Source organism: Ornithodoros turicata, unplaced genomic scaffold (genome assembly GCF_037126465.1).
Source record: "Ornithodoros turicata isolate Travis unplaced genomic scaffold, ASM3712646v1 Chromosome12, whole genome shotgun sequence".
NCBI lineage: Eukaryota > Metazoa > Arthropoda > Arachnida > Ixodida > Argasidae > Ornithodoros > Ornithodoros turicata.
Genome location: NW_026999301.1, coordinates 1,633,890 through 1,705,978, shown reverse-complemented (window position 1 = coordinate 1,705,978; position 72,089 = coordinate 1,633,890). Strand labels below are relative to the sequence as shown.

The 72,089-nt window shown below is 46.6% G+C and overlaps 2 protein-coding genes across 2 annotated transcripts; both read left to right on the top strand.

The window, feature by feature from the left end:
- The first annotated feature begins 7,651 nt into the window (after nt 1–7,651).
- On the top strand, nt 7,652–8,443 carry LOC135371717 (uncharacterized protein K02A2.6-like). The gene has a single exon (XM_064605689.1). It carries the CDS (start codon nt 7,652–7,654, stop codon nt 8,441–8,443), a length of 792 nt encoding a protein of 263 aa, XP_064461759.1.
- A 23,907-nt stretch (nt 8,444–32,350) lies between these two features.
- LOC135371715 (piggyBac transposable element-derived protein 3-like) lies at nt 32,351–49,447 on the top strand. The gene is made up of 2 exons (XM_064605688.1): nt 32,351–33,129; nt 49,246–49,447. Exons 1-2 carry the CDS (start codon nt 32,351–32,353, stop codon nt 49,445–49,447), a joined length of 981 nt encoding a protein of 326 aa, XP_064461758.1.
- Nucleotides 49,448–72,089: the final 22,642 nt, after the last annotated feature.

Here is a 72,089-nt window from a genome sequence, read left to right as displayed (position 1 = left end):
CTTCCGGTTTCTGTTTGGAGGGGATATCTCTGTTGCAATTTCGCCGCTGTGTCCGCCTGCGTGTCGGGAGTATAGATCGAGAGTGTGAGTTTCTTCGACTTCGGTATTTGTCGTCGTTGAACGATGCCAAGCTGTAGTGTCAGAGGCTGCAAGAGCTCATCACGGCTGAAACAAGAAGGAGTCCACTTTTTTCGCTGAGGAAGATGCCCGCAAAAATTACGTTGTCTGTGTGATGTTTACTTATTGCGCATGCGGTGGACGTGCTGCCACTCTGTATGTGGAACTACTCTGATATATCAACAAATTGAACGCATTTGAGCAGATTTCCTGCCAACACCCAGCGCTGGGAAATGTGGATTCGTGCTTTGAATATGCATGACAGATGGCAGCCGTCTATAGATGCTCGTGTATGTTCCAAACACTTTCGCAAGCGGGATATCCGGCAGCTGCCTGAGCAAGCTCACTTGGAGCTCGACGCTGTGCCCACGGCAGAGAACACACAGGTACATAGCACTGACATATTGTCACGAAGCGGAATGGGCCGGCGAGCCGTTGAATAAACAGCGAACGGTATATTAGACTACTTGGTAGCAAGAGTGATAGCTCTCTGAACATAACTCAGTCCAAAGAATGAATGCTCCAGCTTGGAGCGCACAAGCATTTAAGCGTCGCGCCGAAAAGTCTAGAAACTGCACGTGCGTTAGCCAGAGAGCAGGCGATGCGTCTGGAAGCTTCTTGCTTCTTCTTCAGCATGCGCCGGGATGAGATGTACCGTTTCGTGCCTGCCCTGGAAGTTTCGCGATGATGATTCGTGGCAATATATATGCACACACATATATAAAGTGATAAACACAGTATAAAGATGCGCATTCCTTGTAGATTGGTGGATTATAGTTGTTTGCTATCAAGTGCAACTTGCTATGTGTAGCGATGTAACCATCTGTACATTCTTCAGGAAACCCCTGCTGTAGTGGATATTCCAGAGGCGCATGCATATGTGCAACTACCACAGCTGAGAAGCGAAGGTGACATGGAGATATAGCGTTTGTTTTAGAACTTGTAGAGCTGTAAAAACAGTGAAATAATCAATCGTCATTGCAGCAGGATCATTTCAGGGGTATACACCCTGCATTGAAGATCTCCGGCATCAAATCCAAGAATCAGGCTCTCTATCACAGAAACAACAGTGAGTGTGGAATGTGGAGACAGGACAAAACGTATTTGGTCAAGGCACTGTTGGACGCCCCCCTCCCCCCCCCCCCACCCTGGCGAACTACAACACATGATAGTCATGTTATGAAAGTATCGCCAAGCAGCAATGAAAACAACATTGTGTGAAGCTTTGTCTGGTACTACGACCTGCGATTTATTGGTGCACAGATTGTCAAGCCCGCCCTTACTGCTAAGAATGCTATTTTCTATACCGCAGTATAGTTCTACTTGCAGGAAGACCTTGTGATAGCAGAAACCGAGGCAAGCCTACGTGATGACGATCTGGCTTAGCAACAGAAACTTTCAAATTATGCCTTATCGGAGTTTACTGTCTGTTATATGTGTAATATTTGTGGCAATGACTTAAACCGACGGTCCGGTTAGCATTTATATTGTAGATAATGGAATGCATCAAATAATTTTTTCATCATGCAGGTGGCTGAGCCATCCATGTCCCCAATTCCCACTTTTCCATCACTAGAAGTACTGCGTAAGTAAGCGTATCTGAACCCGAGGTGGTATACGATGCCCAGGATACAGTATGTTCTTTTTTGCACTTGCTGTCAGCCACATAAAACTAATACAATTCTAATAATACAAAACTAATAGTTATCAATGGCTCTTCATGTGTAGAGTCTCGTTTTGCGATGTGTTTTGTCGTGTTGTGCTTCATCTTTCTCATTGCCCAGCCCTATTAAGCCACATGCACTGAGGTATGGTATCACAATTATTGCAGTGAAACACCTCATCCCATCATCATTCATGAAGTAGTAGCTGTATCTTTTTTGGATAGCTGAATATTACGATTCTCCTGTTGATACTTCGATCATTATTTCATAACCGCATCTTTCAGTCCTTGCTGTACCTTCAAAGTAAATTTTGTATAGCAGTGAGCAGTGCCAAGTAGCCTCAGCTTTTTTCTGGGACAATGCAGGTAATGCAGCAGGCATGGCAGCAGGGGTGTGGTACCGCGTATGTGCAGCCTCCAGAGCTTTGCGTGGGCCACGAAACTGTAATGTGTACTGCGCTATGCTTGAGTCAACTGAGATGCCTAACTCAGCTTATTGTTCCATAGCAAGCAGAACCAATTGTGGGTCCACAAGACCTGGCAGAAGATTGTAGTTTACCCGGAGAGTTGTGCATGGTGAAACTTTTTCTTTTCTTTCACTAATTGTGTTTTACAAGACTCTTAAACCATATGTTACAGATGGGCCATTCCACGCCAAGTGATCCAGAGGTGTCGCTCGACCCCCCCTAGAATTTTATGCCATTTTTTTTTCGTGGTTTCTTATGACTCCGAAAGCAACAGAACATTGGTCTTTTCTAACGAAATTGAAATTTATGGGGTGCAGAGCCCCTCAAAGATGCAGTGCTTGGCGAAAACCTATGTCGGTTTAAGCAGGTATTACGGCCCACGTAAGCCACGGAGCATGTTAAAAATCTCTTATTTGATAGGCGAGAGTTCATTTTACGGTATGTAAGGAATTTTCACCATCGCCGTGGACGGGCTCGACGCTTGTGGCCTGCACGAAATTTGCAAAGTTTGTGCAAATGCACCAATTTTTTTGCAGTATAACTTTTGTGCCACACAGGTAACCGTCATGCCCGTCATTTCGAATGATGGGGAGTCCAGCGGAATTAGTGGAAACGTAAGTTAGTTTATAAATGTCTTACAGATATGCATTTAAACACAGGTATTAATGATACAAGCTTTAATGCACAGGTCACCAGTGTAATTCAAGATTTTGTGTCGCTGCCTTCGACAAGCAAAGAGGCAAAGGTGATCAAATCACACACATGGAAGGAAATTAGCAGAAACTAGAAAACAAAAAATCCATATGCATCCTTTGTACATATGTGCATGTAAGCAGAACAACTGTGGTTTCATATTTACAATAGATGTGTAGCACACTAACAGTTTCACTGTCCCAGCTACTACACACATCCCGGAACCATCTAATCATGGCCCCAGACATGCACTCTTCTACACAACATAAAAAATGCCTGGAACCATCACCTGTTATGCTAGGCTAATCTAAATCACCACTGACTAACCCGTATCCCTCTTATGAGCAAAGCATGTTTAAGAATGTAACATGTAATGTACACTCTTAAACCCGTACCTTTTATTGTAACTTTTAGAAACATGTAACTTCTATATAGACGTAGATTTCGAGATGTCTTACAGGTTACACCACTGTAACGTACATTTAGAGGTTAAAAGCTACCAAAGTCATGTCTTTACAACACGAATAGAAGTTACTTCTCGGAAAAAACAAAAACAGCTTGTTGTAACTTATAAATGTACCCTCTACTCCGGCACTGTAACTTCTAAGCGAAATCTCCAACGATAATTTCTTTGTTAGTTTCTTATCGTTTGTTTTCCTTCTGTTTTGCAGCATAATGCCGCGTTTCAGGCTTCCATTCGAGACGACAGTTGCGAATCTACGCTCTTATTTTTTATCTGTTTCAGCGTCATCTATACGTCGACTGCATGTTATCAATGCTGTATGCAGACAGATTATAAGTTCGCAGTCTGGAATACTGTTAATATGTTTATTCCTAAAGGGTGAAAAACCATTGTCAATGCCGCAACCACCAAGATTTCCGATTTCGCTGCGTAGCCGAGCCTGGTCTAGGTCTGTCCACACTGAGAGCAGTTTCCTTGAAACGCTTAACGCTCGTCGTCCGTCTGTTAACAAGTGTAATCTGTTTTAATCAGTGGTTTTCCTCGCGTTTATCATAGTATCGTCAGTGTTGGGGTTGTAGGCAGCCCTATGGTCATGGGCAAGAGAGAGGTAGAGGAAGAAGTGTAGAACGGACGTTTTGGAACGAACTGCGCGGCCATCGTCCTGGGGAGAAGAAGAAGAAGAACTGCGCAGTTGGACTGACGTTGTGTGATTTTGGTGGGTTCTTTGGCAAGTACAATAAATCTACTTTCTAATACTGGCGACGAGGGAGCAGCATGAACCACGCAAGACTTGGAGAATTCACTGCCGGCTCAGACTGGACATCATGGCGTGAACGTCTCGAGTTTCTATTCGAGGCAAATGACGTACGGGACGCAGCAAAGAAGCGTGCGTTGCTTTTCACTTGCATCGGAGAAGAAACCTACAACAAGGTTCGGGATCTCCTACGTCCGTTATCGCCATCACAGGTACCCTATCATGAAATTATGGACAAATTAAATCTCCATTTCGAGACGGGACCTTCCGAACTGCTAGGCCGATGGCGTTACCACAAGAGGGATCAAAGACCCCAGGAAAGCATTTCAGAATACGTGGATGCCTTGAGAGCTCTCGCCAAGGACTGCAACTTTGGCACCTTGTACGCTGGAACATCGCAGACTGTTGGTACATCACCGGCTGCAACGCCATCCACGTCACGCGCAACCAGACTTGTGCGTAACGCGTTACTAGTAATTGCGTTACTTTTAATCAATTACCTTTTTGAGTAATTTTTCGAGTAATCAGTTACTTTACTGTCAAAGTAATTTTTCGAGTAATCAATTACTTTTCTGAGTAATCGATTACTCAGTAATTGATTACTTTTCCGGCAGAGATTAGCTTATCTTTCAGATGTTCTGCCCCAAGTAAAGCTCCTGGTGCTATGAGCCTTTGTTGGGCCGTTCTACTATAGCAAGCGGAGGTCGTTGTAATAACGCTCTGGAATTTCAGAGTTTCTCTCCCTAATCTGTTCCTACACCAGTGTAATGGTACCTGAAGCTTTGGAGGTTTAGTGAGTCATGGGGAAGTACCACGCAATGTTCTTCCACAATCGGGTCAACGTCTTCCCGGGTGTACAGAACTCCTTGTCCTACGTGTTTTTGTTTGTCTTGTTATTTCAGCTGTTCCGCTGTTGAACCTTTTTTTTTTTTTCTGAGGCACAGGAAGACGGTTATAATTTGCGTGAATGCAGAGTAACGACCGAAGTAACGCGTTACTTTTCTACTCGTTACTCAATTACATTTGAAGTCGAGTAATTGGTAATGGTAATCAATTACTTTTTTAACAGAAGTAACGGTAACGGTAATCAATTACTTTTTTCGAGTAACGGGCACAAGTCTGCGCGCAACCGAGCCAGAGGCATCAACCACAACGACTCCTTCTACTGTCGGAACTCCTGCAACCACGACTCTTCCACTGGAGATAATGTTGCGGGATCGATTCATCTGTGGGCAACGTGACGTCCACGTACAGCAGCGATTACTCTCAGAGCGGAGTATCACCTTCCAAAAAGCTTTTGACATCGCAAAAGCTATGGAGTCGACAGTCCAGCAACAGTCAAGCATGCGTAGTACGGAAGGCAACAAGATTCTCAACACGACGACAAAGCAACGGAATTCAAAGACAGGGACCAAACAAGCTTCCCGTTGTTACCGTTGTAATGGAGATCACAATGCTCAGAACTGCCGATTTCGGAAGTCAGTCTGTAATTTCTGTAAGAAAACTGGACATATTGAAAAGGCTTGCATCAGTAAGAAGCGGCAGCAGTCTGGTAAGACTACTGATCACGATAACACTCGCCAGTCTCAACAACACCGGCAAACGAACTGCATTGAGGCTACAGAGACTGAGGCGTGGGCAGACCTTTTCTCACTACACACCTCGAGACAAGCAACGAATCGTTACACCATAGAGGTAACGTTAGACAACCGCCCTTGCGTTTTCGAGGTGGACTCGGGAGCATCATTCTCCATCATAAGCGAAGAAACATTTCACCACCTCTGGAATAACGACAGGCCTACTTTGCACAGCGCAACTTTTGACCTAAAGACGTGGTCTGGTACTCCACTACAGGTACGAGGCAAAGCGAGAGTGCACGTCAAGCTACAGCACACAGAGGCTGAACTGGATCTCTACGTCGTAGCTGGTTGCGGCGTAAGCCTTCTTGGACGGGACTGGTTCGAACCTCTGTGAATTTCAGTGACTGGGATTAATACAGTCGCCGCAACAGAGTGTCAAGCCTTGCTGGACGAGTTCAAGGAAGTATTCCAGGGCAACATGACTGGACATGAAGGAAATCCTATAAATATTGACGTACAGCGGAACACAGCTCCGAAATTCCTGAAGAGTCGCACCGTGCCGTTAGCATTGAGACATGACGTCGACAAAGAGCTTAGCAAGCTTCAGCATCAAGGAATCATCGAACCTGTTTCATCTTCGCTCTGGACTACGCCTCTTGTAACTGTGCGCAAACAGGACGGCACACTTCGATTGTGTGGTGATTACAGAAGTACTGTAAATGTGGCTGTGGCGAAAGCTTCATACCCACTACCGACAGTAGACGACATGCTCAGTATCGTCCAGGGGGGCAAGATATTTTCGAAGCTAGATCTTCAACAGGCCAGCAGCTTCGGGTGGACAAACCCACGTCAGAGCTGCTTACGTTGAACACACCCAAAGGACTCTTCCGGGTCACCCGCTTACCTTTTGGTGTATCCGTGGCTCCGATCATCTTTCAAAGATACATGGACACGCTACTCTCTGGATTAGTGGGCGTCGGAGCCTACTTAGACGACATTTTAATAACGGGGTCCACTCAGGAAGAGCACAATGAACGTCTGCGTGCAGTACTCCAATGGTTGCGTAAAGCTCGACTGAAAGCACGTTTCGACAAATGCCTTTTTGCGGTTCCTGAACTGGAATACCTAGGATATCACATCCAATCTACAGGCATCACTCCGGCCAGGAGAAAGGTACAAGCCATCATCGACGCTCCTGCACCACGTAGCAGGAAGGAACTTCAGTCATTTTTGGGCCTCTTAAGCTTCTACAACCGTTTCCTGAAGGATAGAGCGACAGTGGCGGAGCCTCTGTACCGGCTGCTCGACAAAGAGACCTCCTGGAAGTGGGGACATCAAGAACAAAGCACGTTCGAAGAACTAAAACAGCTTCTGGTGATGGCACCTGTTTTAGCACATTTTGATGAATCCCAGCCGATCATCCTTTCCTGTGATGCCTCACCATACGGAGCTGGGGCCGTTCTCTCTCAACAAACAGTCGACGGAGATGAGCTTCCAATAATGTTTGCTTCGCGCACACTGGGTACTCACGAGAGGAACTACGCACACCTGGACAAGGAGGGTCTGTCCATCGTTTTTGGAATGAAACACTTCCATCACTTTATTGGGCAGGCAGACACATTACCGTGTTCACGGACCACAAACCGTTATTGGGAATCTTGAGCCCTAACAAACAGATTCCTCAGACGTTGTCACCTCGAATGATTCGCTGGTGCCTTTTACTAAGCGCATATGACTATACCTTGGTATATCGTCCTGGAAATCGGCATCAAAACGCAAACGCATTGAGCCGTCTCCCATTGCCCATATCCGTCGATGGTCAAGCATCACTGGGTGACGTACTAATGCTAGAAGCACTCCACTGCGATCCACTGGATGCTAACCAAGTGGCACAGCTTACTCAACGTGACGAAGATGACGTCACGGGTCTTGGAAGGTGTCCAACGGGGAGATTTCTCAGATTGGAATACAGAAGACCTTCTTCCCTACAGACGTCGAAGGTCGGAACTTGCCGTCTGTAAAGGTTGCCTCACGTGGGGTTCCCGGGTCATAATACCTCAGAAAGCTCAGCCCTTGGCACTACAAATGCTACATGCAAACCACCCAGGAGTAGCAGCAATGAAGAGCACCGCTCGAAGTCATTTTTGGTGGCCAGGACTTGACCACGACATCCAGTTAACATTTGACAGATGTCACACGTGCCAAACTTGGGCGCGTGCAAGTCCAGCCTTCGTGGATGAAGACTTCAAACGCCCTGATGCTCCTTGGCATACGCTACATATCGACTTCGCGGGTCCAATGGACGGTTGGTCATACCTCATCATAGTCGATGCATTCTCGAAATGGCTGGAGGTGAGACGGCTACGAACCACTACCTCTGGAAACATCATACAGGAGCTACGTAATGTCTTTGCGACATTTGGCATACCACGTGTTCTCTTCTCGGACAATGCTCCAAATTTCGTTTCTGGAGAGATGTCCGAATTCTGTAAGCGTAACGGAATCAAGCAACGTACAAGTGCCCCGTTCCATCCAGCCACAAATGGCCAGGCCGAAAGGATGGTCGCTGAAACAAAAAAAGCACTTCGCAAGCTCACTGAGAACAACACTCAGTGTCGTCTGGCACGTTTTTGTTTCGGCAGCATAGCACAGTGTCAAAGACAACCGGGAAGACCCCCGGAGAACTGCTGTTTGGTCGCCCCCTGACAACAGCTTGGAATTTAATGCATCCTCAGGAGCATTCAGACAACATGCCCAACGAATCAAGCCAAACGACTGAGAAATACAAAGTAGGGCAGCCAGTTTATATTCGGATGTTCCACAGCGGGCCGCGATGGCTTCCGGCAACAATACTAAAGCAGACGGGCCGATCTTCATTTGCTGTCACGTCTACCGACGGAAGACTCCATCGCCGCCACGTTGACCACATTAAGCGCCGAATCCATGACAAAATGGATATAACTGGTGATACCGCAGCGATGGTAACTGCACCCAGCCTTTTGAATTTCCCTCCATCCACGGACACCGAGCAGACACAGCAGAGTACGTCGCAGGAACCAGCCTTCCCTTTACTCACTACAGACCAGGCCAGCGGGCAGGCTCAGCGTACTCAGCAGCCAAACATGCGAACGGGACGTTTTGGGCGTGTCATCAAGACTCCGGCACATTTGAAAGACTTTGTCGTAACTTAGTCGGGGGGAGTGTTGGGGTTGTAGGCAGCCCTATGGTCATGGGCAAGAGAGAGGTAGAGGAAGAAGTGTAGAACGGACGTTTTGGAACGAACTGAACGCCTGCATCACCTGGTCACGGCACTCCCGGTGGAAAACACAACAGGAAGGGCAACAAGAACATGAACAAGTCTGATACTGTCACTGATGTCCTCGCTGCAGCGGTTGCGGAATCCATTCTTAGTGATGGGTAGCCTCCGAATCCTGCAGTGGAATTGCTACTCGATACTCTCTGCTCTCCCTGACCTGCATACCCTTGTTTCCTCTTTGACCCCGGATATTATTTTGCTGCAAGAAACATGGCTCACGTCTTACCGAACCTTCTCTTTTCCCAATTTTCACGCATATCGTCTGGACAGATCCGCTGGTAAAGGTGGTGGCTTGCTGACTCTGATTTCCTCCAGACTAGTGCACTCATTCCGCATTATCCATCAGATCATGTCACCGGCTTGTGAAGCCTTAATGGTGCAAGTTACTATGCCGGGGAACCGGCCCTTGTGCTTCATAAACGTCAACCTTTGACACGATTGTTTCTAAATCATCTGGCTCTTATGTAGTGGCGGGCGACCTCAATTCTGATCACGTCATATGGGGTCACAAAACTGATTCCCATGGGTGCGAACTCTGGGACTGGATTTGCAGCCACAACATGTCCATTGCCAATGACGGTTCAGCAACGTTCGTACGAGGAACCACCCGATCTGTACTCGACCTCACGTTGTGTTCGTCACATGTACGCCCGTCATCGTGGATGACGGTGACTTGTGGTACGTCTAGTGATCATCTCCCCATCTATTTTGAAGTGGCATCAATGACTACGCACCTTTCGCTTGTGCCCCGTAGCAACCGTGTTCTCCGTGAGAAGAAACTGGCTACGTTGCTGCAGGCGGCTACCAGCCTCTGTGCGGTTGACCGCGCTGTGGCTTCGGTGTCGGCAATATCCCAGGCGATCGAGCAGTCCTCCTTTCAAATTACGAAGCGGTCGCCATCCAGTTGCGCACCATGGTGGAACGACGCATGCACAAGGGATTATCGGCGGCGCAAAGCCGCTTGGAAGCAGTTGCTATCCAACACCTGCTACGCTAACTGGAAGAAGTACCAGATCGTTAAAGCATCATTGAAACGAACGATTTCTGCTGCAAAACAAGCATTTCATAACGGTCACAACTCCTTTCTGTCGCACCCCAGGCACCGGAAAGCCCTCCACCGCCATATCGCGTTTATTCGCGGCCAACGCTCTTGCTCTCCCAGCGATCTTGCTGTTTTGTCCGACGCGGATGCGCATCAGCGGCTTGAAGACGTGGCCATAGGTTTAGCCGCACGATTTCAAAACACAGTACCTCTCCCTCCTACCCCGCCTTCACCTGGGCCGTCGCACCCTGACTTCGTCGCGGTTACATCGGCTGAGTTGGACTGCATAGTGCGCGCACTTCCTGCAACGGCTCCTGGTCCTGACTGTGTATCAGCTGGCGTGATTAAGTCCTTGTGGTCTTCCCACCCACGTGCCCTGCTCGACATTATTAATACCTCGTTAGAGTCCTCGTGGATCCCTCCTGCATGGAAGGCGGCCAGAGTTGTTCTGCTTAAAAAGGTGGCCTCGAAGGGTTTGGCTCTCGACAACATACGGCCTATAGCACTGACGTCTGTCCTGTGCAAAACTGTAGAGCGGGTCATACATCGCAGTCTATCCGACTTTGTGGACTCAGCAGGCGTCTACAACTGCAGCCAAATAGGTTTCCGGTCGCGGTGCTCCGTCTGGATGGCCCATCTCAACCTTGAGAGTCAGCTTCGCCGTGCCCAAGAGATGGGTGAGTTCTCAGCCCTTGTCACATTGGACATAGCCCAGGCATACGACAGCGTTGAGCATTGTGTACTGCTGCAAAAGTTGGCGTCTGTTGGTACCCCGATGTATATCTTCTCATGGGTCAGGAACTTTCTCTTTGGGAGGTCATTTCAGTGCTCAGACCGGCACCTTGTCTCATCGTCCCAGGCCCTGCACAGGGGCGTGCCTCAGGGGGCTGTTCTGTCCCCATTGCTCTTTAACATCCTCATGAGCTCCCTCCCTCTGGACCCGGGCATCTTGACTATCACCTACGCCGATGATGTCGCCTTTTTTGCCTCGGCACACTCCTTGCACACGCTCTACACTAAGCTCCAGGGACATGTTGATCGCATACTCGCGTGGACTCGTGAAGTCCACCTCTCTCTCAAAATCCCAAAGTGTGCGGTGCTCCTGATCCCTCCTCCTGGCTATCGCGGCGTGACGCCCCACATTGAGCAGATGATCGGCAACCAGAGCATCGACCAGACTACCACACTGAAGTACTTAGGTGTATGGTACGACGACCGTTTGACCTGGGGACACCACGTTGATTACATCAGTAAGAGGGCCACTGTTGCCTAAGGTTGTGTTCAACGGTGCGCTAGCGTCCTTGTGGGTATGCGTCGGAATGCGTTGCTCTATGTATACAAATGTTACGTTCGCCCTATACTGGAGTATGGATGTGTCATCCTCTCCCATCTTCCCGACTACCGGCTGAGGAAATTGTTTATCTTAGAAAGGAAGGCGATACGCTTATGCTTGGGCCTTCCTAGGTTCACTGCCAACGATGCTCTGTATCTTGAGTCCCATGTCCTGCCGCTGAAGGATCGCTTCCGCCTGCTAACCGTGAACACTCTGCTCTCATTGTTGCAGAATCCCCTTGCTTTAGAGCATAATGACTCTCTTAAATATACGCGATCCTGGATGTGTAGACGGTGGCGGAAATCAAACATCCCTCAACTCCTCTTTGCTCAGCTTCTGCTGACTCCGTTGGACGTCTCGCTTGTAGACATTGCCCCACCTCTGCCCCCGCCAGTGCCAATTTCCGTCCAGGTTCTCGATATATTTCGTCCCGGCACGAAGCACTCCTCCTTGAATCATCTCCAGACTGTGTTGACTTGCCATTTTTCTCGGTTCTCCGATCACCTCATCATCGCAACTGATGCATCTGTCTCGGACGAGCGGGCCGGTGTGGGTATTGTCATCCCGCAACTTGACGCCCGTTTTCCTATTCGCTTGCCCGACTATACACCTGTTTACGAGAGCGAGTTCCTGGCAATGGTCCTCGCACTACTAAAAGTGCCCCCGCTTTTCTGTAAGGCACTTCTCATATCCGACTCCTTATCTGTGGTATCGGCCTTGGACTGTCGCGATAGCTCGTTGTTCCCAGTCCTGGCCTCACTCGCCCCCTCTCACATATCACACCTCATTGTAACCTGGGTTCCAGGCCATTGTGGGCTCCCGCTCAACGAGGCCGCTGACACCCTGGCGAAGATGGCCCTGTCCGGCCCCGTGCTTCCTATCCTCCCGCCGGTTGCTGCCGTTGTCCGTGCCCGTTACAAACGCTATCTATCCCTTGCTCGGCCTCCTCCCCGCCTCGGCTATGAACACCTCTCTTTTGCTTGGAACCCGCGCTATTGCCGCTCTCGACGTGCAGAAGTCTGTCTGACGCGTCTTCGGTGTCTTGCCCTCCCGCTTAACTTTTACCTCCATCGCAGTGGGGTGCAACCTTCCCCAGGGTGTCCTGAATGCGGTCACGACGAAACCCTCCAACATTTTGTTCTCGACTGTAGTACCTACCGCCGCCTTCGCCTACAGTCCCTCACCCTTCCACTGCTAAGGTTTAGCGCGCCTCTCTCATTATGCGCATTACTCTCGTTGGGTGCGTCCCATACCGGAAAATAGAATCCCGTCATCGCAGATAATCTCATCTCATTCGTTGCCGGCTCCAACCGGTTCTAGCCCTTAGTGTCACTGTCACACGGTGGTGGTGGTGGTGATGTTGAAAGGGCTTGCCGTTGTCGGCCTCACGTATGTGGGCAACGTCACGACTGACGCCCTGGGGAAATGTGCGTCCTGGGCCGACTTCTAGGGGAACTGTGCCGACATATGTCTGAAAGCGTCTGAGGAAAACCCAGGAAAAACCCCAGACAGCACAGCCGGCACCGGGATTCGAACCCGGGTACTCATATCATACTGAATTAGCCCTGGCCAATCTCCCTTGCGGATCGCGGCCATCTTCCTGGGGAGAAGAAGAAGAAGAACTGCGCAGTTGGACTGACGTTGTGTGATTTTGGTGGGTTCTTTGGCAAGTACAATAAATCTACATTCTAATAGTCAGGAACAACGGAAAAGCTAGATGTCGCTAGCAAACAAGGATATTTTCGGTGTTCTCAGAGGAAACTGTAGTGAGTGCGAAGACCGCAAAGAATATATAACCGAAAACGAACGTCATCCACCGCAACCCTAATTCACACACTTTATACACTGGGTAAGTGTACATTTTGTGTACGTGCGTTATTTTGATAGCAAGAGCTCTTAGCACATGTTTGTTGTGATCATGGCAAGCGTTTTGCGGTCCTGCATATGAACGCCACTTACGCTTGCTACTTTTCTGCTCTTACTTGGTCGCCAAGTCAATACACCGGCGTGGATTTTGCGAGCTGCGGATATATGCATCGAGATCAATAATTCGCAGTTTCCTACTTGTTGTATTCTTACGATATTCTAAGACTCAATCGCGGAGTGAACGCCTTCCCGCATTTATGCTGCTCTCTCAGCGTACCTTGTGCATTGTACGGATTTGAATGGTTCCGTAAATGTTACTCTCATTGCCCAAACTTTTGTTCCCAGGATCCCACACGCAGGTTCACATACCGTCACCAGCGCAAAATGCAGTACCTCACAAGAGAGAGAGAGAGAGAAATACATGATGACGATGATATGGCAAGTACCTCACAAACTCGTCCCAGAGCTCCTCCAACGCTGATAACGCAGTAATGTAGTGTTTCCTGCGTTACTGTACACTCATACTCCTCAAGGTTGTGTGCGTTTTATGTAATACTGTATTGCCCTTTGCGCTCGCCTCTGCAACACGAATGTGGAATAAATTTTTTTCTGCTGCAATTCTCCATTTCGTTGGGTCTGTTCAGCTTAGCAAACATAGGTCAGTTGTTTTGACTCGCTGGCTTCCTCGCACTTTTATGCATTGCTTCTCACTTAGAAGATATTTCTTTTTTCCACATACCTTTGGTAAAGCGATCGTGGTTTCTCCGTACATCAGGATCGCACTTGTGCGCAATGTGTCACCTCTAGATAGACTCCTGTTTTTGTAATATACATATGTGCAAGATCTCCTTTTCTGCTCGTGCATTTTGGTACCTTGGTGTGTTCTGTAAATGTCTGTCCATATCCCACGCACAGGGTGTTTGTTTTTTTTTCGCATCATAGCAGCGCTCATTTGACAGGTGGGTTGTGTTAATTTTCGCAAATTAACCCATCCGTAGTTACAAACATTTCCGACATTTCCTGACGCATGTGTTTGTAACTACGGATCGATTAATTAGCAAAAATTCACATAACCCACCTACCATATGACCGCTACTCTGTTGCGAATAAAAATGAACATCCTGTATCAAAAGCCGCACGTTGGCGTAACCTTTACGGGCAGGTGCTGGATTGAAGGTCGTAACCTCTAATTAGTGGGTGCCTTTGTAACTTTTATAAAAGGTACTGCTCAGAGGGTACTTGGTAACGTCTGAGATAGAGGGTAAAATATTGCGATTTTTTACCCTTTACTAAAGGGTACCGAGTTAAGAGTGTAGCCCTCAGCCTTGCTCCTGAGGCAGGAGCATCCATAGTTTCCTGCACGTGTGATGGTGCACCGAGCAACCTGTCCATGTTCAGGTTTCTAGGGTGCAACTTTAGTGACATCAACAACCTGAAGACCAGCTTTCCTCATCCATCCACAAATGAGCCTGTGGTGGCATTACTTGACCCCTGCCACATGCTGAAATTAGTACGGAATGCCTTCCGTGACAAAAAAGTCCTCAATGCATCTGCAGGCAAGGTGATTTCATGTAATTTCCTTGAAATGCTTTACGAGCTTCAGGCGAAAGAAGGGCTGCGTTCTGCAAACAAATTAAGAGCTGCTCACGTTTCCTGGAGGCAGTAACCAATGAAAGTGAGCCTTGCTGCTCAGATATTAAGTACATCTGTAGCAGACAGTCTTGCGAATTGCCGTATACACAAGGATTGCAACAGTTTGAGGGTTCAGAAGCAACTGAAGAAGTTCTTCGCATTTTCAACAAGTTGTTTGATATCTGCAACTCTCGGAGCATGAGACATATGTATTGGAAAAGGCCACTGTGCAGTAAAAACATAGTTCAAGTGAAGGAGTTTTTGAAGATGCCGATGCTTACATTTCTACCCTTAGCAACTGTGGATGCAGTATTATCTGCAGCATTCGCAAAACATGATTTTGAGTATTCAAGATCCTCATAAGAAGCCTTCTTGCCCTCTACAAAAGTCTTGTCGAAGAGAAGAAATTTTTGAAGTACTTGCCTGTCCACAAAATGTCGCAAGACCACTTGGAATTGTTCTTTGGTGCCGTTAGATAGTGTGGAGGGCACAACGATAATCCGAATGCGAGGCAGTTTGCTTCAGCATTCAAAATACTGATCACCCTTAATGAAGTCCGGTGCAGCGAATTACATCCTGTACTGTCAAACTTGGGCTGTATAGGACCACAGTCATGCAGATGATCGTACCATGCATTTGTCCAAAATCATTTGAAAGTGACTGTTCAATGCATATATTGCGCGCATATACTAGCAAAAATGCGTGCGGGCACGCAAGCTCAGTGTGGATCATCAAGAACCATGTGCGCCTAACTCAATAAAGCGAGGTATTCTGCTTTTTTCGTCTAAGGGTTTTCACCGTTGGTTGCTAGGTATTCATTGAGCTTCGTGAGACAAGGTGCTAGTCTTTTTTGTCATAAGTGCACCACCACCAAGCATAATCCCTCCCCACCTTGAAAGCTCGCCCCCCCCCCCCCCAGCAGTGAATTTCTGGGGAGATCACTGGGGCAATCGAATGGTACACTTTATGAGAGGGGCAGGGGGGTACGAGACCGTCCCTTTAAAACAGATTCTTCAACGCCGAGAAACGCACATCGGAGGAAAACTAAATCGCAGAGTATCACCTATAACAAAATCATCTGTTCGTAGATGACCATCACACATAAGGCACAAACGCCGTACACAATGGGTGTACGCATATGAATTGGCAGCATGGTGATAGCTGGGAGAATCACAACTGTTTAAGCAGCGCCCGCGTGCTTGCCCCACTACATCGTAAGACGTTGTCTCGTTCGATGCTATTTCTTCCTGCCATACGTTTGACACAAATGAAGTCTGAAATTCAACGAAACTCAAGAGACCCAGCCCAACATGTGAATACTGACATTGCTAGATGGTGCATGATGTGAGGCCAGGCGCCAAACGCCAGAGTGACCGTTAACCAAGCGAACGAAAAGACGTTTTGCACACGGAACTAAGCACGTGTTCTCAGAAGGCAGGGCCCATATATAACAAATGAAAAACAATACGCGTCAATAACGTAAAGGGCTGATACTCCGACGCTGAGACTCAGCTTATCCGCCAAAGCGAAATCTTATGCGTAAGAATATAAGAGTAAATCGCGTTCCCACTGCCGTTTGCGCATAAAACTCTGACCTTTGCGCTTACAGCGGGTGCGTTTACGGGTACAGCTTGGGACAAAAGTTTACGGAACACCGGGGTGTCTCATTTCTCCAACGGAGCGACAACCTAGCTGCAAACAGTGGTGGGCACGCATACTGCCCCCACCCACCACTCAACCACCCGTTTCTTATTCGATCTCTTCCTCATAGGTAGCAGGGGGCCGCTCTGATGAGGAAATACGCAGGTGCCGTGTTCCGTAAACTTTTCTACCAAGCTGTACTAGGAATAAAACACAGCTTGACGGATACAGCGTAAGCCATTTTGTCGAAATTTACGCCTAGTGAGGGTAAAATTGGACGTAAACGTAAATTTATACGTTTCTTTCGCGAGGGTGTTCTTCCCAGGCGTTTGTTGTGGTGCGTCTCGCCGTCGTGCTCGCAAATTCGCAGTCACGGCAAGGTCCACTCGATGTATTGTGTACCCATATCAGCTAAGTGTGTGGCCGTACAGTTTACCGGTGGTGGAGTTTGTGGTTGTGTGAATGAGAAAGGCAACGCCTGACTGTCGTTTGCACAAGATTCGGCCGAATGAGCCAGGAAGAAGCAAGAGGCTCACTTATTCAACGTCAGGATACCAAGCCTCATACCTTCGAATATGCAGTATGCACTTCAGCGAGAGCAACTATCTATCACCGCCGAGCGTTTTTGTCGTAATTCAACGGTGGAACAGCAGCAGATATTCGAGAGTTTTAGTTCATCATCCGCTATCGCCTTTGCGTACGTAAGGCATATATAACGTTGGTGGTTCTGGGTACGCGGAAAATAAAAAAGAGATCTTCGCACATTGCGCAGAACGGCCACGCTATCCCTAGGTGCGCAAAGGCGATACCGTCACTATTCTCCCGCTCGGTCTGCATGGGAATGCAACTGCCGCACGTACACCTAACAGAGACAGTTGGACTCATCTCTCGAATGTCCACATCAGTTGTCACTTGGTGTCACCGAAGACCTTTCTGGTGCGAGAACACCGTACGGCCAAACTTTGTCGGGAAGAACTGGAGTGTCGCTGTACAACTTAAAGCTAGATTCACGCTGCACTACTCGTTCTCCTCATGGTGTCAGTGGTAATAAAACGTCGAGGTCGTTAGTATCCTTCGAATCCTTCATCTCTGACATCACGTGACCGAAGAACGTCTAGCGTCTCCGAAGCGGCAAGTGATGTGTCGTTCGCAAATGAACATTTCAGACTGAACGAATCATGGGGATAAAATGAATGAACGAGTTCATTATCGTCGAAAGTACTCGTTTACCAGTTCACAAAAGTCCACGCACGACACTTAACCGTTTTGCCACGTTTCACAGTTTCTCTTCCTTTCTCCAGTTGATGGTGACGCCATCTATAGTCGCCGCTATAATGCTGGTAAGGCAGTATTGAACGCATGCGCAGGAGCTAGAGGTAGAAATGGCGGCGACTGAAGTGAACTGAAGAAATGTAAACTGCAGTGCAACAGAATGAATTGTTTCTTTTCTTCACGAGACAGCGATAGACAGTCCCAGACCTGCACGTCGCTTGTCGATTATTATTATGAGCACATATGACCGGCATGTGCCTGTCAGATTCAGCGCAGTATTGAACGCACACGTCGCCGAGTGTTCGACCATCGATTCGGTTCATATTTATTAAGCCATATGCAAATATCAATGACATGTTGGACGCATTCAACCCTGTACATAGGCAAATAAAAGCGGATGCTATGGACGTCTGAAAGATGTAGCTGCAGTCACATTAGAAAATATGCATAATGTGGTATCAGACGACGTATTCCGAAAAGTTTCACGTGACTTCAGCGAGCTGGTCGCTGATCTCGCCGTTGGAGTTTGTCACACGATGTTATGACGTCACGGAGAGGTGAACGAATAAACGATTGTTTTGAACGATTCAATGAACCGAACTTGACGAACCGAACAGTGAACGGAATGAAGAGTTCACCAAAACGAACTGGATTGCCCATCACACCTAGCAGACACTCCGGCATGAGTGATGTTGCTGGTCGATGGTGGCTGACGTCACCTTGATCATGTGATTCGATATCCAATGAGGATCGTCCTCTCCCCGCACGCCACATAGTGACGCGCGTCCAGGCGCTCATCACGCGTGTATCCTGAAGGTGAAGCCGGGTGTTTCGCGCATGGGAGATTCGGGGGGCCGTTCTAGACGTTGCAATTTCGTTGCGGTTGTACTAATTGTGGGAAAAAAATTGTGGAAAAAAAGTAGAGGCACAAAGTTGTGTGCCTCTAGACTGTCATCCCTAATTAAAGAACTTCAGCCTTTCCTTTTTATCCGCCTTTCTTTCTTTTCATTTTTTTTTTTTTGTTTGCAGCGACGAGCAATTTCGAGCATAATTTATTTGAGGTCAGCATTTTCCAGCTGAGACCCGACATGCCGGACTGGATTCGTAGCGCTTGCCTTTCGACATAAGCAGTTGGATAGCGAGCTGTGCCTATAATATCTGAGCTACATATGGATATCGCGACATCTGTTGAAAGGTTGCGTTACACCTTTCATGAATGCGCAGCCGCCGGTAACCCCATACTTCAGTGGCGTAGCGTGAAAGGGGCCGTAAGGGCGGTCGTCCCGAGCGCAAGTTTTTTTTTTTTTTGGGGGGGGGGGCGCAAATTAACGACAGAGAAATAAAGACGTTCGAAATAAAACAGTGAAACTCTTCATCAACTCAGAAAATCTCGTTTTTTAAACGTTGTGCGCTGTTAGAATAATCGGGGGTGAGGGGTGGGGGTGGAGGAGATTGAAGGGAGGTTAGATATATCACGCTGGTGTAAAATTACATCATATGTGCTTTGCTGCTGTGTGCGTTGAGACAGCAGCGCATATTCTCAAAGTGAAGCAACCGAAGCGCAAAGTCCATGGAGCGCTTTCTAGTAATTGGGGGGAGGGGGGGGGGGAGGGGGCAATTTTGATGCATTCCTGTTATGTGTCTTGTTTGGGGGCGCCGTACTCGTTTTGCCCCAGGCGCTGGGAACGCACGCTGCGCCGCTGCCCTACTTCAAATGCGCACTAAACAAATGCTCGACAAACACACTGTGACGGCTGACGCAGGCTGACAGGAAGCACACGGGACGCAAAAAAATAGATACTAAACATGCTTAATATGTAGGGGCTGACGTGGTTTCATCCAGTATCCTCAGTAGTTGGATGTGGCGATTTCCCTGCAGACTTGCTCGTTGATGACGCCTGCTCTCTGTGTTGCTCACAGCATTACACGAATCCCCGATAGTCGGGCATATAGAAAGCGAACGCCTTGCGCTGCGCTTCCTCTTGCATCGCCGCACTTACGGGTTCTGCCGCTCGATTTCCCCTTTTCCTTTGTCACTCCCTCTCAAGACACTTCGAGTAAAAACAAATGTACGAGTTCCTCAAGAAACAATGAGACGGAGATAGGGAAAACATGGCCATAAAACATGTGCGTGCCCGGTGTCATAAAATATATGCAGTTCTCGCGCGTCCATGTATGCCGCCCACCGTCAACACTTCTACCTAACTATTCCATGGGAACTCTCACATCACACACACACACACGCACACAAACTGTAATCAAAATATATGCAGGTTGATTCAAATGTTAAGATATTAGCCATATTCTGAAGGATTGTTGTATGTATCCTGTAGACTTGCTTCCAGATAGCGTAGTGGGGGGGGGGGGATATATTTATTAGACGAAAAGGAAAAAAAAAAAACGGGGAAAGGTCAGCCAAACGGGACGTCGGCTTGCTATTCCAGAAATAAGAAATGGGCGTAGTGGGCTTGTCAGTTCAGTTAGCTTGCAACGCTGTTCTTTTGTTGCGAGACAGAGGGAAAACGGGATAGCATATAATTCGGGTTTAGAGGAACCGAACATTCGATTTGAAGGTATCGTACGGCTCGCGTCAACGTTAACTTGAAACATCGCTCCAGTCCGCGAAGTAGGAAGAGAGCCTCTCTGGCAGCTCCCATAGCAGAAGGCAACGCCTTCATAACGAGGGTTACTCGTACCCCTCTAACTGTAAGTGGATGGCCAAAACATCATCCGCCGTTATTTCTGCTAAACACCACAGGGGTCCGCAGGAGGGCGTTCAAATTAACTCTGGTCGGAGCTGTACCAGCAACACAAGTGCGATGACCGACGAAATTGACCGGCACGCAACAGGTGGATTCGGAGAGGTCACCCGGTACACGGTGAGAATGCCCGTTGAAGAGCAGTCCTTACGATGGAGATCGATTCATGCACCATGACCACATCTAAAAAGGGCATCAATCGGGAGCCAAACATAGAAACGAGGCCCCTTAGTTGCGCAAGATGGTTTCGCTTTCTTTTCGGGGAGTCATTCCATCCGAGGTGAAAAGGCCATTTTCACAATAGCCAGCACTTCCTGCAGCACTCGTACGTTGGTGGTCCTCGGACATCACGACAACGTGTCATTAGAACCGTTGATGATACCTCGTCTGAATCGGCCACTCGCAGAGGCGTCTTTGGGTGCTGCAAAACTGAGAAGGCTATATGGTGAGAGCTTCAGATCGGGTGCCCCGCGTGGGGGTCCAACATGAAATTGTAAGAAATAATTTATGTCGTACACTTAGGAAGTGGCTAGAAAAACAACAACAGAACGAGAGGAAAACTGTGGAGCCGTGGGGAATTAACTGGCTATACCGTCGCCGCCGAAGCATATCTTTTATACAGATATATTTTTTTATCTGCGCCAATTTAAAAAAAGAAGGAAAAAAATGGCATTGGAACACTTTCAGTCTTGTCATTAGCTTGCAAGACTCGGCGGCCATTAGGAATAGTGTTTCTTGTGTAGCGAGCTGGCTAATTAATATAGATACTTTAATTAACTTTGTAATTACATGCTTTCACGGAAATGTGAGATAGCAGTAATTGGAGGCAGTCATGATTTCAAGCGAAGCCACTCTGTTTCTTTAAAATCCTGAAATGAGCAGGCCAAATTTTGCTACGCAAATGAGACGAAACCGAAATCACGCACATCAGAAGCGCAGAGAAAGACTCCACTTTCGCCGAGCTTATATATGCCCGAGGCGCAAAGCGTTATTACTGGTCGACAAATGAGCGCCTGCTCTAACCACTTTCATCGCTCCCTCCAAAGCATGTGTCATGAATGAAACGACGTGGAATGAACACTGCTCTCCTTGCCGCTCAGACGCGAATACAATAATTTCCCCGAATACAACAAAATAAAAAGTTAATCAAAGTATCTCTCTTAATTAGCCACCTCCCTGCAGAAGCAACCGTATTCTTAATGTCAAATCGGGAAAGCTAATGACAATCTTTCAAATGTACTCTATTTAAAGAAACTAACAACAAGTATAACGTAACTGAAAGTGTCTCTACTAAATTCGTGTTCTTCGAAAAGTTTGTCCACCTAAGAAAAGCACTCTGTATAGTGTACGGATGAGCATAGTGCCGTTGAGTGTGACCGCCGTTCTATTCTGGGGGCATCGTGGAATTCGAGGCCCTGCGCCTGCGAGCAACCAACATTTCTTCGGAATCTACCGTATACGCTTGCAAGAGTAGAGGCAACGCCCGCATCTACGTGTGTGTGTGTGTGTGTGTGTGTGTGTGTGTGTGTGTGTGTGTGGCGTGACATTGGGATTCAAGAGATCTGCCTACATCCGGGCGTCGCGTAATATGCCTCGTTGAAATGACGGTGAAAATTTCGATGAACCACATAATTCCTATCACCGAGGTACAGTTTTATTGCTGTATGTTACTTACATGATTGTCATCCATAGCTACGGCCTCTATCTGACGATCAGAAAAGAAGGAGGCAGCAATACCTTTTGGTTTTTGGAGCTGATGCGATGTTCTTGTAAAATGCGATGTTCTTCTGCGCAGCATGGCCCTTCTAAACCATGAGCACATAATCGTAATGAGGTCAAACATTGCAAGATACATTGGCATACTTAGCCTATATAAGCGAATTAATAAATTCATCGGTGAAAGATAGATATGAGGATGAAATTATTGTTTACTTATAATAACAGACAGGTACGGCTTCTGCGTAATCTAAAATTTGCTTATAACATGCCTATAATTTTCTATCTGCAAATCAGTATGCGAGTTGGAATCTCGGAATAAGAATAGTTGGCACCTCACATTAATATGGGAATACAAAAATATGTTGTATATACACTCTTAAAAATGAACTTCACCGCATAGCACGCTCCTAGCCAACCATCATCTCGAATGATATCGTTATCTGCCCTGATTTGTTGAAAACAGGGGGCGTACGCCTTTTCTGTGACAATTATGAACAGCATAAGTGTCACAGAAATGGCGTACGCCCCCCGTTTTCAACAAATCAGGGCAGATAACGATATCATTCGAGATGATGGTTGGCTAGGAGCGTGCTATGCGGTGAAGTTCATTTTTAAGAGTGTACTTGGGCATTCTTAAGCAGTGAGAAATATCTGACAATCCTTATGCAAAAACTACCAGCGTACTGCCAAACGGCGTTTCAATGCGGTAGCTAGGATCACTGTTGGCGGGAAATGCTTGAAACATGTTTGAAATGCTATTAAGTTTTTATTTAAATGCTGTTTTGTGGAGGATCATTGTCATGTGCTCATTTCTGTGCGCTCCTCCTGTGGCTGTCGCTCGGCTCCTGCCGCTGCCTTACAACCAGCAGCCGACGTCAGACATGTACAAGATACTCAAAAATGTATTTAAGATAAGATAATAAATACTGACGTTAGAATGTAATTAAGATAGAGTATAAATACATGAAAATTAAAGTAATTAAGATAGAGTACGAAATACTTCAAAAAGTATTTGAAATACAATTAAGATACTATTTATCCTTGAACTCAAAAAGTCACCAGTCACAGGTCAATGCGGCGAGTCGCCGCTATGTGACATGAATAACCTACTATGCAAGCCGTCCCTGTATGATAGGAGTCATCTAAACAGAAGTCCCAAAAAGATGACAAAGAGATATCATATAACTCCACTAAGTATATGTGACCCAGAACAAATCAAACTTCTAGCAGGTCCCTGCTCAGCGAGGTCAGAATTCGGCGTTACCACATTAGGGCACACATAATAGAACCTTCACCCGCAAAGGATTAATACATACGGGGCAAGATCTCTAAATGGAGACTTCCAAGAAGGGCCAATGTCCGGGCCAAGTCCGAGGGACTCAGGAAATTTCCACTGAACACGCAAGATAATGGAAAGACGAGACACAGAAAGTTTGAGAGGGAGATCCAAAATATGTAATTAGAGTATTGAGTAGAAAATACCATAAAATGTATTTTAAATAGAGTACAAATACACAAAACAAAAAGTATTGAGTAGAGTACCAAAATACAGCAAATTGTATTTAAAATACAGTATTTTCAATACAATACTCCAAATACGTACAAGTCTGGCCGACGTTAGCTGGCTCCAGAGTCGTTATGCTGGCCTAATGTGAAAGCTTGAAATTGACTATATGCGCCCAGCAAGCAAGAGGACTGAGGACAGCTGGATTAACTGACGAGATGAAAGGAACCGCTGCTTGCTGAAATATCATGTCCATGTAACCAGTCTTCTGCAGTAAGTACTACTGTGACGGTCCGCGTTTCTTGATAAAATCGGTTTCACATACTGTTTCCAATATTCTAACATCAAAGGGACAGCGCTCCCTGTCGCTTCAAACGGTCGCAAAAGCTCGTGTTCCCCCACAGTTGAAAGCCATGCTGTGTCTCTCCGTGGGAGGGGTGACATCTCCTCCCCCTTAGACAGTGTTGTTTTCCTTTGGAGGCAGCTTTGTGTAGAAGGCAACATAACTGAAGCACGGCAGTTAACGGAAGCAGTGGCAATTACAGCGTTCTTCGAATGCAGTGTCGGACGTACATGTGCTTTTGGTTTGGCGTACGTGACTGGCCTGGACTGTGACATGGCGCGGGAAGGTAATATAAACCATGGATGACTTCAAGGGAAGGAGAGTGAGATAGTCGCCTAAACAGTCAGTCGTAGTTTGCGTCGAGGGTCGGAACCAGCGAAGAGTCTTCGAGATGTGATTGAGAGCGGGAGCCCGGAAGGATGGTCGGAAGGAGGCGGACGACAGCGGCACTTTGATGTCTGGAACCCACCTTCGGCCTGAGGGTTCGTCCTCGAAGTGTCCTTCGACCAGCGCTGACGTTCGGGAAACCGAGGTTACGACTTAGAGGCCCAGCTGGCGGTGACTGACCGAAAAGAGCTGCACACGACGACAATGTGGCGAGAGAAGAGACGTACCGACGAGGGCTGTAGCCGAGCTGCTGGGATCGAGCCTCCAAGTGGGACGGTAGGCCTGCCGCCAAGTCGCCTTCTTCGCTATTGTTTGACCCGGCCCTGGACCAAGAATGGAGACCAGAGCGGATGAAGATCGACGGGAGTAGCAACCGAAAGGCACAGCATGGAAAGCATGCCGCGTAGGTCGGTGTCGAAGTCGTCTTCAGAGCTCGTCTGCCACGACATCGTCCATGGCCTGGTGAAGATGTGGTGTTTCGGGGTGCGCAAAATCAGGGTCAGCCACTCTTGCCGCCTTGTTGTCTCTCCCACGTTTGCACATAATTCTCGAGATTTGTTTGTCCGCGATTTGCGTAACCATTCATTTAAAGCAGATCATGTCATATACTTAAGTTGTGTTCGCTTGATATCACGTGTGTTGTGGCCGCGATTTGTATTATCCATCTACGAACTCAATAGTGGCGTAACGCTTCATTCATTAAATCATGTTTGTTGTTGTTAACGAAATGTGGGATTGTCATCCCTTCTCGCCTCTGCGGGTGCCCACGTTGAGTGCATCTCCTTTTCTTGGTGAATTTTGTGCTCCGTCCTCGTCGGCTACGGTGAGGGACGTCACACTACGAGTAACTTGTAACGGTGACTAGTTACTTTTTGCAGTAACTAGTTACCGGTCTTGGTTAAAGTAACTGTAGAATGTGACTGTAACTAAGTTACGGCGATGTTTTCCACGCGTCAGTTCCCTAGCATCATTTTGTCGAGGCTTGAAATGCCTTCCCGGTCCTCTCAAACAGTCATTTCATACGCAGACAGGATGACGTTAAACTGACTCCCATGGCCTTATAGTGGACTATAAGAAATCCTCTGCTTATAACGTGATCTACCTGGTTGAACAGTATCGCTGTAACAAATTGTTTCAGTTGCATTTACTTGACTTTTAAAATGTAACTGTAAAGTAAATAAGTTACTTTATGGTACTTGCTGAGTAACTAATTACACTTCAAAAAGCAACTGTAATTGTAACCTGTAACCACGGTGCCTGTAACTAAGTTATATTTTTGCGGGGTAGCTCTATCTATAACTTGGTTACTTTTTTGGTAACTTAGACATTACTGCATCAAACATTCAACTAAGCAATTAATGCCATTAATTTTCAACAGGGTACATGCAAGCAACAGAAGGATTATGTGTCGACACCGTCAGAATGCGGACGGCAATGATGTTTCCTATTTGCATTTGTTTGCATGGCATGTGGAAGAAGCAGTGAACATGAAGTCTTCGTGTTTCCATGTTTCATAATGGTAGAACGTGCTGAGATGTTTTCAAATGCTTCATGTTCTTTAGTGCATGTGGCTAGGTCCTTGCCAAGGCGTCTCATATGTTTAAATTTTTATTATATCTCTCACAGCGGTCCCATGCTATCATGGGTTTCTCCGCGGGAGCCCTAGAGCAGCGAATGACCCGCAGAGAGTCCCTATAGGAGGTGGACGCACGATGATGTCAACAACTGAACACTGTTTCCGAAACTACATCGTGCGGATATCATATGCTGTCGCCTCTGCGTACGTAAGGGATGGGGTTGGTGGTTCTGAGCACGCGCAATACATAAACAGAGTTATGCGCGTTGTGCAGAACCACCACGTTATCCCTCACGTAGCAAAAAGGCCACAGCGTAGGGTACCAGAACTCACTAGTGTCACGATGTACACAGGATACGTGCCTTCACTGCGCTCCTCATGGACACCCCGCAGAACATTTTGGAAGACTCACATTGCTTTCAGAGAAGTGGAGAGGGCGGTCTCTTTATATCGTCATCTTTTTCCTTCTCCCATTATGACAATTGTGTTTACTTTCCCCTCTCCTGTCTCTTAATTCTAGAGTTACATTGTCTTTATTTTGTCGCTCTTCTCTTCTTGCTTGCCTAGTTATGCTCACGGTTCTCACAGTGACCTGGTTTCAGAGGATACTGAAAAGTTGGCGTCATTGTTATTCCTTGATCTCTATATACACAAAGGGCACTTTTAAATGTTTCGAACGAACCATGCACGCCAAGGATGGCATCAGAACGAGGGGAGCCCCCTCTTACATACGTCCATGCCGCTGATCCATTCATGAGAAACCGAATCGCTCTGCAAGGTTAGGGTCACTTTCAGGTTGGAGATCATTACTCCAACAGTTCCTTCTTCCTGCAAGTGGGCCGAGGTTAAGTATGCTGTAATTGATGCACGTGAGCGGACACGCTTACATGAGGACTGCCGCCGTACGGAAACGTGTTCCTTGTGTCCGATGTTAAAGAACATGATTTATAGACACATAGCAACTAGTATACAGTAGACGTCACGTAGAGGGTATTCAGAAATGAGTTTTACAGTTGCTACCGTACATGCGACAAATTTAAATGCCGTACGATGGTCAAATTTCAACAAATTAAAATAAAGCCCGTTTTCTACTTTTTCTAAGTTAAGTTCTGAGGTGGGTTCATCACCTCACGGCGTGCCTACGATTAGCCTAACTGATAAAATGAAATAAATGCAGGCTTTTTGCAATATTAACTACGTACTATTGAAAGCCTGAGTGTGTGTGTGTGTGGGGGGGGGGGGTGTCGTATACACAGAGCAAAGGCGTCTGCCTGCCGGGAGGGGCGGCAAGTTGCCCCGAAAACAACGTAAAAATAACTAAACACACCACACCACATAGAAATGTTCCGTACAGGGCAATGTTCACTGCATTGTACTCTACTCCCAGCAATGTTGAGAAGAGTAGATCCAACGCTCCGTTTCCGCATGCCACAAAACACCTCTCGTCAAGATGCGTGTCATGCGTGTGTGCGAGTGTGTATGCCTAATCTTTTTCATCGTCATCCCATCCATATGTTAACCCACATGCACGTCTTTAATCTACCTCATCCTTCTTTAATCCTCTGTAGTTTATCCTTTATTTCCTAATTCCTTTTCTTTTTATTTATTTATTATTTCTTAATGTCCTTTCTCTCTTTATTTCTTATTCCTTCTTATTTCTTTCTTTCATTCTTGCTTTAAAGCTTTTCTTTTTATTTATGTCATATTTCTTAATTTTCTTTATTTCTTATTTCTTTCTTTCCGGAATAGCAAGCCGACGTCCCGTTTGGCTGACCTTTCCCCCGTTTTTTTTTCCTTTTCGTCTAATATATATATCGCCCCCCCCCCCCCCCGCACATGCACTGAGGTATGGTACCGCAATTGTTGCGGTGAATCACCTCATCCCATCGGCTCATGTAATAGTTGTTGTTTCGTCAACATGCTGCATTAATTCATCGAATGCCATTCGGTGTGGCTTTTACAGCTCAGTGACGTTACCGCTTGAGTCAAGTTGACTCTCCCAGATACTGTCACCGCGGTGCTCTAGAGCAGTGGTTCCCAAAGTGTGGTCCGCGGACAGCCGGGGGTCTCCGAGATTGTTCTTGGGGGTCCGCGACGATCGAAGACAGCTCGATGACCGTCTTGGTGGGTGCTGGTGACGTCATCTCGGAGGGGGACGATATTGATATATGGCCATATATGATACTAAAGAAGGCAGAAATATACTCATTCCCTGCATGGCTGTGCCTTGTTCGTTTGCTTGTTTTCTTTTTATCCTTCACGTCCCTTGTTATGTCAACATCAATTGTACCTAACCGAGGTCCTGGAATGGATTCTCACTGATTTTAGGAGTCCGGCACAAAGAGAAGATTGGGAAACGCTGCTCAAGAAGACCTAGAGCACATTCCCCTTCATTGTCCACAGTATCAATCTTCCCGAACCGCACTCTCCGGGTCCCTTAACCTGCCGGACTCTCGCCCTTTATCTCTACCAAAATTGCTTAGTCCCTGGCCAAATCCAACCCAACAACGCCCCGTCCTCACCGCTCTTTTGACGCGTGCCTCAAGAGGAGCCGACGTCCACATAACGGGGTATTCCGGAGGGCATTGTACGTCATCTGGTCAGCATCAGGCGAAGTGCGCCGGGGGGGGGGGGGGATTCCTCAGGGCAGATTCAAGCTCAACAAGCGAGAAAGGTGCGCCAAGGCAGGGTCTGAAGAGAAATTCAGAATGATAGGGATATCACGTGCAGAAGACAGTGTAGAGGCTGAGAGCGTGGTGAGACGTGCACAGTACTCCTCAGCGATCTGCAGAACTGAGCGTCCGGAAGCTAGTGATAAGGATAGGAATGGGTGCCGCTGAGCAACTAGAGCAGAAAGCCCCCTGAGCACGGTCCAAATACGAGACATCAGTGTACGGGGTGGACAAAGATGCAGCGAAGTTCCGCCAGTGATCGTGGGCTAACTTACGTAGGCGCCTTTGAATTGCCTTCTGGATCCGTCGAGCTTCAGCTTGGCGAGATGGAAGTTGGGAGCGACGAGCTCTGCGCTCGGCGCGACGACGAATGGTACGGAGCCGTATTCGGCGTCAACCGCAGAAAAATAAACGGGGACGCGGACAACGCTTGTAGCAAATTTCGCTGCATCATTGATTGCCCGAGAAAAGCCACCTTCACTGTCGTGCGTATTGGCCGCGAGAGTGGATTCGAGAGCAGTCCTGTAACTCTCCCTGTTGGTACGTTTGATGCAGTGATTAGCGTGGGGCCGGCGGGCGCCACGGATGTTAAGCAGTATGGGCAGGTGGTCACTCCCGAGCGTGTCTACGTCAGCGCACCAGGTGAAACGATGCGCTACCGATGCGGACACGGCTGTTAGGTCCAAGCACGATGAAAGTAGGGCGGCTTGTATAAAAGTAGGGGAGCCATCATTGAGAAGCCTAAGATCCCGTTCTTGAAACAGAGAAGCACGCCGTTTTCGGCGCTGAAGTCCCCGCAGACGACATACCGAGAGAGAACGCTGTCCAGTAGGACGCCCAAGTCATCCACATTATAATTAGTTGCCGGCGGGATGTATAAGGAGACGACCGTGATGTCAAGGGAAGATAAACGAACGGTACAGCATACGTATTCGCCTGCCCCTGTTATACGCACGCGGTTTTGTATTGCAGGTATATCTGAGCGCACGAAGAGCGCTGCTCTGCTTCTTCCTCCAAGGGACTCGAAAACGAAGGTGACATATTCCGACAAACTAAAATCCTCGGTAATGCCGCATTCCGATATGCACATCAGGGGGTCGACAGCAAGTTTGACACTGAGATCCAGTCACAGGTGCATCGATTCATGCTCCGTTGAGGGCGTTTGGGGTGAGGCAGCACACGTGACCGTCTGAGCCTTCTTGGCAACGAGGGCGAATGTTTTCTTTAGTTTCTTGTTTCCAGCCTGAGGCTGTTGATTGGTACTTGGAAAGCTCGGGAAGTGAGCTTCAGGATGGTGCACAAATCGGCTGCGGACGATTATTGACCAGAGGAGGTGAGATTGTTCTTTCGCACAAGACTCTCCGTCAATGACTGGCCATTGCTGCCTTAGCCACTCTACGGGCTCGATAGGTGGCAGTATGAGGTCCGGTGCAATTTGCACATTTGGGCTTGCGCTTCGCTGTACAGTCTTTGAAGTCGCGGGGACCGGAACACGCCTTGCACCCCAGGGTTCGCGGCAATTTCGGACATAATGGTCGTACCTGTGACATTTGAAGCATTGAACTGGCGGCTCAACGTACTCTGACACCGGGTAGCAGGAGAATCCCATGCAGACTTCCGAGGGGAGCGCGAGCCCAGGCTGGAAGGTCAGGAGGACACTGGATTTGACGATTTCGTTGGCGGAACCATCGCTCTCGCGGGTGTATGCCACTTCTCTCTTTACACGAAGGACTCCGCTGGGCTTCAGATATTCCAGAAGCTGTTGTTCGCTGTATCGGCGCGGAACGTTAAATATGCGGCTCATCGCGGGCAGATAGGATTGTGGGATATAGGGATGAACAGAGACTCCAGCAAGTGACCGTAGTGCGACCAGGCTGCGGGCAGACTGTTCAGAGGACACGTGGACGATTAGGGTACCGTGCTTGTTGATACGGTGATGCCGCAGTTTTTCTTGAGTAGTCTTCAAGACATCTCTTGCTATGAGGTTGGGGTCAACCTGCCAAAACGAATCCGACTCTGTCGCGGATCTGAAGACGACTGGGATGCCACCCGCTCGGCTTTCTTACAGTACGAGCTTCTTAAGGTGCGGCTCTGGAGCAAGTGGCGTTTGAACTTAGGGAAGACTTTCTGAAGAAGGCATCGCAATGGTTATTTTACGAAGAGCGGCATACCGCATTGGAACTATGGCTCCCAGGAATCCCATCTACCTGTGTGACCAGCCAATCACATCCCACTGGGGTTCGGGGCGAAGAGCCGGGAAATTTCTCTATGGCCATGGGTTTACAATGTAGTGCAACTCTAGTGTGGGACTCCTCGACCTCCATCCTCCATCTTCAGATCCTTGCTACTAGGAGGGATGAGCCGACGAACAGCTTCATTTCACGTCTGCACCGAATTAGGTTTGGGGAGCAATTTGACGGCGTCTGTATACAGTGTTGCGGATTTGGCCGCTCAAATCGGATTTAAATCAAATCCGCATTTTTTCTGAAGGTAGTAAATCAAATCCAAATCAAGTCCGGATTTAATTTTGACACGTTAAATCAAATCCTTTTAAATCCGGATTTGTTTTTCCGGACCTAAATCAAATCCGCTTTTAAATCCGGATTTATCGAATCTTTTGACAAATCCGGGAGCCAAAATTCGTGCAGTAGCATTATTAGACCTATAACCATGTCTACAAATTACTAATACTGCACGTATTCAGTATACAACGCTTAAATAACAGCCTGACGTGGCACAAAGAGCAACCCAAGCAGCAAAATGTACTGAAAGTCGGGTGCAATAGGGGTGAACGGGTAGGTGGAAGGCCTTGAACAGACTCGTGAAACTAAGGAACATCGATAAGACACATGCCGTCCACCCTTATTGCACTCGACTTTCAGTACATTGTGCTGCTTGGGAATAAATTTCGTCTGACTGACGAGGATATAAAGGGCCAACCTATCAATCCACTGGCCGAAATTTTATTCGTATTTTAAGGTAGGTGGAAGGCCTTGAACAGACTCGTGAAACTAAGGAACATCGATAAGACACATACCGTCCACCCTTATTGCACTCGACTTTCAGTACATTGTGCTGCTTGGGAATAAATTTCGTCTGACTGACGAGGATATAAAGGGCCAACCTATCAATCCGCTGGCCGAAATTTTATTCATATTTTAAGACATAAATTTTTGAGTTTAGAAACACATTTTCGATTACGCCTGCTCGGCGTGTACCAGACTATCAGTCACCACGTATGAGCCTGTGTCAGGGGCGGATCCAGACGCTCGGTTTGGGGGGGGGGGGGGGGTTGAAGGAAACTCAATGTATAAACTGACGTTTTGGGGGGGGGGCGATTGAGGGGGACTAATTTGGCGAGTTGCTTCTACTTACAGCCGTCTGCTCGCTCTACCAGAGGAGCTATATAAATGATATCTATACCATTCGATAGAGAATGAGCTAGCAGTTCTAATGAATGTACTTTTGCAAAATGTTACGCACCAACTAAGTACCTGAGTGTCGACGAATCTATGATAAAATTCCAAGGGAGGTCCACGCTAAAGCAATATATGCCGCAGAAGCCGATCAAACGCGGGTACAAGGTGTGGGTTCGAGCCGACGCAAACGGGTACATCAGCCAGTTTGAGATCTATACTGGCCGTGGAAAGGATACGGTGCCCGAGCACGGCCTTGGTGAACGTGTTGTGCGATCCCTGACAGAGGCCCTCCACAACAAACATCATCACGTGTTCTTTGATAATTTCTTTACATCGGTCCCTCTGCTCACAGACCTTGTGGAGAAAGGTGTATATGCCACTGGTACCATTCGTGCAAACGGGAAGTTTCTTCCAGAACTCAAGTCCGATAAGGCAATGAAAAGGGGGGACGTAGACCAGAGAGTGTCAGCTAGGGGTATCTTTGTAGCCAAATGGAAGGACAAGAGGTGTGTGACAGTTGCATCAAATGCCCACGGTACCGAGATATCAACAGTGCCGAGGAAGTCCAAAGACGGATCAACAGAAACCATCTCGTTCCCACAGGTGGTCCTAGACTACAATTCCCACATGGGATACGTGGACAAAGCTGATATGATGAAGAGTATTTATGAAATCGACAGGAAAAGCCGCAAGTGGTGGCATCGCATTGCTTTTCATTTCCTGGATGTTGCAATAGTAAACGCGCATGTCCTATACGATCAGGTAGCCACGAATGCCAATGTCACCCTCAAGGATTTTCGCACGGAACTTGTAGCAGGCATGCTGGGAGCACAAGAACTCAATAAAAAGGGGACAAAAAGGAAGCGATCTGAGGTTTGCTCATTCAAGAAGCAGGTTCCCGCTGACATCAGGTACGACAAGGTTGCCCATCTGCCGATACATTCAACGTCGAGAAGGTGTTCCCACTGCAGCACGAGGGCCACATCCAGGCGTACTCGGTGGATATGCAGGACGTGTGATGTGGGACTGTGTTTGCAACAAGAAAGAAACTGTTTTATTGAGTATCATACAAAGTAAACGTTGTGTGCTAAATGGACAGTGGTTCCATATGTGTGCCACGTTGTATAATAAAAAGTATGAATAAATTTTGAAAAACTCTGTCTTACGGGGATCGTACGCCTGAAACCGAGCGCAGGGCGGTTTATCATCATGAAATAAGCAGTATAAAGTAGGGTGCCCCTGAAAGGGTTAAAGGGACGGTCTCGTACAGCCGGGGCGATTCCGAAACTTAGCCAAAACTAGTTTCACGAGTACTGTACACATACAACCGTCAAAATTTCATTCGGAATAACCAAGTCGTTTTCGAGGAATTTGTCGAAACGTGCCGTAAGAGCAGACGACGAAAGCTGCACCTCTCTCATGCATACGTCACGTATGACGTCGGCCTGCGGGTGCGTCGTCGTTGTCATGGTAATTGTAACTTGCAGAAGCACCTTGGTTTGAGTAATCCCCTTTGCTCTCGAAATGGGGACACTCAGGCATATACCTCCGCTAGCGGAGAATGTAGTCCGAGCATTGACTGTGGGGTCTCCCATAATGTGGCGCACAATCGCATACGTGAAAGCTAAGTCACGTGTTTTCTTTCCGCGAGTATTTAATGCGGTTTTTAAATAAACACGTACTCTTTCTCAATGTACGTCGTCAGCGACACTTCATTTCGAAGCATGATCAGTGTACAACAGGGAGTGTAATAGAAGCACGCGTAATATATTTTCGGTCGGAGCTGTAATGCGACCGCGCGCGCCGATGGCCAGCGACTTCAGATTTGTGATTGTGGATGGGGTCGTTCTACGACTTTTAACTTGTCTCTGAGGATTAACATAGTTGTTCTGAACCACCATGCTTACCACTACTTAGAATGCGCGTTTTTCACCTGAGAACTGAAAGAACATGTACGAGAGTTGCCGCGGTGCGAAGTAACTTCTGAAAGTCGTCTGCTCACGCCGATGCACCAGCACGCGCAAAAGCAGACGATTTCTGTATCCTATCACGGACTTACCCGCAGGGCGACGTGGCCATTCTCATTGTTGCCAACACAGATCGCGGCGTGCTCTGCAATCTTTATCAATTTAATTCGGTTATTTAATAACTGTGGCGTGTTTTGTCGGGTAAATTAGCAGTATTCCATTTTCAACAAAGGGCAATCGAATGGTACACTTTATGAAAGGGGCAGGGGGTACGAGACCGTCCCTTTAAGGGAATGCGTGTACCCGCTCACGAACAATAAAAGTTCGAAATCGTACATTTTTTGCCGGAAGTGCTGTGTTCGGGAATTTTTTCGTAGCGCCCCTTTAAAGTAGGAGTCACGGCACTTCCGCGTGCTGTCTTGAACTCATAGTTTTTATCAGCCAAATTTGAAGGATGTGGTAATACAAGAAGCGCGTTGCTATGAGGTCAAAGTAGGGAAAAAATTCGAACCCACATTCGCCGCCGCAACCTTCCGCCTCTGCATATCGGAAACGGTTCATCGGATGGAGCTCGACATTGTTGCATTTGTCATCAATCGAGATGCTATTTAACATATATTTTTTTCATGGAAATTAAAAATTGTCAATTTCCCACCCTTGTCGATTTAAAATGGAACTACCCAAGAGTGGACAGAAGGCGACCTCACTGTGTCACCTCTAGCGTTCGCACGCCCCGTGCGGGCGACGGGCATGCCGAGCGTGCTCCCTCATTAAGGTTGAAGACGCGCAGCCATTTCGGATCTTTGGGATCGTTGTATGTGGATGTTGTATTTCACGCGCGACCAGCCGTCGTAGGATTAGCTGGAAGCTAACACCGGCCGCGTTTTGGAGGGCATGAGTACTTCCCCCAGAACTAGGCAGTCCCGAGCATTGCCCGAGCCCAGAGCTGCGTCGGCCTGCAGTGTGATAGCATTAGATTCCTCCTCACGAAAAAACTCGTCCTCCGTCATTTAGTTCCCCGTTGGCTCAGACGGCTCTTCTCGCCGGCGCGTAGCCGACAGCTGGCCACTCGCTGGGGCTGGGGCGCAAAGGGAAGCCCAACGAAAATACATGTAATGAATGAATAATGGGAGTTGAGTTGAAGGCATCCAGAAAGAAAATAGGAAAACTTTATCGAAAATCAGCCGCACTTTCTGTTGCATTGCCAACAGGTAATTCGTTAAGTGCTCTTAAATTTTTGTGTTACACCAAAATAGAAAAAGTGATACTGATAAAAGTGTATTGAATCGTAGATGACTGGCTCACTCTGGGAGGGGCGGTGCACAACCCCCATCTCCATCATCACGTATCGTGTTGGTGTTGACTCGGGCTTCACGGGACGTGAACAGTGTGGAGTTTGTAGGTATGGTACACCTTCCAAAAAGCGGATTTTGGGTCAGGAAACTCCTCGTCATTTAGCAACGGGCGAACACGCCTGAGTGAAGGAATTCCTATCGCGGGCCTAGGCTCAGCTACGCTCAAAAACATACGCCTGCGTCGATTTCTACCATCAGTACTCAAAAGACCACGGGTCGTTGGTTACTATACCCTGGGAGTCACAATTAAATGGATGGTTAATAAATCGTGGGACATGTTACGAATACTTATACTAAACATGTAGCCCATGGGTCTATTTTAATGCTGACGTTTCGGGGCTTTGTAAAAATTTTCCTCGCGCAGTACAGACTGCTGTGATGAAGGAAAAAAAAAGGGGGTATGCGAGGAAGAGTGGCACATCTTGCCATTATTGTCCGTGGGAGTAGAAAAGGCTTGCCTTCCCGAAATCACGAAATGATAGGATGTGATATATTTTTTGTTCGTTTTTACTTCGTTTTGACGTGAATGCGTGTACCTATATGCGTTCAATATAATGGCGAAGACCATGAATTTCGCGACATGATTTGGCAAGCTTGAAACGGGTCGTGCTTGAAGACTCAGCTAGAGGTCCACGGGAAAGGTGCCGTCAAATCGACAGAATAACGTTAACTGCGTTCAAAGAACTGCACCTGGTGTTCCCTCGGTGCGGTGAGGGGAAGTGATTGGAACAAAACGGCTACTCCTGCCGCTCTGGAGAGAGGACGCCGCTAGTGCGTGTGCAGATTTCAGACAAGGTCACATCAATTCGCGTAGAATGCGAAACGGCGCTTCGCTCAATTTCAAATCCATGCATCTTGTGAGGGAGCTTGGCGAAATCCACGCGCAAATCCGCTGAAAAAGGGGCGATTCAATCCAAACCCAAATCATCCGTGGAAAATGCGATTGAATCCAAATCCAAATCATACCTGGAATATGCGATTGAATCCGAATCCAAATCATTAGTGGAAAATGCGATTCAATCCAAATCCAAATCCTGCCCATATTTTTTTGCGCAAATCAAATCGCAAATCAAATCCGCCAGCCCTCCGGTGGATTTAAATCCGGATTTAAATCAAATCCGTGGATTCAAATCCGCCACACTAATTATGCCTACACTCTTAGAAATGAACTTCACCACATAGCACGCTCCTAGCCAACCATCATCCCGAATGACAACGTTCTCGCCCCTGATTTGTTGAAAACGGGAGGAGGAGCCTATTTTATGCCATTATGCACGGCACAAAATAGGCTCCTCCTCCCGTTTTCAACAAATCTAAGGCGAGAACGTTGTCATTCGGGGTGATGGTTGGCTAGGAGCGTGCTCTGTGGTGAAGTTCATTTTTAAGAGTGTTAGCAGTGCACAGCAAAGATAAACCAGTCAGGAAAACTGCAACAAGTATCCTGATTATTCCGTGCATACATCTTGCATTGAAGTGTGTGTTGCACACACACACACACACACATTGGATGGTAATGGGGTGGGCGATTCACCGCCGCTGAGGCAATAGAACACATGACTTTGAAAATTCTATGTTCAGTGCAGTAGCTTCACGCAAGTAAACATCGTACACCGTGTTGTTCCCTTGGCTTTTCCGTGCAACGAGTTGACATAGGAGTCCCCGCTTTTACGAAGTCAGTATTGGGTTCTCCAGAAGGTCCCCGTCGTCTTCTGCGGTCAGCAACCACACGGAGATGAGCCGCTGACGCCATAAGCAGCCCTCCGTAGTTTCTGTAGCGTTTCTGTCCTCGCGCTTTACCAACACCATCCAGATAGAGAAAGCCTACTTTCACGTCGGTGGTGGTGGTGGTGGTGATGGAAGGGCTCGCTGTTGCTTACTCGGCGACGTGACGCAGCAACTAAGATTCATCCGTCCATCCATCCGTCCATCCAGATCCATCCGTCGCTTTCAGCCCGAGGTGGCTGCGTTACGATCAAGGGCACGCCGCCGTGAACTATATCATATCATTTCATCGATCACCATGTTGTAAATAACCGTTGTACATAATCGTTGCGTCATCCTGCAGCCCCTGAACATGTGACCATACCTGTCTCATACCTGTCTCATTAAATTTTCCTATGACACTAAGATTCAGCCAATTAGGGTCGCGTTTTCAACAACGGTAACCAATTACCAACGTGCTTTCAGGAGTCGTAGCAATGGAGAGGAACCACCCTCGTCTGCGAGTAGTGATTGAGCGCCCCTGCGTACTAAATAGGACAACTTTAAAATAAAGCGCAAAACGGTCCTGTATCTTTCTTAAGACTGATGTGATGTGATGTGATGTGATAGCAAAAGAAAAAAATTGAGATTTAAGCGACGACAAAGTCAGACTGCCTACCCCGGGCCACTTAGCTGCAGTTACATCAAATAAATAAAAAAGGGAGGAAGCCCAGTAGTAGTGGGAACACTTGTCACAATCGAGGGACTAGAAAGAGTCACAAAATGTCAATCAGATGCGTTTCTTCAAGGAAACCTAGGAGCGATTTCAATGCAGCCGCTTGATGATTAAATCTCTGAGGACCCAGGAGCTTCACCAGATCAAATGGGCGGGCGTCAGGGCGAGGCAGACTTCCTTCTAATGTCCTGCGACAGTCGGTATACTGGAAAGTGTGTTGCATGTTTTGTCGACATATTCAACACTACAGATTCCAAATTAGCTGCGATCATTTATTGCGAGCTCTTGAATTCGCAGAACGGCGAATCGCAGTGGGAGACCAATGAGGATCGTGCACATGACGTCACGCGCAGCCTTTGAGCGCCTTCGAGCCACGTGACTCGGGAAAACATGTGGATGCGTCACATGCGTCCTACTGCGGGCCGAATGAGGTAACAGCATGTGTTTTTCCAATATCACCCATACCGCAACAACTCACGACATGCCCTCCTACTGTAACTCTGGTGTTTTCCCGAGTCACATGACTAAACGTGACGTCACTGCACAAGCCTCATTCTGACTTTATATGTTCACTAGTTGATGAGGGAGAGGAGGCACTAAGCAGGCCTTCCGTATCTAGGTGGTGTTGGCTGTACATGTCCGAAAATCATGTGGCCCTGCAAAGCCTGCACTTTAGTTTCCCCTGCAATCCCTTTCAATGTGAGGGAGCCGTTGACAATAATTGAAGAAGCGTGAGGGGTGGGGAAACGTAACAGGTGACCGGGTGGCAAGTGAATCTAAGCCGTACAACCCGTGGTAGCTGATCTCCAGGGTGATAGGTAAGGGAACTAAGAAACTAATGTCGTCATCGTTTGTTTATGGTGAGGCCCTGCCGGGTTTTTGTCAATCAAAAGCAGGAGATGAGACTGTGTCGTGTGCATCTGGGACCCTGTTTTTGTATTAATCTAGTTGTTGTTGCGATTATCTAAGAGCATTATAGCGTGTCTTCGCGCGTTGTTGAACACCGCCGACCGCTACCTTGTCAGGTTCTGCCGTTTGTCCTTGGACCGCATTTCTGCTACAGAAATGAAATGAAAGAAACTAAACTAAAGCACGTCAGCACTGGAGGGGGTGTAGAGCCAACCTTTGGAAATCTTGTTGTGATATTTCGTGTGAACTTCTTCGAAATACTACGAACCTGCGTGCCTATGTGTCACCAGTTGAAAGATTAAACGTAAATGCGGCCAGTGCACGTCTATTTGCACGGAAGAGGAAGCAGTCACTTTCTTGACGGACAGTTCCTTCCTCGCAGGTGAAAATCAACGGTTATAAAGCGAGGGCCAGGTGAAGATAATTGAGAATATGGCCACCTTGAAGATCGGGGTCACGGCGGGGATTGTGATTACGTCCTGGACGTCCAACGTTGCTAAGGGTTGACAACCGAAGCTAATGTAAAAAGGCGTCCGAAGATTCCTGTGGACTGCGTGCGACGGGTTCACGTGACTTCTCTGATGCTCATCCCATTTCACTGGTATTGCGAACACACACTGGTCGCTATTTTTGGAATAGCACGCACAGACAGCGACTTCCTGTTCACTTGAATGTCGAATGTCTTACAATAATTCAGCAGCGAATTTCTTCGCTGTACGCATCTTTTGTCTTGTCGTTGGATGCTCGAATAGCATTTTAACGATGAAAAAGAAGAAACACATATGCATGGTAACTCTGACCTAAACTACATGTGTGTCGATGTCTGCATGTTGTCACGATATACGCATTTTTTTTTCCCTTCTTTCCTTTGGGTGTGCATAGAGCAGTTCGCGTTTGATTCTTACTTGACCGTAGCTTTCCTCCCTTTTCCCCTATGCAATTACACAACAAGGTATCACAAGCACCAGCGTGACACATGTTCAGGTAAAGTTCCAGACCTTGCCGACACATTATGTTCACGTTATCGTATCCACACCTCATCATCATCCAATACATGTGTGTGCGTGTTCACACAGCGAGGAGTCGGTCCAGATCAGAGCGTCAAACCGAAACGTCTTTTGGTTTGTTTCGGGTTCGGCCATAAAGGTTCGGCTCCGGTTCAGCTCCGGAAGTGACATATATCGGTTCGATTAACTGGTTCAGAGGCTGTAAACCGGTTCGGAACCGGCTCGAGGTTCTAATATGCTACAAAATTATAGGTACCCACTGAATATAATACAATATCTACTTGTTACGTTTTTAATGCATTTATTTCGTTTTTTCGACCAACAGGACCCCCTTTCATCCATTCCCAGAGCAACGTGCCGCCAATCTAGGCAGGCAGACCGCTTGAATCCCCCCAGTATATGATTTAAACTGTGAAAGAGAAATAGATAAACCGATATGCCTAGATTATAATGGTAACACGTCATCGGGAAGTGGAACGTATTTTTTATGGAACATCTTCATATAGCGAATGAACTAGTCACTATTGCTCAAATGAACTTCCAATGCCCCATCGAAGTCTTAAGACTTGCCATCTTGGGCGTCACTCGGTTGATGCACTAACATGTTTATTTATTTTTTTGATTGCGTGTTAGCGCCGCGAAGCAACTGTGGCTATGAGCGGCCTACAGATGTGGACAGACGGAGAGAGGACAGCAGGAAGGAGTGGGGGACAGGGGGATTAGTATGCGTCCTGGGCCGACTTCAGGGGGAACTGTGCCGACATTCGTCTGGAAAGTCTTCGGAAAACCCAGGGAAAACCTCAGACAGCACAGCCGGCGGTAGGATTCGAACCCACCACCTCCCAGTCTACAGCACGACCCTTGGTTACCACCAACGAGCGGACGCTTTAGCCCACTCGGCCATGCCGCTGGTAACACGGAAGTAGACGTTTAAGTTAAGTATGAAGTAGACGTTTAAGTTAGATGGACTTCACTCACCGAAGCTTTCAGTCACCTCCTGTGCTTCATTTCGCCTTCTTTGTGTCTGCGTTCTGTTAGACTGGCACAACTTCGGCAAACGCCTGCACCTCTACACTCGAAACTATAGAAGTACGCCACGCCGCAGCCGCCGCTGTCGGCGCGGGGGCACTTCCAAGTTGTAGATGGAAATACTGAACAGCTGGGACAGGCGAGTCACGGCACACTTGCAGCAGCAGTGCAATGCAGCCTTATTGAACATAGTGGTTCTTTGGCTGCGTTTTAACGTTCCGCATGATGTTGTTACAATACACAGCTGCCGCAAACTTTCGAATGTAGGAATGACAAAACATGTTTCTTCTAGCGGCGGCGGGAGGACAACTTCCTTCACCCTTGGCCTTGTATGTTCCGCGCTACCGAATGGACCGCCACATCTCGAGTATTATGTCACATAAAACGGATGTCGCCACCAGACGATGGGATAGATAACAGGCGGCGCACACTAATCTGAACCGAACCGGTATCCCGTACCGGTAACCGACGTTTTTAGAACGGTTCGGTTCCGGTTCAGTTCCAGCTAAAAATAACGGTTAATTCCGGTTTTCCGTTTCGGTTCCGGTCCGGTTCGACGCCCTGGTCCAGTTAAACCCAGCCTCAAGACAAGGGAATTAACACGCAATCAATACAACATTCTACAAAGTAATCATTGGTTTAGGCCTGTTTCACACTAACCATTTTGTCGTCCGTGTTTTGCACGTTGCAAGAGGTAATAAGCGACATTTTCTTTGTAGTGCACACCGTCATAACACACATGTGAAGTCCAGCTTGTTTGTGTTGTTTGACAACATATTTCCTAGTAGAAGGGGTACATTTGGGGGCAAGCTTTGCTGTTAACATTATTGATCACAATTGTAGCTTAAATGCTTAGATGCTTTTTGCACATTTTTTAAGCAGTGTTAGCCTTAACAGGTATAATTATAGTCTATGCTTATTCTTACTCAGGACCCCAGGAAAAAGATACATGCAGCACTCGTGAAGCAGCATCCGGTGTTACAAAAATGGTGCCACATAATTCTAAACCATCTCTACTGGTGTGGATGAACGAGAACGAGCAATGATAATGGGAAGTTGGTCCTGGTAAAGCGGCTCACGATATTATCATGGATTTTTGGATTATGGTGTTGCTTCACATATTCATGAGAATCAAGGTCCTCACGCAAGATGTGCACATCGAGACATTGGAGAGCAACTTTGGCTCCATGAAGGTGATTTACTGTGTTTGAAGCTGGCAGGGATTACTAGGCAATTGTCCTACATTCCTCCAGTATTTGCATTCTAGTAACATTCCAGTAATTCTGCAATCCAGTAACATTCAAACAATTGGACGGGATAGTATATGTACCTCCTTTTCTGAAGCACATCCTGTCATTGTGTGCACTACAAGTTTCCTTGCCTCAATGCTGTTTCTTTGTCATATCGCCAAGATATCAGAGCACCACTTCTACCTTACCGGTGTGCCACACATTGTATCTACACAAGAGGAATGCACGCGGGAAAACTACTGAAATGTGAAATTACATTGTTCCTGTATTGCGCAGGCCGGTTCTCTATGTTTTAGGCATCCTGATAATGCTAATTTTCATGTTAGGCTATGCCCAGATGCTTATTGGAGCTGTGCTCAATCTCTATGTGCGGTGGCTGTTCATGAGACCCTGACCAGAAGCAAGAGGCAACACAGGCTCACCACAAGGGATACAGTGAATGAGTCACTAAAACACTGACAACTCTGCAAATCATTAACTGTAACTGGATAACAGAAGGGCTTCAGCGAAAGTGTACAAGAAGTCTCCCACCTAAGATATTTAGTTTTCCGCACCTCATTCGTCATTAATCGCTGGCTTCTGTAGAAGCGTAAGAATGGGGAAACAAACACGAGTTTTCTGTGCACACGGTAAACGGTACTCCAGGTTCTTTAGCCATTTGAACTATATGAAGTGTCAGGGACATATTAAAGGGGTTAGGACTCCTTCATAGATGTGGTTTGTTACATCATGGGTGCATGTTTTCCACACCATAATACTGAGAAAAATAATTATTTTTGTATCGTGTCCTACCTCGCGAGATAAAAACCCTCGAGCAGATGCTCGACAAAAGCACAGATGCCACAGACCTCAGAGCTACAACCAATCCCATTGGTAGCCGTCAGGCTGTGACATTAGAGTACAGGAGTTTCGGTATTCACTGTGCTCATTTTGTACACTTCTATTCCCATTTTGGTTGGAAAACACACATTGGCACGGTTGTGTTACGTTTATGTGGGATGATGGTGTTGCAACGCCTCTCACTGATTAGTGGGGTATGACCTCATTTTGGCCATAAGGCTGACCACAGAACACCTGAACTGCACCTAGGATTTGTCCATCTTGCAGTGTCCTTGTTCACCCATGGTGAGCATTGTGCAAGTCAGTCAGGCAGTAAAGTAAATAAAATGTAAAAATAAAAATAGTAAGCTATAATAAAAATAGATATAAAATTATGTGTTGCGTGTAAAACTACAGTATCTGTGGAATGTGTGGAAATGTGCATTGATACTAGAAGTAACCAGGCTGCTGAAACCAATATCCATCTGTCATCTATGTTACCATGTAAGTACCTTGTTTGTTCTTGTATCTTGTGCTTGCTCTCTCGGAAATGTATAGCTTCGGTAAATACGTTAATCAGGAATCTGCCGCTAGATTGTCATTCGTGCCTAATTCCTACGTACGTACCTACAGTGTATGTACCATGACGTTGGCAAATACGACTCGTTCACACGATTATAATGTCCTTAAAGAAACTTACTCACTGTTCCTGGAACGTCAAACGCAGGCCGGCAACGCGACAGCATAATTGCACGAATCCTAAGCGCACAGGTGGTATCAACAACGTGTTTTGGCATTGGCAAACCATCCCACAAATAATAATAGTTAAAAAAAAAACTGCCATCAAGAAGTCTACGTCGATCGAGCAGACGCTCCCTGATACTATCGCTTGCCTACATTCACGCATGCTCCGTAGAGAGGGAGAGATGTCTTGAAGAACACTGATACCATTTACGCCACCGGCATCTAGGTCGCCCAAAGCCAGTTCCGTTATAAAAATGGTGGCCCCCATTTGCGTTTCGGGATGGCCAATTTGGAGTATTTAAAATATGGGTCCATTTTCTGGAAGTGAGGGTTGGTTTCAGACAGAGTTCCATATGGGCTTCCAGAATATGGTCACAGTTCCAAAAGGTCAAGGTACCCTCGGAGCTGACCTTTAACCGCTCGGCGCTGGTGAAACGCAGTAGTGTGAACCAGGGCTGCGGAATTGTCACTCCGGGGTTGGAATGATTCCGGAATCATTCCAGATTTATCAGAGTCCGGAATGGAATTGGAATGGAATGGAGTTAGGCATTTTTTTCGCAGGCGGAATGGAATTGGAATGGACTGGTCTGGGTGCCACACGGTCAAGGTTGGAATAACCTTGTCTTTTTGCTTTTTCCGTGATGGCTAATGTCAATCTGCTCTAGCACTGCTGGGCTACCCAGCACGGTTACCGGTCCCTTTTCTTTTATTGATGGAATTAAAGGAATGGAATGGGGTTGCCAAGTCATTCCAGGAGTGAGAATTGGCCATACCTTTTCATTCCGAGGAATTGAAAGGAATGGAATTATCACAAATCTCCATTCCTCAGAATTGAATTTGAATGGAATGGGTGATCCCATTCCGCAACCCTGGTGTGAACGAAGCTTTACAGTGTGCGATGTATTGACTACATCTGTACTATTATGCATCACCACAGTTAAAGACCACCAAGACGAAGAGGAATCGTCCGAGTGATTGCGTACACTCTAAATCGTTTCACACCTTTAAAGGTGTAAAATAGGTGTATCAACAAAGATCACACCCCTTTCACACCCTACAACTTTGTTTTGGAAGTTCCTGAGGGTGTAACAATGGTGTACTACTCCCACAGGTGAAATATGGTGATAAGTGTGTCGCCTGGGTGTAGGGAGGAGTATGTTTATTTTCGTTCACATGAACGAAAGTAAATATATACAACAGGGAACGGGAAGTTACATTACAAAAGTGCATGGCGTAGATTTACAACACGTCTACCATATAGTATACTCTAAATCGTTTCACACCTTAAAGGGTGTAGATCAAAATGTTCATGGCACACACCTTTTCAGGTGTATTTTAACACCGTCGTGGCATGTGGGGTGTAAAGGTTGTTACGCGGAATAAAACTGCTGAGTTCGTGGCAATATGCTGGTAACCCTGTATTCACAATTTCCAGCATATTGCATATAATCACATTGAGGTCCATATATGTATGTATATCAAGGTGATTAAATATGTGTGTAAGCATGGGCAGCCGACATACAGACAGTCATGTATGGTGTGGCAGCTGTGCATGGCAATGAAGCGTGGCAGCTGTATATTTTTCGTGAAATTGTAGACCTTCTTATGGAGCAGGCACCTCCCCCATATGCATGTTCATTACTTAGGACGTTGCATTTATTCGTTTCTTCAAGGCTTTGCAGTGTTGTACCCACAAATATCTAACCCCTGTAAAATGCATTACATTGTTCATTACCCGCGGCTCATCAGGATGTTTGGTCCTCTCCTATAGCTGTGTTGTGTATGCGGTTCGAAGGGAAACACCACCATTTTAAGATGTTGCTAAAAAAACTCGACATTTTAAGAACCTAACCCTTTCATTAGCAAGAAGACATCAATTTTATCAAATGTATGTGTGGTCGCAGCCCTTAATCAGAAATGCCACATCTACTGATGGTTCCAAGGGGATACTACTTCAACATGCCCCAGAAGCAATTCAGAGTTATATTCATAACCGTGATATTCATGCAGAATTTGTAGTCTATGCGAAAAGTGCAGTTGATAATGATAACACATTTGCTGTTGGCTGTGTTGTTGCCAAATACTATTCCGAGGAGGACTTACCCGTGTTATTACAGGCATATATGTTATTAACTCTGATATCATTTTTCTTATACAAACATTAACTACAGTAGAGTATGATGAGCACTATCATGTATTTGTTCTGTCTTGTAATGAGGAGCAACGTGTTTTAAGAAATTTAGGCACTATCTCAACAGGTCTTCTAAATCTGTAGATGGTAGACGTGTTGTAAATCCACGCCATGCACTTTTGTAATGTAACTTCCCGTTCCCGGTACTTGTATACGTTTACGTTTGTTCATGTGAACGAAAATAAACATATCCCTTCCTACACCCAGGCGACACACTTATCACGATATTTCACCTGAGGGTGTAGTACACCATTGTTACGCCCTCAGGAACTTCCAATACAAAGTTGTAGGGTGTGAAAGGGGTGTGATCTTTGTTAATACACCTATTTTACACCTTTAAAGGTGTGAAACGATTTAGAGTGATAGTGTATGCAGATTTAGAAGATCTGCTGAGATAGTGCTTAAATTTCTTAAAACACGTTGCTCCTCATTGCAAGACAGAACAAATACATGATAGTGCTCATCATACTCAACTGTAGTTAATGCTTGTATGAGAAAAATGATATCAGAGTTAATAACATATATGCCTGTAATCTCAACGAACACGGGTACGTCCTCCTCGGAAGATTCTTTAGCAACAACACAGCCAACAGCAAATGTGTTATCATTATCAACTGCACTTTTCACATAGACTATAGATTCTGCGTGAATATCACGGTCATGAATGTAACTCTGAATTGTTTTGGGGGCATGTTGAGGTAGTATCTCCTTGGAACCATCAGTAGGTGTGGCATTTCTGATGAAGGGCTGCGACCACACATACATTTAATAAAATTGATGTCTTCTTGCTAATGAAAGGGTTATGTCCTTAAAATGTCGAGTTTTTCTAGCAACATCTTTAAAATACTGGTGTTTTCCTTTGAAACGCATATACCATACAGCTAGGAGAGGACCAAACATCCTGAGCCTTGAAGAAACGAATAAACGCAACGTTCTAGGCAATGAACTTGCATATGGGGGAGGTGCCTGCTCATGAAAAGGTCTACAATTTCACGAAAAGCTATATACAGCTGCCATGCTTCATTGCATTGCACAGCTGCCACGCCATACATGATTTTCTGTATGTCGGCTGTGCATGTTTACACACATATTTAATCACCTTGATGTACACACATATATGAACCTCAATGTGATTATATGTAATATGTTGGTAATTGTGAATACACAGTTACCAGCATATTGCCACGAACCCAGCAGTTTTATTCGGCGTTACACCCTTTACACCACAATTGCCATGAAGGTGTTAAAATACACCTTAAAAGGTGTGCGCCATGAACATTTTGATTTACACCCTTTAAGGTGTAAAACGATTTAGAGTGGGTGACATACGTACGTTTCAGGTGTAAACTTCCTAAACCTTTCCTGCAATTTTGGACTACAGGTGGAAGGACTGCGTGAAGAGGGGTTTCCCGTAGGCATTGCCGATGGGGTCTGCTCCGACTTTTTGAAACAGTAGAGGAAAGAGGAGTGCGGCGCCGGTTAAACCTTGAAAAACTGTCGTTATACCTTATATTAACAAGATCTCATACTATATCTTAAAAAAACTTGCAGGAAAGGAAGGGGTTTGGGTGGCCTTTAATGCGGCCGAGTACTTCAAACGACCAGTCGAAGACACCATCAGTGATGCACACGAATGTTTGTTCCCACGGTCGCATCCTCATTCTACAGGAAAAAAATATCGTTGTGACTCATTAATATATCATAGCCAAGCAACCCTCCCGGACAACAAGAAGGAAGTCACCAGTGAGCTGAAAAGGCGTTTTCCCAGTAGTCGCGTGCCTATTGTCGCATGCCATACAAGCCTCGACCTGTTTCCCACAGCGGCTTCAAGATAGCCTCAAGTACACAAACGAAAAACAAAATATAGATGAAATGAAAACAACGGCAAGTCAAGTTAGGGCAAGAACGAGCAATGAAAAACAAAATATAGATTAAATGAAAACAACGGCAAGTCAAGTTAGGGCAAGAACGAACAATGAAAAACAAAGCAGAACTTGTCCATACGCTGACATTGTAATAGCGGTAATTATCGAGTATGTGACGTCTCCTTTGAGAATAAAACAAGAAACGTTCCTCTATTGTCTCTGTCAAGCATGCGGTGCTTTTTAGTTGCACACCTTTCCGTACAGGAATTTCGTCCTGGTTAACGGGGCACACGTTCTGGGCCTTACTGTTGTATAGAGGTTGTAGATTATGAGGCTTACTTGTTGTATTCGTCCTCCAGTATATCATTGTCTGAACTATTAGTACGTCGTTTACTGGGCATACATTCCTTACATACCTCCACGCAGACGTACGTAAATATGGAAGGTCGACGTCTTGAAACCACACGAAAAGCTTGATAATTTACTATATATCATAAGTGGCAGAGCCTGGAAGACAGGAATGAGAATGGAACGTGTTACCGGGAGAAAGTGATTGTGCACCGTTACCGTCCATGAAGCGAGGAAGACAATTTGTCAGGCAACAGTGATCTATGTTTCCGACTGGCTCGCCGCTCCCGACGACTACGTAGCCGAGACTTATAGCCGACTTCTTTTATTTTAGATACAGTGCTACGCGCATGCAATGTAGTTTTCCCTCCGTATTTGACGAGCAATGCGCTGTTGGTGGCGACATAGACACGGTGTTGCGCGCAAATTCCAATTTTGATTTTCCAAAAACTGTAAGTGCAATTGGGAGGAAAATTGTGACGTAAAAGAACAGAGTGCTAGGGCTATCAAATAGATACATTTTCTGAGATTGCAGCTCCATTGCACCTTCACACAAATTTGTTTAGCAAAAATAAACGGGACGGACCACACCTGTATTCACAAGACATGCAATTAGGATAATCGGAGGAACTTTCCAATGACTCATAATTCAAACTCTAGGCACTGCAAAGGAGTCACACATTGGTCGAACATAAACGACAATCACGCAAGATGTTCGTCGTGTTTTGAGCCTTTCTTGCAGCGTCCAGAGTTTGAATTATGAGCCATTTATACCAAGTCACCTCACCGTCAAGCTTCGTTGAACTTTCCAAACACGTTCTAGGCCCCAGTTTTACAGAGCGTACTATATTTCTTTTTAGTTTGTTTTCGTGCCACTTGAAGGCTACGTGCACGACGGAACTCATTACACTTTTCGAAACGGCGGCAAAGTATTTTACAGCGGGTGCTGTTAATGCCACACTTCGCCTTCACACGTCTGCGTCGACATTGACACACAACCTTCCTCCTCCCCCCTCCCTCCCCTACCTCTCTGTGTTCGTCCATGTCATCTCTCTCTTCTTCTGTTTGTGGGATGTGTTGTCTAGGCGCCGAAATTATCTTGTTAGGATTGGATGTCCCACGGCGTCGCCTGCACAACAAGCTGCCTCCGAAGAACGGCGCCGAGCCAAGGAACGAGCTCAGTTGAATGCTACGTCCCACGTAGGTTGCGTATTGTGCCTGTGCAACAAGCTGACAGAACCCACCACCAACTACAATTCCTGCATCGACCTGGTCCTCGAGAATCGAACATTGATGCGAGAAGTGTAAACTCTCACGACGCATTCCTCACATCAGAAAGCTCTCATTGTTACGCTACGTGAGGGACAATGGAATAAAATACACTCAATAGAAACTATGTTGTAAAATTCTTTAATCACCATTTGTCACGAATGCAGTGACGGAAGTGTCTATACAGTAGCCTTCAGCAGATGCCGCTGCTAATTCGTGTTAAATCCAAGCGTTACCCTATCGATTTGCTGTGACTCGGCCCTATGGCTGTGATTGGGGACATTCCTGGTGTTTTCTTCTCTGATGTTAAAGGTCAGCTATGCCGATATCCCAAATAGTCGAAACGGTTGTGATATTCTGAAAGCCCACACCCAACTCTTTCCAAAACGCACCTTCATTTTCCCAGTTCGGTACAGTCCCATGTAAAAAAAAAAAAAACAGATAATTCATTCCGAAACACACGTGGGCGCAGCCATGTTTATGACGTAAATGCACCCGAACCGGCATTGTGACGCGCATGCGCCTTCGTACCTATCAGTGGATTCCATCTACGGCTTTTTGTGGCTTCACCTAACTGTGCTTGGAGATGGCGGACGACCGGGTTCTACTGGTACCGCGATGAGTAAACACTGCAGCAGCTGCGAACTCCTTCGTGAATGGAGCTCTGTGCGATGTTGTGGCTGGAATTCGTCATTTGTGTTTTGTGAGCTCGAACAATTTGTATCAAGTCGCGTCTGCGTTAGCCCCTTTACAGCGCTTGCCCAGTGTAGGGTAAATTATTTTGAGGAAATAGACTGATGTTTTCGACAGCCGTTTTAGAAAGAAAATGCCGACAACGTTTAATTTTTGCAGGAAAAAGCATGCTATGTAATTGAGAAACCACGTAATGCTATGGGACAAGTTTTACGTACGATTTATCAATGTGTAACACCGTCGATAATGCTATGAAACGACGAGCCACGTAAAGCAAAAAAACCGATCAGATTTTAAACTTTTTGTGGGATTCCGTGCATTTCCCAGAAGCTTTCTTTGAATATATCACTCACTCCTATGTCATACTGCGTCGTGTAGCACGCTCCAAACTACTGCATTTCATGTGTAACATCTGGATTTTGTTTTTAATAAGCACCGTAGCACGAAAACATGCAAACGAAAGCTCCAAAGGCCATGTGGTTGCACACCATGCAGACGAAAAAGAATTACCAGAGCACATATATTGACACTTAGGGCTGTTGTTTCGGGGGTCTGAGGAGTATGGGCATAGCATAGGTCCTAGAAATCAAACCAGTGGCTGCACCTTATCCCTCTGCAGAGTGCTACACTGTTAGAAGCAAAGGTATATAAAAGCTATAAAAAAGGTATAAATAAGGTTTAGAATACGACATTTATACCTCATCACCATTGTCTATACCCTGTTTAAACCATGTGTAAGGTACAGATCAGTGATTCTATACCTTCCACGGCAGCTGAGGGTATAAAAGAGTACTTCTATATTACATTTATACCTTCAGCGTTTTGTATTCCTTTTCTCCCGCAACATCTGGCATTACATTAATTTGTGACGGCGACTATATCATATCAGTTAAACAATAAGTTAATTTAAAAACATAGTCAGTAATACAGTAGCATTCTAACTATATTGGGTAGTGACATCTGGAAGCCAATTATTTGATCCCAAAATAAACAAATTTACACGCCCTCACTTCTTAAGTTGCTTCCCGCGCGAAGGATGGTCTCCACCATGTGTAGCCGCGGTGTGTTGTATATGTATCTGTTCTCCAGCAAATGTCAACTGCTCCTGGAAATATTTTTGCTAATATTTGTTGCTATTGCTTCTTGGTTTCCAATTTAATGCTACTTTAACTACTTTTACTAAATTTAATTGTTACTTAATTTCTTTCCTCTCCGATTCATATCCATGCTTTGTGAGTTTGTGCGCGAGTGTCTCCAGGTATTTTCTTTTTTGTTATCGTTCCTTTGGTCCTGTTTTTTTTCTTCTTCAATATTTGTGGAAAGCTGCGCTGGGAAGCCGCCACTCGGATATGACGCTGAAACAAATCGAATATTACCATTTTCTTCAATTATACCACAACGCCCTTAAAAATATACCCTCTAGGAGTTATATGTTTATACCCTGAGGTGCAAATAATATGCCTTCAGGGAGGTATAAAGATAGTATACCTTGAGGAAGGTATAGCGTTTATACCTCAAAAGGTACACGCCCTGGGACAAGCCGTTTATACCCCAAAAGGTATAAATTTTTCTAACAGTGTATTTCAACTCACAACTCAGCCCATGGGGTGGAGAAGTGTTAGAGGCAATTTCTGTGACTGTCGTCATGGGTGACATCACTGGTCAGCCTCTGAATTAATTCCGTACTCAGGAATTATTGCAGAAATGAATCAACCAAATCAATTTCTAGGATGCAACCATGCCTGCAGCATTCAAGAGTGTCCTTTACCTTTACAATTAGAGACACGTTACCAAGCGTTTCGCAAAGGCCAGTCTTACAGGGCCCGTGTAACTAGAGTCTTATTAATGGAAGTTATGCTTTAGCATAACCATGGCACACGAAGTACAATTATATATGCTTGGACATCTAGTATTTATTTATTTATTTACTTCAGGATACTGCTGGCTCTTCCGGAGCCATTGCAGGAGTGGGTAAATTCAATAACAGGAAGTAAACTCACACATTACAACAACTAAAGAAAAGAAACAGGAAATAATTGATAAGCAACTGGTATCAAAGCCGTATGGGATCCTACGATGAGAATTTGAAATGAGGATCCAGCTTTTCTGTAAAAGCTGCATATGGGGGGGGGGGGGGGGGGGACTTGGAGCTACAAATTTCATAGTGTACGTCCTTCCATACTTCAATTGTTAATACATATGTTGTGCATCATTTAATCTTCTGAACCATATGTGCGGCTGCATACGAAATTATTTTTGTATGCACATACTGTACCTTCCTAGTCATACATGTGCAGATGAATTACAGTGAATATATGTGAAGTGGCAAAAAACAGAGCCAGACTCTACCATCATTGTGCCCCTACAACCCCTTGCCTTGCTTATGTCTTGTGAAAAGAAAATATCTCACTAGAAAAGACGACACTTGTGTATTGTTTGTCAAGCAAATAAATCTCTTTATTTACATTTTCCGTCAATCAGCAATGTTGGGACCTGGTGCAAATATAAATGGCAACAAGGAATGTACTCACAAACTATTCCTATACTGTATATTCAAATGTAGATATGACAATTCTCTTTTTGTACTTTAGCACTGTACAGCTTAAAAATTAACAAACTCGCACTCCGCAACCCGCGCACTTTTAAAAAAGAACTTGACATGCTCCTAGCCATTCCGAATGACATCTTCTCTCCTGACTTGTTGAAACTGGGCGGCGTACGCCTTCTGCGACACTTCACATTTGTGCGAATTAGCAGAGAAAATGTTTTTCCGTGTTAGCGCCACGAAGCAACTGTTGCTGTACGCGGTGTACAGGCGTGGACAGAGGACAGCAGGGGGTTAGTATGCGTCCAGGACGGACCGACTTCAGGGCTAGGTTTGCCGACATTCGTCAGGAAAGCCCGATGGAAAACCCAGGAAAAACCTCAGACAACACAGCCGGCACGGGGATTCGAACCCGCGCCGCGTGCCAGTCTCGGCGTGAAGGCGATCATCCTAACCGCTACTCCACGCGAGCTGGTACAGAAAAATGTACGTCCCGCTTTTAATTCCCTCAAACCTGAAAGGGTAGCTGTGTCATCAGGCCTAAAATCTACAGTCGCAAAATCCCGGCGTTCTGATTGCACACGAGTCAGTGTGACGTCATGCAGGATATACTTTTTAGTACAAGAAGAAAGAAACAAAATAAGAATATCCCAGCCAAGTGTGCACGTTGTATCAACAAACGTAACAATTGATTGCAGTGTATTCTCTACGCGAAATCATAAGTGAAAGTGGCCCAAGCTTTCAAAGTAAAAACACTTAATAAGTGGTTAGATATTTTCGTATTTATTTTGAATCCGAGGACTTCAAGGCCGGCAATATCGCAACCGGGGATTGCGCAAAAATTCCACGCGTACCAAAAGTGCATGTTTCTCAGGGGACATTTTTTCCGGGGACATTTTCTCCAGGGGACATTTCTTCCGGGAACATTTTTTCTGGGGACATTTCTTCCGGGGACATTTTTTCCGGGAACATTTTTTCCGGTTCCCGCGTAAAACATAGCAAAGTTAGGCATGCCGTCAGGTCGGCTGCTCCCAAGCCCACATTGCATTGCCTCCATGTGAGCACTAGAACAGGCAGCTTTCAAGGTCACTCTTTTCGTGTTTTCCTATGGTCCTTTTTTGTTTTGTTTTGCAATACCAAACATGGCCATAGTGAAACACAAGCAGCCAAGTGCAGGATGAGACAGCTACAACACAACTACTAGCTTTCAACAGCTCTCTCAAGGGTATATTTATTAACAGACTCTGGAATATACACACACATGCTGCTAAACAAATGCCAATTTAACCAACAGAATCACAGACAAGAAAAAAGGGTTACATATCTTCCCCAGGGATGGGCAGTAATACCCATATTTTGTATTATAATACAGATACATAATACTTCCTTGAAATCGGTATTATAATACTAATACGTAATACTTTGATTCTGAGGTATTATAATACATAATACTAATACTTCTGTGTATTACACGAGTAATACTAGTAATACATTGATACGTAACTTGGGGAGAAAGAAAGGAATAGAAAATCAGAAATCTATATAATTTGCGCATTACTTATCGACCCAGTCATTCTCCAATGACGTGTTATTTCAGGTGCTTACATGTTTAGCATATTCTCAAAGGGTAGTCCTCTATAGGGCATGCCCTTTCCGAATATGATGAGATAGCGCTGGTCAATTCGATCACAGTGAACAGCTTGCTCTCAGTGTGGAAGAGTCTTCATTTCGTCCACCCTGGACGATAAAATGTGTGTGTGTGTGTGTAACTGTCCATAGTGCAACCCCGTACAGGGGTGCCTGGACTGGACGCACTCTTTCATACCACAAAGGGCTTGCAATGCGATGACTCATCTTTACGGACGCTGAAATGGAAGGAATGCGAGGAAGCCCCCAGTAACCTCTGGCACTGAGGTCACTCCCTTTGGGATAGTTTGAAGCAAAGGAATAATAGGGACCTTGTTGGTGTCCAGATGTTTGTGGGACACGAAAAATTACTCATAAAGTGCACTGGTGACACCTAGGAGGTCTTACATATGACCTCTGGGAATGTATTACACCTTCAAAAGTATTATAATACATGTAATACTTCGATTTTGTGTATTATAATACAGATACAAATACATTTCAAAAATGAGTATTATAATACATAATACAAATACTCAAAAGTATTATAGTAATAGTATTATAATACAAAGTATTACTATTACTGCCCACCCCTGATCTTCCCCCTCCCCTCCATCTATTTCACAGGCAGCCGTGCCCGTGCGTCCCCTTTGAGATAACATATCTCGGACAAAAGCAAATACAAGCAGCGAACTGCTTACACATGCATCTCTCTTGGATTTCTCTAATCACCTGGTGTTAAGAGGCATAGGTGGGGAAGTTACTTTTATTTTGTAGTGCACTACCGTTACTCACTACTTTCTCAAAAAGTAACGCGTTACGTTATTCGTTACTGTTGCGATAGTAGTTAACGCGTTACTAACGCCGTTAACTCTCAACTGGACTCTCAAGACTCTCAACTCAATGTACAAGCGGCAGTAAATTAGGCTATAAACACACAGCGCTTACAAGGCGTTGGTGCAAAATACTTTTCAAATTTTTCGTCGCAGAATAGACTTCTTATTATTACCCGGAAACTTCAGTAAGATATTTGAAAGACTCCTTTCCCCCATGTTCCCCCTTCTTTTTCTTTCACATTACATTGGCTCAGAAAAATGACGTCAGTCGACAACCCCCAGTGACAGGGGACTCCCTTTAATCTCCCCTTGGTATGCTAGATTGCAAAACTGTGCAAAGAAGTTGAACGGCGATAAAGGCTTCGGGTCGACACACAGCAAACCAACCAAGAAGACACCGAAACGTCGAGTGGCGAGGCCTCGCAGCGGGAGTCGCGATATTCCCAACATAGACTTTTGTCTTTCTGGATGCCAAGAGGAACGATTCGACAAAAAATAAAAGGACACAGGGTAGATGTTTCTGACTCATGTTAGTACTGTTATCAATTACTTTTCTTGAAATAACAGCTTAGGATTTCGGAATATCCAGTTATAATGTGATGAGGACGATGCGATGGTCTGAGGACTCTCAAAAACAAGCCTAAACTAACCCAACCCCTGAAAACTAACCTAGGACCCGGTTCTAACCTAGGTTCCCACCCGTGACGATTTCTCCGGGGACGATTTTTTAGTATCCCGGAAATTACAGGAGCGCCGTTGTGAACAGCTAAGGGAACGGATCATAGCCGATCAAGTGCTATCTCGTTATTTGTTTAAATTGGGAGACGGGATTTTTTAAATTAACATTCATGCTAATGCATAGTAAAACCATTGAACAAGAAACATAAATGCGGTTATACCCGCTGCACCGCTTGCATTGTGCCGATTACATCTGTTCTTTCTGTTCCTCTCTAGCAAAGTTTGCCGAACACAGATAACGCGGCAAGATGAGGAAGCGATTCTCCAACAACAAATAAATCTTGACTATGACACAAGATGATTCATCACTGGTGATTTTCCAAGCCCTGCTACTTTCTAGGCATTTCTGGCAGATATGTTGGAAAAATGGTAGCCGCGTTCTTTTATAAAGGGGAGTACTACAGAATACTGAGCGCAATGGGACACATTACCTTGTATATTAGTACCAATGAAATGAAACGCATATGCCCACTATCCTGAGGCTCTGACTTCACGCTCGATGAACGTGGGTATCGTCGGATCGTCGGACGTAGTTCCCAACTCAACCGGGACAATGATGTTGTAGTTCTCTAATACTTTCTATGTTGATGAACCGTATTTTCAGCAGAAGTGTGCTATGATGTGCTACGATGCGAGAACTTGCTATGTATACGACGGAGAACCCTGCAGCGATTGTAGCCCGAGCGATGTCACGTCTTACACCAGCAGAGAAGGTATCATTGAAGCAAGAGGACAGCCTCAAGCAGTGCATTCGTGCTCAACGATCTTCTGTGTACCCGCCCCAGCCAGCATCTCTCAGAGAACTTGTGATCGACGGTGACTGGGCGCTAACACGAGGGGCAACACAGGAGCGTTTCCTCATATATGACAGTGGCCCCGACTCAGAGGACCGCATGATTGTCTTCGCAGGCTCTTCCGGACTCCGGCTTTTAAGTGAATCGACAACATGGTTCATGGACGGGAACTTTGACGCAGCGCCCAAGCTCTTCAAGCAACTATACGTCATTTTAGCACATCTTGGTACAACCGCAGTACCCGTCGTGTACGCCCTGATGACAGAAGGACACAAGAAGCGTATGAGGAACTTCTTCAAGCGGTGGTCGACGAGTGGGCTTCACAGAACATGGTACCATTACCTGATGCCGTTGTCACTGACTTTGAGAAAGGAGCCATGAACGCAGTTAAAGCCGTTCTCGGTGATGACGTCAAGACTAGGGGCTGCTTTTTTCACCTTTGTCAAAGTACTTGGTCGAAAATTCAGGAAACCGGACTTGTACCAAAGTACAAAGAAGACGAGGAGTTTCTGCACTTCATTGGCATGCTGGATGGGTTGGCATTTCTTCCCCTCAGTGACCAGCTCCCGTGGCTCAGTGGTTAGCGTGCTGGCCATGTCACGTCGAGACTGGGAGGTACCCGGGTTCGAATCCCGGTGCCGGCTGTGCTGTCTGGGGTTTTTCCTGGGTTTTCCTCAGACGCTTTAAGACATATGTCGGCACAGTTCCCTTAGAAGTCGGCCCAGGACGCACATTCCCCCAGGGCGTCAGTCGTGACGTTGCCCACATACGTGAGGCCGACAACGGCAAGCCCTATCGCCATCACCACCACCACCCCTCAGTGATGTTCCTGACAGGATGGCAATAGCCCCAGACGAAGCGGAGCCTATTGTGACGTACTTCGACGAAACGTACGTCAACGGGACTTACCGTCATGTAGGTCGAACCCACGCATTCGACGTACGCCAGCGAGGTTTCCTCCCGAAACGTGGAATGTCCACCAAGTCACACTAGATGGTGGAGACAGGACAAATAATCACGCAGAAGCCTGGAACCGAAGAATCAGTTCCTTAATTGGGCACTCTCACCCCAGCGTGTGGCGAGCCATTGACGCGCTGCGGCTCGAGCACTCAACGGTCGACGGGAAGATAGGGCAGTCAACAGCTGGTGTCCCAGCAACGAAAAGAATAAAAACATCAACACTACCTCTCCAGGAATGTCTACATCAAATCTGCGAGGAGCACGTAGAAGGCAGAAGAACCATGGACAGTTTCTTCAGGGGAATCGGCTACACAATTCGCTTCGGCATGTAAGTGTGATATGTAATTGTCCCCTGTTTCTGTTCTTGAATAAATCCAAGCGTATTTGCGCACTAATGTCATCTGTCCCGCACCGATTGAGTTATTGCCAACTTTGGGGTAGGAATTTTAATCAAGCGGGGTACTCAGGTCCAACAACTAGGCAATTCAAAGCCAGAACAAAGAAAAAAAAAAGAAATTAAACACGGCATTCACAAAACATAATACATATCTCGGTCTGAGGAGTATCATCTGTTACACCAAAGATGTGCATGCCTGCGGGACCATTTTTTCCGCCGTTTGCCAGCGGGACCCTTCTTTCCGGGGCCCTTTCTTCCGGGATGTTGCTGGAGGGGTCCCGGAAAAATGGTCCCGGGAATGACTGTCACAATGTCGACATATCGTAATAAAACAAAAGGAACAGGGCGGCTTGACATCAAAAGTAGTGTTGTCAGGAAATTTGGTTTACATACAGAAGAACGTGCGTTATGTATTTTTTGTGCACTATTATAGCTTTAAAGGAGCTCTGAAAGCCGTCTCAAAAATTTTCCGTTCCGAACGCGTTGTGGAAGCAGGTAACTTAACTGGATGGTTAACACGAAAATTTTCTCCGTACACGATGTTTTTCGTAGAAAAAATTACACTTGAACATCGCTCCCACTCGACTCGCTCCTCCGGGTCAAACGAGGAGGAGAATGAAAAAAACGCCACTGGTGACGTAATAAAAGTTGAAAGCGGCGACCGCGCTTGTATCCGGGTCAGTGCTGACGGGTTTTCTTTTCTTCCTTTCCGTTTTCTTTCTCCCTGCTTCCTCCCTGCTTTCTCCCTGTCAAGCCACCTCTACCCTGTCTACCAACGTCATGATGACGTTTCTCGGGTAGAGGTTTATTAACTGAATGGCTAGCAAAGTTGCTACTCGAAGTGGCGGTGATCATAGCGAATTAGTGATATAGCGGATATTCATATAGTGACATAGCGAACGGCATTAGTGATCATAGCGATGCAGCCATCATTTGGAGGCGTGAACTGAAGCAGCGCTTAGTGCTGCACTGTGATGTGATGTGATGTGAATAACGAAAAAAAATGGGGATGTGCTGCACTGTGTTTATACTTATTGCCGCCAACAACACAACAACAAACAGTCACCACGGTAACGAACAACATACAAAACACAGACATGAATAGAACAGAGTTCAACTGGCACCTGAAGTTTACTTTCATAACCCACCTACTCCGGAAGGTCGCTTTAGGGAAAGCAAGGTCGAGCGGGGAGAGGTTGACCGATCTTTGGTTGACTTTGCTCGCGGAGCTCAATGAGGATGGCGTCCACAATCTCACGGCCTAACCTTGAAAAGTGTATGTAGACCAATGTTCGTTTACTGTATCTAATAAATCAAAGAAAAAGCACAAAGAAACTTCTTCCACCGTTGCGGCGGGGTTCTGAGTGAAAAATAGCAGAGGACGTTCCTCGGAACCAATCAGCTGCTCCACTTTTCCTACGTCAAAATGACGCAAGCGGCTCGGCAGCTCGACGGCTCGTTCCGGGCATTGCCACCGTTGCGCACGGTCGCGATTTTCAAAATCGAATTATGCGATATTTGTGCACCTGTTGATAGAATTGCTTCGCATGGCACGTTTTAATAAGCATACGAACCGCTTTGTTAAAAAAAAAAGATAGTGTTTAAAGTGCTTTCCGAGCTCCTTTACACAGGACCTCCATTGGGAACAAACGGTGCCTCAGAAAAGTGGTCGTAAAGTAAGGATGTCATACTAACGAGTGTCATATTAACGCTAGTCGACTATGTCCACGCACAAGAGGTTTCAATAAGCAGTTCCTGTCCAATTTACGAAGTGGCTTCCATCACTGGACCACAGACGGCACTGTTTTTGAACCGGCTATAAAATCTGTTCTACATTTGCCGAGGTGTCAGTCACCGATTTTGTTCTCATCCAGGGCTTAATCTTTCAGTCTCAAAACCAGTGTTTTCCTTAAAGGTTCCAATTTAGGCAAGTTTATACCCTAAGCCATAATGGATACTGACAACTACAGTTCGGTTCAGCTTACAAGTCCACTATCGGTACTGTCCCTTGAGTCTCTAGTGAAATGTTCCAAGGTGGCTACGCAGACAGAGAACATGAAAGTCCGATGGCCACAGCATCACGTATCGCTACGCCTAAAGCGTCCGGAGCAAGCCGGGGGTCGTCAAAAACTTCATAACCAGGCACCCTACCATAAACCATTAACGTATGCTGCACTCTAAAAGCACGGTTTCACTTCATAGCACGCTCCTATCCAACCATCATCCAGAATGACAACGTTCGCTCCCTCGGTTTCATGAAAACGGGGGGCATTGTGGCAATAAGGAACTGCGTAATGTCACAAAAAATGAGTTTTCAGCAAAGCAGGGGGAGTACGATGTCAGTCGGGATGTTGGTTGGCTAGGAGCGGGCTATGTGGTGAAGTTCATTCTTAAGACAACAGAGGGGCTCTACCTCGGCTCCCACCTAGTCCACCTACGCCGCCATGGCGTGAGTACGTGCGCGCAACAACGCTTCACATCCCAGGTTTGCGGAAGAAGAGTGAGTCCAGCCCTTGGTGGCCAGAATGGCGGCTGAGAACCTGATAAGCGATGTCTACCACTGGCATACTCTGGTGTTCACATATGGCTCCTTTGACGACCGTGCCAGAAGAGATACCAGTGCGTACTAAATCCCATCAATGAACGTGGCCTGCCAAGGGAAATAAACTCGTTATCCTATATTATCCACGACGACCGAAGTCCTGGCCGTCTTACACGTAGCTGCTGCTGTCCAAGTGAATAGTTAAGGCCGTTTTACTTACGGATTCCAGAAGTGCCCTGTGTAACGTGATGAACCACATGTGCAAGCATCCTAGCCCGCTGTATAAGGAGGTCGTGTGCCCAGCATAAGCTAATCGGAGGTGATCTTGCTTTCCAAAGGAACCCGTCTCATGTCGGCATCAGAGGCGACGAACGAGCGGACCAGCTGGCATCCTCAGCACACCTTAGCTGCCGTCCATCTTTACCAGTTCCGGCCGGCACCGACAGGTACATGGTCGTTAAATACGTAGTTGAAGTACGTCATACAGGACATCATGCAAAATCACCGACCCTCTCTTCCCATGAAAGACGCACCTTCCCCGAGTCATGCAGACATTGCTCGATTGGCTACGCACGGGATCTGCGTTCACGAACTCGCAACTGTTCACGATCAGCTCCAGGGTGGATTCCAGTTTCGGCCACTGTCATTATGCGGAAACTATCGAACATGTCCTGTGTCCTGACAGAATGCCGCGCGTACCATACTATGCTAGAAACTCACCTTTCACACTCCAGGCCTGGCGTAGTGACGGACGTCCTCTTCCCCAGAACGAATTACAAAAACTCGCAACCTCATGCGTTTTCCTGAATAAATGGGCCTCGCGGAAAGACCGCTCTAGTGCACCTCTGTCCCATCAGTATCGTTCATCCCGCCTATGCCTCACTTTGAACTCGTCCACTCTCTTTTCTCTCTCTCTCTCTTTTTGTTTGTTTTGCCATAGACCTGACGATGCCAACCCTTGTGGGGTCAACAACGGCAAGCTACTTCGACAACTCCTCCCCCCCCCCCATTTTTAAGAGAATGCGAGCTCATTCACCGCCACCACCAGCACTACCACCGTCATTTCTAATTGTGTACGACGTACATCTCTCGCTAACATCAACAACTTTATTACATGATGATGACTGCGGTGTTTCATCGCCAGGGGCGATACTCTTCCCCATTGCTGGTGGTGATGCTGGCAATGAAATAATAATGTTCACCCCTTCCCTTTCACAATAAGGATCGAAGTCCTATAGTATCCAGAAAAGTGAAGACAGCTTTGAGGGCAGACCGTTGGTGGACTGGATGTGGCCAGGGACCAAGAAATTTTGGTAGGGAGAAGGGACGAGAGTCCAGCTGACTAAGAGACCGGGAGAATGCGGTTCGGGAACGTTGGTAGCGTGGGCTATGAAGAAGAATTTGCTCCAGATCCACTAGAGCACCGCAGTGACAGCATCTGGGAGAGTCAACTTGTCTCAAGCGAAAACGCCAATGAGCTGTAAAAGCGACATCGAGGCGCATTCGATGAACTAATGCGGCATCTTGACGAGAGATATGTCGAGGCATGCGGAAACCGAGCGCTGTATCAACTCTGCTCAGCATGGCTGGGGGGAGAATGTCAGCGGTCCATTGGCGGGTATGCAGAGGAGTCACGAGGCGTCGAAGTGCGGACTGACGATCTCGTCTTAGCAGCGCAATACGCGCCTGTCTCCGTGACGAGAGAGCTGCTTCTGCGGCGCTGTCGGCCTGTTCATTGCCTTCGGCACTGCAATGGGCTGGAACCCATTGGAGAACCAGACTGTGCCCTGCTTCGTACACAAGTTTGTAAGCCATTTACACATTCATAACCAACATGTGCGGATGAGCCTCGGATGCCAGAATTTTCATCTGCTTGCAGCGCAGATGTTGAGTCAGTGAATACGACTCAATCCCGTGGGGTAAAGTGAACGATGTGCTGCAGAAAGAAAAGTATGGCATAGAGTTCCACAGCTGTGGATGAGGTTTGATGCGAAAGGTGACGTCCTTCCACTTCGCCTTCGGATGAGATGACGAATACCGACGCGGACTTGCCATTTCGAGATGCGCCATCGGTGTATGCTGCGGCAGAGGCAGAAAACCGTCTACCACAGCATAAAAATGGGCTCGAAAGACTTGAGGGGGAACCTGATTTCTGCGGCCCGGAAGACGTGCGAAGGTGGGTGGCACAGGCAGTGACCAGGGGCGGTGTGACGTCCCTAGCTATGAAGCCAGTAAGAGCAGGGGATGTCCTCTTCGCTACGCGTTGGAAATCACTTTCAGGACGGTATCGAGTTTTCCTGAGGAGTGGGTGACGGAGAATGTGCGCACGCAAACGTAGGAAGTGTCGAGCCGTTTCAAGCTCACGAACGACGTCCACCGGGAGTTCACCAGATTCAGCTAAGACTTGCCGTGTTTCAGCCATTCTTTGAACTCCAACGTAGCGACGAAGGTTTCGGGCAAACATGCAGGGTCCGAAGGGTATCTTGTGGAAACCCTGTGTAAGACTGGAAGGCTGTAGAGCACAGTCGCCCTCACCAAAGCCGCGTGAACGGCTAAGAGGGAGCGTTGATCACAGCCCCATGCTAAGCCAGAATGATGTTGAATTGCGGAAAGCCATCGCTGCACTTTGGTTTCAAGGTGCTTAAAGTGGCGATCCCAGCGCAGGTTCGAGTCCAGAACCACACCAAGGAAGCGGTGGGAACATACAGGCTCGAGCTTCTTTGCACCAACCCAAACTGGGAAATTTCTGATACCCTTGTGAGTGAAAGGGAGCTCAACGCACTTTTCGGGCGAAAGGTCCATTCCAAGTCGCGTGAGGTACAGATGGACATTATTTAAGGCTAGCTGCAAACGGCGCTGAATTGCTGGTCGTGACTTGCCTACTGTCCAAAGGGCAACGTCATCGGCATACACAGAGAATGCTACTTTGCGAGGAATTATCGATTTTAGGCCTGCCATTACCACATTAAAGAGCGTAATACTCAGAATGCTTCCTTGGGAACGCCTTGATGAGCAGGGTGCTTAGAGCTTTGGCTGTGGGATGTGCGGACAGCGACAGTTCGGTCTGCAGTGAAATCGTGGAGCCTGCTGAAGAGTCGACCAGATACTCAAAAAAAAAAAAAAACCCTCAAGGCGTGGGGCACACAAATGTGCTAGACGGTATCATATGCGCGCTTGATGTCCAGGAAAACCGATACAACGATCCGTCGATGAGCACGAACATGTTGGACTGTAGAGACTAGGTCGAGAACTGTATCCATGGAACTTCGGTGGCGACGAAATCCAGCCATTTCTTGAGGGAACGCACCTTGTTTTTCGACCCACCAGTCGAGGCGATGCAAAACCATTCGTTCCATCAGTTTTCCCACAGCTTGTCAGGCTCACAGGGCTAAAGGAGTATAGGGCATTTGTATAGGGGTTTGCCCGATTTCAGGATGGGAACAAGTAATGCCTCCTTCCAGGTTGATGGTACGGATCGCTGTCGCAAAGACGTACTATAAACACGAAGGAGAGCTTAGAGTGACCGCTCGTCCAGGTTTCGCAGTGCGGCATAGGAGATTTTATCTGGTCCTGAGGACGATCGCACATTCACAGGCTTCAACGCAATCTTCAGTTCGATTAGGGTAAAGTCGCGGTCCATAACCTCCGGTGGACGGGGCAGTCTTGGCGAATTTCTGTCGTCAAGCTCTGAACGAAACTGCTGTGTACCGCAGTTGTCAAGGCAGCCGGAGCTGTCGTTAGGACGACGGAGAAGTCTGTCGCTAGCATGAGTTCGTCTACACCATTAACGATAGCTAATGCCGCGAGAGGATTCTTTTGTGAGGGCGCATCCTTCAGAGCTCGAATTGGCCTCCAGATCTTCGTGGCCGGGTCAAACGCCGGTCTTACGCCAACTCTTCCGGTCTTCTTTCTCGTGTTCTCGTGTTACTCTAGCTTTCATACGGCTGTATGCTACAATGTCAGGAAGTTGCCTAGTTCGGCGAGTCGTTCTCTCAGCTCGGCGACGTAATGCTCTAAGATGGTTAATTACTGGAGAATAACCGACGTGACCTGTTACCCTTTTAGACAGGACCACCGCGTCCTGAATGGCACAATGCATGCGTTGCGAGAGGGCCTCTGGGGACACACCGGTGTGCACAGATGTCCGGAAGCCGGCACGAAAGAGTCTCCATTTCGTGAAATTAATCAGTCTAGTAGGGGGTGAGAGAGGAAGTCTATCGTGCGAAATGTATAGGGGAAGGTGGTCACTCCCTCGGGTGTCGACATCGGTAGCGTACGACAAGTGGTGAATTATATCTGCTGAACACCATGAAAGATCCATGACATCGAGTGATCGCATTCAGTGATTGGTGATCGCATATTAGTTGGCTGTCGGTTGTTAAGTAGGCACATGTGAGCAGTCTCCATTGCTTCCAACAAACTCCTTTCCCGTATGTCCGTTCTACGGCTCTCCAGGCCGTATGCTGAGCATTGAAGTCACCCAGTACAAGAGCTGGGGATTCCAGTGAATTGAATAAGCGTTCGAGGCGAGTCCTCGGAACCTGTACCGCGGGACGTAGATAGATACTGACGACTGTCATGGAATGCCGAACCTGTCGCCTTGCAGATGTGACCCCTGCGTCTTTCAGGTATAGAGTACGAGATCGTCATTCGAGTACTCTTTAGGTACAGCATAAATCTTGCCCATGTTTCTGGCGTGCGACTGACGTACTAATGGTAACACAGGGATCCCAGCTAAACACTTAGCTGACAAAAGGTTGCGGGCATCCGCTCCAGACTGGATGGAGACGAAGAGAGAACCACCTCGGTGGAAACGGTGGTGCACAACGTGTTGTTGGGCTTGCAGACGTATCTCGCTAGCGACTACATTAAGATTGACCTTCCAGAAGGAGTAGTCACTAGATGCTGGCCGAAACAGTACGGGAATACCAGCGGCTCGGTTCTTCCTAGACGTGACAGCGGTGTATTGGTCATGAAGAGAAGTGGCAGTGCTGGCATCGTTCATCTCATCTGTCTGTTAGGGAGCGGCCGGTACCGAAGTGTACATGGTGTTATCGGGAACATTCTTGTCTTCCGGATTGTCGGCATCACCCGAGGAAGGGTTGTCCACCCGTTGTCGTTTGGCAGGGCTGGCGAGGACCTGTTGACCTGTAGGAAGTGTCATACGGACGTCGGACCTCCCGTCCAGATTACGGTGGGAGGTCCGTGAAAGGCTAGGTTCCTCCTTTCAAAAAACCGTTGGTTCCAAAAAAGCCTAAGCCTATAAATTTTGACTATATTCCGGAGCAGCGGAAAAGCGCGACCTTACCCTTGGACTTCTTCTCTACTACATCTCTCGCTAAATTGTTTATTGCTGGTCTATTTGCGACAACTACTAAGATTTGCTTCAGAACAGAGTGTCGCTTATTGTGTACACTCAGAGAAAAATCTATACCTTTAGAGGTATAGATCGCCTGCTCAATAACTTAGCCCTTCTTAGGTATTATTTTATACCTGAGTTACAGGTATAAAAAATAGTCCTCAACAAAGGGCTATATGCCATACCTTTAGGGGTATAGCTCCATACCCCTGTGAAGGTCTGCACGAGTACCATCATGGTGTTACATCACACCTAGGCATAGGTATGTTTAGAGGAAGGAACTAGAAAAATCACCTTTGGAGGGAAGAAAACTTTTTGACATATCACGCACACACGTACTACAAACACACGCAAACGAATATGGTTGCGAAGTAGGACGAAAACCTCGTGCACATTGCTCCACATCTAAAAAAAAATGTGGAGTTGAAATCTAAAGAAAATGTTCAAGGAGCAAGATCGCTCTGCGCAGTCATTAAGTGTGTATCACGATGTATCGCGAGACATTTACAGAGCAACATATACTGATATACTGGTGGCGACTTCACAAACTGTGGAGCAGCTTTCGTCTGGTACGCAATCCTAAGGGTGAGGATATCTAGATTCAACATTCCAGCAATGAAGATTTTATGCAGCCATAAACTAACCATGTGGATTTAGGTAGTATTGTACTTATGTGTGTGTTTGTTAGTTAAATATCCGTTTAACTTAGCTGATACCGTCTCAAGAAAAAATAATGATGTGATACAGCACGTTGCGGAAGTAAAGGTATAAAAAAAGACATACAGGTATAAAGAAACAGAAGGTATAAGCAGCCTCGTCGTATCCGTGAAAGGCATAGTCTGGTGATCTATTGCTGGTATACTGGATATGAACACATGGTGATGTGGTATAAATATGGTACGTTAGCCCTCCTTTATACCTCTTTCATACCCTTGAGAAGGGTTGGAGGTATAAATAGGAAATTTGTGCCTCTTCTATACCCTCCAAAGGTATATATCTGAAGCAGAAGGTATAAAAGAGGTATAAGAGCACATTATCATACCTTATTAATACCTTTTTTTCTAACAGTGATATCATGGAATAATTTTACAAAAGGCAACTCCTGGCTGTGCACACATTTCTTCATTTAGGCAGCACAAGATACGGCAAGCCATTTTTAATTGTATGCCATTACCGAATTGACTAGGTTGTTGCGAGTTGTACTACAAACGCACGCACGTGTTCTTTAACTTTTGCGACCACTTTTTCCCATGCAGCGGCACACGCTCTAATCATATGGAAGTGCACTAATGGAAGTTTCTGTGCACCGTATTGACGAGCGGCCGCTCAACCTCGCGAAGATCCTCGGACCGTGGTCGAACACTGCTCACTGGACAGAGGACGGCTCTGTGAAAGCCCCCATCATCATCACCTCATCCGTTCCCAACGCGCAAGAGGGCAGTGTACAGTCTCAGCGGCGGTGAATTGCCCACCTCATCATCATCCAATGTATCTGTGTGTCTAATCAAATGCTTTCTCATCCATTCCACAAGCGCAATGGGGCAGTGTACCGCCATAACGGCGGCGAATGACGCGCCACATCGTCATCCTATTTATATATGTGTGTGTGTTGGTCTAATCATATGCAGACATGCCAAAAACGAGACGCGTCGGCCGCGCACTCAGCCTGCAAGGGCGGCCGAAATTACTATTTCACAAGTGAGGCTGGAAGTGGCACAATTTTTATCCCATCTATTTCGACTCGGGCACAATCACGCGTCTGCGGCGAACTTGACAAGATCGTCCCACATGCAACGCGGAACGGCATTCTCCAAATCCGCCTGACAGGTGAATTTAGAGAAAAGAGACCGGCCCACCCTGACCCGCTGTCTGGCGAAGGTCGAGCGGAACATCCATCAACCGCAAACCAGAAGAAGAATCCCCGTCTGTTTATTCAACCACGCGGAGACGACTACCGGGTTAACGCAGGAAGAGAAAATCGGAAGGAAAAAGTGAGCGCAAAGCAGGAAGCAGCGTCAGGGAAGGGCAGCGCCCGGAGAGTCCGTCAGGAGGTCAAGAACGCTCAAGTGGGAGGCAGATACCCTAGAAGGCGTCTCCTGCAGCTACTTGACCGCGAAGGAAAACAAACGAGCCGTTGATTGTTAGCGCTTCAGGGGCACGAATTGTTTGGCGGTATCTCGGGTGTTCCACCTATCAAGGGTGCAGGGTTAGCGACACAGGGAACTGATCACGGAGAAGCATGTACCCAATGGTTTTTCCACACTCCTCCCGCACACAATTGTTTGACGACAGCCCCTAGCGGTCCTTCCTGTAACCTCCTACGGGAGGCTTTACTATTTGCCGGAAATGATACCGAAACCTGTTAAAACGTTAACGTGCTGATATAATAGCTAGAGTTTTCTGCATCGTACGCTATCGCTTTTGCGCGTTGTTGTTTGTGTACATAAGGAATAGCGTTGTGGCTGCGCACTATCAACGCTATTCATTACGTACGCAAAGGCGGTAGCGTACGATGCACTAAAAAGTGTAAAACTCACTAATGACACCCCGCTCTCCGCTATGCTCGTAAGACACAACGTTTTAATATTGGACCCCAATAAAAAGAAAACAAAAAACAGTAGAAGCTTGAAAGCAGGGGCAAGAAGTGCTTGAATCCCAAAACGCGCCAAGATATATGGCGTATGCGAACCTTTGCGCAAAACAGAAATTTTGGGGGCTCATAATAGAGCTCATCCGTCTAATGAAGCAGACTGCAATGAAGGGCCTCTTCTCATGTGTCGGAATAAACACATGCACTTCTTTAGTTTAATCACTAATATATTCCGAAATGTTTTGTGTGAGATTCACGGTGTCGCTTAACTATGGGGTTGCACCCTATTGTGTGCAAATGTTTACGGTTCGATGGAGCTTAGGCGCCCGAGCGATTTTTCCGGGATGTCTAAATGTGAAACGCCGTCTGCCGTTACTGCGCCGTCCTAGTGTGTCCACTCATTGAAGCTTCCGCATTATTTTCTACGAGGCTGGCTTTCAAAGCCGGCGCGTCCAAACCACGCGATACGAGTTTCGCTAAAACATCCTCTTATCGTACACACGGTTGGTGGTTATACGTGATGAGACGACGACGATTAATAATCCCTCATGTTTTCTGAAATGTCTCCTGGATTTTGAGGGTCTCAATAAACGGAATTACATGAACGGATCTCTGTACCTTTTCGACGACCACCAAGCTCACCCTGAGAAGTACCCTTTTTCGTAGCAGTACGAACTGTGTTTTTATTTATTTATCTTCGTATATCTATCTTTTATTTTTATTTTTCTGCGCTTTTACAATTTCGAGACATAACTAGCACTTGTAGTATATATGCCTTCTGGAAATTTCAGAGCGTCGTCATTGCCCCGACAGATCACTAAAACGGCGGAATGGGACAATGTGTAGGAAAGCGCTGTTTCCGTAAATTACTCACACAGCTCTGATCACGCAGCATCTCTTCCAGAGATGGTGCGTGAATTTTTATGGTGAGCTGCCTTGGGGGTCCTTCGGGGAGTTTGTCGGGTTTTTGCCTCTAGGCGCCGCAGGGAGAGGCGCGTCTCCGACAGGTTTTTGTTGTTAGTGGTATCTTTTCCTCGCTTCGCGTTGTGGCGCAACAGGTGCAGGGCTCTCGCCCAAATTCGCAGCATACGTATGGTGTTCCCTCTTATCTGGTCGTTACACAAGTATATTGTGGTGCACTTAGAGGCATAATTGGTGGTACTAGGTGAAGTGGATTCCTTGCGCCGCTGGTCTACCCGTTATATTTCTATGATGAACGGTCGCGTGGTCGTGTATGTTTACTGGTTTTCCTAGGTTTATCCGATTGTGTGTGTCTTAGTGGAATTATGTAGTGAATGTCTTAACGTAGTATCTACATGAGTAACAAACAACATCCTGACCAACAAAACAAAAATAAAGAAAAAACGTGGTATTGTGTTTTAGGGTCATAGGCTTCCGAATTCAATAGGAAAAAGGCTGCATTTGCTTGGCAATTTTTCGAGTTTAATTATGCAAATTAGCTTAATTAATACACGAATGCAAGCGGCCTCAGTCTGTGCAGAAATGTATGCGTGTATTCCAATAGTTTTATCGTATTTTGAAGTGAAACCTGTTTTTAGGAATTGAGGGGCATCCTCTCGTGGAACACCGCGTGTAAGACTGATTCTTCGAACTTCGTAGATTACAATGTCAGAAAAATGCGAAAAATCTGGGATGAAGCCGGTCTCATCTTCAACTTGTCGTAATCCCGTAACGCGCGTTAAATACATCACTTCGCCTGTGTTTCGCCACGAGCTCTCGTGCGAGGGCCACTCGCAACGTTCACTTGAAATGGACGTTCTTCACATACGCGTCGAGTATGTGAAACTCGTCGTATCCTAGCTGCTCTCCAAGGAACCATGCTCGCCGAGCGTCAAAACAAATCCACGTGGATTGCACAAAGGACCAAAACCGGTCAAAAGTGGGGCCCACAAGATCGCGCCATTCGCGCCCCACTTCTGTCGTTCCCATTGTGCGCCATCTAGTGAAGACGGAGATAATCCTCTCCGGCGCCTCAAGGTCATACGCATTCGCATAACCCGTTGTGAAAAAGGTCCATTGTGGCCTACCAAGAACGATCGCGGGACTTTTTGAGCGCGCCAACTTTAACCAAACGTCAACGCTTGCCATGACAATGTTGCACATCATAGTTGGTGCATAACATGAACAATATACCTGCCATCAACTTTGTTTTCTTCTCATGTGAGGAATTATTCCTCAAATAAGCGAGCAATCAAACAGATACAGGAACGTGGAGAAGAGACCCAGAAAATTTCTCCTCAGAAGATGAACGCGTTACGTCACCCTGCATGCAGCGGACAAGTGTATACCACGCCGGTCGTAGCCGCTGTGTTACATCCCCCGAAACGAAACAATGGACCAAAATTCCTGATCACGTTACTGAGACACAGATGCAAAGAAACAGCGGTCACCTGCTTTGCTGAGTCAGGAAACAGCGCAGGAATGATGTGACTAATGCACGGTGACGTTGGCCGGCCAGAGAATGAAATAAGTAGTTCCATCGATGCTTTTTAAATTTCAAAAGTGGTTTTTATGGTTCCACCTTCGCTTTGAAGTGAGATATTTCACATCTCTGGTCCATTCGTGTAAATTATTGAGGGAATTACCGCAACCTTGAAATCCATTTGGTTGGTTTGTGTAAGAGTTGTACATTTTAGAAACCTCGAGAATATTGTACATTTCCAACTCAGTGGAATAGCCACCCGACAGAGATTCGGGGAAGGCACGTTGGACGGGGGACACTTGACACCTCAGGGGGTCTTCGCGACCAGATGCTCGCTGGCAATAAATCAGTAGAGTGGGCCAAGGAAGATGCACTGTCCAAAGTTGCATGGTGCACGGATTGACAGCTTGGTCCGTTACCCATAAATACCGAGTAGTGGGCGGACAATTAGGAGGTGCCTGGTTCGTTCTAAATTGAAACTAGGCCAACCATGAGTTGGAGACGTTTGAACCGGGCTTCTGGGATTGGTGTTTGCTGGCGGGGGGTTGTATCTCAGATGTCACCCTTTTAAGCGGAGGACACACGAAAATTCGGGTGTGGAAGCCGCAACGACTTGATGAAGACGAGGCGAAAGCCCCGTGACTTCAGTCGCTATAGTATTGTCTTGTATATAGTTATGTAACTGACTATGTAAATAAAGCCCAGTTATTGTTCGAGAATACCGCCTGTCGGACGTCTCTTGGGAATACCTCCGATCTGTGAGCTACATCAACGGACCATCTTCCAGCAACAACGGAAGAAACTTTACTGTTTGGCTAGCTGTTATGCGGCGAGATTGCACTTAACGCCTTTCGCTGCAACTCTTCCCAACAACTCTTCTGCAGCACTTTCGCTTTCTTTGCAATCTGTTAAAACGTTTAGTGGTGGTCGTAAGACGAACGTTTCGTTTCCCCAGGTTAACAGCGACCGCAAAGAAGCTGAAGGCTCTAATATTTTAGGAAACAATCCTCCCGGGAACAGCACCGCAAAATAGACTGCCCCGATGACCGTTTTATAGGCCTCGCACTTAAAGACACGGCTCACCCGAAGGCGGATCGCGTTATCAAGGGGCCTACTCCAATATAGACTCCCAAATTCCTGCATCTGTTCTCTGGTCTA

Excerpts from the sequence above, each read along its gene's own strand:
- LOC135371715 (XM_064605688.1), top strand. The coding sequence starts at position 32,351 with ATGCCGCAGAAGCCGATCAAACGCGGGTACAAGGTGTGGGTTCGAGCC. Across the intron at positions 33,130-49,245 it reads CAGGTTCCCGCTGACATCAG|GATTGGATGTCCCACGGCGT; the intron begins GTACGACAAGGT and ends TTATCTTGTTAG.
- LOC135371717 (XM_064605689.1), top strand. The coding sequence starts at position 7,652 with ATGACGTCACGGGTCTTGGAAGGTGTCCAACGGGGAGATTTCTCAGAT.